This window comes from Rhinopithecus roxellana, chromosome 2 (assembly GCF_007565055.1).
Source record: "Rhinopithecus roxellana isolate Shanxi Qingling chromosome 2, ASM756505v1, whole genome shotgun sequence".
NCBI lineage: Eukaryota > Metazoa > Chordata > Mammalia > Primates > Cercopithecidae > Rhinopithecus > Rhinopithecus roxellana.
The window spans coordinates 141,699,042-141,771,130 of record NC_044550.1 but is presented as its reverse complement, the minus strand read 5'-3'; positions in this window follow the sequence as shown (position 1 = coordinate 141,771,130).

Genomic DNA, 72,089 nt, shown 5'->3' with positions numbered 1-72,089 from the left:
TCTGAGGATTAGACTGAGGGAGGGCATTGGACCTAAGAATATTCATTCTCTAGCTGGTCAACAGCTTATGTAGTTATGCCTGTCTTTGCCTATCTGGAATAATAGTGGCTAGCCCACTCAATCAGGTCCTCTCTTAGAGAGCTGAACTCATGACATACTTGGAGGGTCCAGCAGCAGGAGCAATACTGATACCCTAATATTACAGGAGCAGTACGATAGCTCTCCTTTGCCTCACTCCTTTTCCTTTCTCTCTCCCCTTTCTTCTGGAAACTGACCCCAACCTTCTAGCCATAGCTACCTAAGCTGGGTCAGAGTCCTTCCGTTGGATTTTTCTGATTGAGTTCTGCTTCTTCTCTGGTCAAGAGGTTCTGTGCAGCCAGGCTTCCTGTGCACCTGCCTGCAAGGGCCAGGTGGATAACTTCAGTGGGAAGTGACCAGGTGCAAAAATAATGGGGCTGGGAGGGCCCAGGGCCAAGCACAAGGCATGTCTGCCAAAGGCAACCAAATTAAAGGAGAATGTATACCTGTCTTGGCCAATAAAATAAGTAAGGTTTTAATGTAGTCCCCACTGCCCCAGATAATGTCAACTCAGAAGCCTAGGGTGAGATCTACTCACCTTAAAGATGGACTTCCTCCAGGAAGAGAGACCTTGGCTACAAGCACTTTATGGAAGGTGGCTCTTTATTTGGTAACTGTCTGTCTAAATAATATCAAAGGTGGAAACCCTAAAGGAGAAGATGGATCTATGTGTCTGAATAAATAAAACTTCTGTAAGTTAAAAAATTGTAAATATAAATGTATGTACATATTAATATACTATATAATAAATAATATACAATATATAAATAAATATAAGTATAATAATGAAATTATAAGGCAAATGATAAGCTTTAAAAAGTACTTATGTTGGCCTATGTGTCTGTTTTTGTGTCAGTACCATGCTGTTTTGGTTACAGTAGCCTTGCAGTACAGTTTGAAGTTGGGCAGTGTGATTTCCCCAGCTTTGTTCTTTTTGCTTAGGACTGTCTTGGCTGTTTGGGTGCTTTTTTGGTTCCATATGAATTTTAGAATAGTTTTTTTCCATTCTGTGAGAGCCCAGAAATAAAGCCACACACCTACAACAATCTGATCTTTGACAAAGCTGACAAAAAAAAGCATGGGGAAAGGACTCCCTATTCAGTAAATGGTGCTGGGATAACTGGCTGGCCATATGCAGAAGATTGAAGCTGGACCTCTTCCTTTCACAGTATACAAAAATCAACTCAAGATGGATTAAAAACCTAAATGTAAAACCTAAGACTACAAAAACCTGGAAGATAACGTAGGAAATACCATTTTGTACATACAAACTGGCAAAGATTTCATGATGAAAATGCCAAAAGCAATTGCAACAAAGAAAAAATTGACAAATTAAACTAAAGTGCTTCTGCATAGCAAAAGAAACTTTCAACAGAGTAAAACAGGCAACCTACAAAATGGGAGAAGATATTTGTCAAATATACATCTGATGAAGCTCTAATATCCAGAATCTACAAAGAACTTAAACATAGAAGCAAAAATCAAACAACCCCACTAAAAAGTGGGCAAAGGACACAAACAGACACTTTTCTAAAGAAGACATACATGTGGCCAACAAACGTATGAAAAATGCTCGGTGTCACTAACATTCCAGAAATGCAAATAAAAACCACAATGAAATGCCATCTCACACCAGTCAGAATGGTTATTGTTACAAAAGTCAAAAAATAACAGATGCTGGTGAGGTTGCAGAGAAAAGGGAATGCTTATTCACTGCGAATGGGAGTGTAAATTAGTTCAACCTTGGTGGAAAGCAGTGTGGTGATTCCTCAAGGCACTAAAAAAAGAACTACCATTTGACCCAGCAATCCCACTACTGCATATATATCCAAAGCAATAGAAATTAATCTACCATAAAGACACATGCATGCATATATTCACTGCAGCACTATTTACAATAGCATAAACATGAAATCAACTTAAATGCCCTAAACAGTAGACTGAATAAAGAAAATGTGGTACGTATATACTATGGAATACTATGCAGCCATAAAAAAGAACAAGATCATGTCCTCTGCAGGAACCTAGATGGAACTGGAGGCCATTATCCTTAGCAAACTAATGCAGGAACAGAAAACCAAATACCACATGTTCTCACTTATAAGTGGAAGCTAAATGATAAGAACACATGAACAGAAACAGGGTAAAAACAGACACTGGGTCCTCCTTGAGGGTGGAAGGTGGGAGGAGGGAGAGGTTTAGACAAAAAAAAACAAAAAACAAAAACAGAAAAAACCCTGTTGGGTACTATGCTTAGTAACTGTGTGATGAAATAATCTGTACAGCAAACCCCTGAATCATGAGTTTCCCTATGTAACAAACCTACATATGTATCCCTGAACCTAAAAGTTACAATCTTTTTTGAACAATTACTTACAATAGATATTTTTGATGCTGCTCACTATAGCTGATACTAATCCTATGTCTCATTTATTTATTTTCTTTCTGCGGTTACTTTATTCAGGTAAGCAGATCCAAACAGCCTTTTCCATGAGGCGACAGGGTACCAATTAACCCATAGGTCTTATGTCCTACTCCATCTGAGCAACCAATCCCCTGAATCAGTCTGTTTTAGACTGCTGATTTAGACTGATCTAAGACTGCTAGGGGGAAGTTAACTGCTTGGTTTTTAAACTTTTTCTTATTTCTATGATATGTTATTGTCAAACTGGACTCTCAGGTAATGTATAGTGAGGGGAACTTTGAAACATAAATTTGTTTTCTATTGTTTGTGATTCTTGGGGCCCAACAACAAAACTCCACTGCCCAGTGGGGAAGGATGACCTCACCTCCTGTGTGTCCCTGGCTCCCGGTCACACCGTTGGAAGGATGATTATGCCTCCTTGCACAAATGAATGATTCTCTACAAACATGTAGCTTAAATGAACTCAGTTCAAAGACACGGCCCACATTCCCTGTTGTTGATACTATCTTCTAACCTGTGAATTAATTAAAACACCTGGGTTTTAAACTGGCAATATCATTCCCAAGCTATAATTTCCTCTGTGACCCAGGAAAGCCCCTAAGTTACAGATCTACTTCATGGAATTAAAAATCCTTGTTCATATCGAATAGTACAAGCATGTTGCTCTACTTAAAAAATGTGCTAGACTTTGTAACTTCATCTACATCACAGAACTTGGTCAGCTTTGGGAAATATGCTATAATTGGAAGACAGAAACACCGTGTTAAGGAAAGCAGAATATATATACAAGAGAAATTCTCATTGACGGGAACTACTTATTGAGATATTCTTGTAAAAGGATTTTTCTAAAGACACAAAGCAAGAAAACTAGAGGGCAAGCAGGGGAAATCATCACTTTTGTTAGTAGATAAGATAGGGTTAATTCATAGTAGAACCGTTAGGCTGCACCTGTTTCGTTTTAGGGCCCTTAAGGCCAATGTCCAGGAAGATCTCTGGAAGGGGGAAGGGAAAGCAAATCATAAAGTTGAAAAACAAAAAGGCCCATCATTCTGGTTATTTTGTATAATAAACCACCTGATAATGTAGTGGTATAACACGGCATTCAGTATTATCCCATGATTCTGAAGACTGAGATGGCTGGAAGACGTGAGGGCTGGTGCATCATCACTCTCCATAGTGGCCTCTCCACATGGCTAGCTTGGGCTTTCTTACAGCATGGAGATCTCAGGGTGGTCTGATTTTTTACATGCTGCCTGGCCTCTGCCAGAGCAAGTGTTCTAAGAAGCCGAGGTGGAAGTTGCCAGTCCTGTTAACGGTGAAGGCCAAACCTTGCATAGTATTACTTCTGCCATTCTGTGTTGGTCACAGGCCAGCCATGATTCAAGAGGAGGCGAAACTAACCATACCTCTTGATGGGAAAGAGTTTGTTGCCATCTTGAATTCACCACCATCATCGAAGTGATCTTGAAGGGCAGGAGAAGAACCAAATTAAAGCCCAAAGGAGCTATGTGGAAGGATGCCTTTTCTTTTCCATTGTGCTCAACTTTATGGTATGTGGTTTTTGCTTCAGTAATTAGAGAGAGATATAAGAAATTTGGAGAAGCTTCAGAGAGAAGAGAACCCCAAAGAGATGATCAAAAAATGTTGGGAAGTAGGATCTGTACAGAAGGATTAAAAGAAGCAGGGTTGATTTGGCCGGAAGCAGGGAAGGCTGAGGGGCAGCCAAATAATCATCTTCAAATACATGAGGATTGCTATGAAATTGATGCATGACCGGAGAAAGTTGAGCTTAAAGGAACTGGGCTGGAAACACTGAAGAATTTCCTAATCAAGATATGGGCATCTATGAGATGTCAAAGAAATTCCCTTTTCTGAAGCCATTTGAAACAGGATACATGTTATGTGCCTGTAAAGGGTTTAGGATTAGGATTAGCTTTACTGGAGATAGAAATGGTAGAACAGATCATCTTTTTTTTTTTGGTAGTCGAATTAGTTTTTCAAGTGAACTCATGGAAAGTGATGTTGTTTGGTTGAGGTGAGGGCATGAGGGCACGGCAGAAGCCACATTTCTTCTCTTTCCCATTCGTTATCTTCCCAAGTGGCTCCAAAGGTCACTGTAGGAGCCACAGAGACCCTGCTAAAAATAGTTTGAAAATCATTAAAGCTGAGAGTGAGTTTCCTAGCTGTTTTGTACAAGCTGTGGGCACTTGGAGGCTTTTACCAAATTACATTTAGGCCTTGAAAATTTTGTAAAATTGCTGAATTCTTTTCATGGTTCAAATTGATGAGATTAGGTTATTTCTGAACTTAGGTTCTATTTTCTTGTGTATTGTCAAATAGCACTCTTACATTCGTTAGTCGTACATTTGTTACTAAGTCTATCCAAGTATAGGAAAAGCAATGATTAACATTTATTTATCTTTTGGTAAACTCATTTATCTAATTTACTATTCGTTAGTAAATGATGAATAGCAAACTATTCATCTAATTTACTAAACTTCATTCAAGTAAATTTACTAAACTTGAATAAAGTTACTAAACTTGAATAAAGTTTAGCAAATTAGATGAATTTACTGAATTTACTAAACTTGAGTGAAGTTTATAAGTTAGATGAATAGTTTACTATTCATCATTTACTAATAAATAGTAAATTAGATAAATGAATTTACCAACAGATAAATAAATGTTAATCATTGTTTTTCTTATATCTGGGTAGATTTAGTGACAAATGAATATAAGAATGCTATTTGACAGTACACAAGAAAATAGGACCTGAGTTCAGAAATAACCAATCTCATCAGTTTGAATTTAATAAACTTTATTCAACTTTACTGTTTACTTGAATGAAGTTTAGTAAATTAGATGAATAGTTTTACTTCATATGTGGTTTAATTTCATTAATGGTCAATGACGTTAGCAGTTTGCTTTATTAACCCTTAAATTAAATCTTTGTAAAAAAGAGAAAATCTTATTATAACCTCCAAGGTTATCACCCCAATGTTCTTATCTAGATAGCTTCATGAATAATTTATTTACTTCGAAGTGTTCTAGGACCATTTTAATACACACATATGATTACAACTTTAACACTAAATGGAATTTACATTAAAACTTTAAATATACAAAGATTTCATGGTTGACACAAATTCTGGTTTCAAGATGGTGAATTGAGTGCCTGCTGTATCTCTCCTCTTCTCATACCAAGGCCATATAATTAGGAGAAAATATATTTTTAAAAGATACACAACTGCATTGAAAATCAGGTACAGTCAGATTGAATTAAAAAACATCAAGATAGGGCTGAGCACGGTGGCTCATGCCTGTAATCCCAGCACTTTGGGAGGCCGAGTAGGGAGGATCACTTGAGGTCAGGAGTTCAAGACCAGCCTGGCTAATATGGTGAAACCTTGTCTCTACCAAAAATACAAAAAATTAGCCAGGCATGGTGGTGCACACCTACTACTCAGTAGTCCCAGCTACTCAGGAGGCTGAGACAGGAAAATTGCTTGAATCTGGGAGGCAGCAGTTGCAGTGAGATATCTGAGATTGCGGTATTGCACTCCAGCCTGGGCAGCAGAGCGAGACTCCATCTCAAACAAAACAAAACAAAACAAAAACAAACAAACAAAAAAGAAAAAATAAAACTGAAACAACATAAAAGCCCATCCGTTGGTGGTTGGCTAAATAAACTGCTGAATATTAACACTTTGAAATACTTTGCAATAGTTACAAAAACTAAAGTTGATCTGTATGCTAATATAGCTACCTCTCTAAAATGCATTGTTGACGGAAGAAGCAACTTGACAACAATATAAAACCACTTACATTAACACACATACAAACAATGCTATGTACTTTCCTTGGATACAGATATATATATAAGTAAATTTAAAATGATAAAATAACACATACAAGGGATGTACACTGCGGTTACCTCTGGGGATGGGGAAAGAAGTGAATGAGGATTGGAGATGGTTAATCAGAAAGGACTTTAACTTTATCTAAAATGCTTTCATTCTTTAATAGGAAAAACTCATGTTTTCACTCATGTTATTAATAATTTTTAAAAAAAGATTCCATGGTTTCAGAAAGTTTTGATAGCCCTATACTAGTTTTAGTGTGTCAAGTTGATGCATTTGGCTGCAAGTACAGAAAACTTAATCCAAACAGTAAGGCTTGAACAGTAAGGGGTTTCTAATCCCATATGATAGGCTGCACAGCAGGGTAGAGGGTTGAATGATCCTGTCAGCCACGCCTTTGAACACTCAGGTTCTTTCTTTTTTTTTTTTTTTTTTTGGCTTCAGTGGATTTTTAAGAACGTTGTTTCAAATTTTCTTCCATACTAGCAGCTCCACCATACTCTTTTTTTTTTTTTTTTTTTTTTTTTTTTTTTTTTTTGAGACAGAGTTTTGCTCTTGTTGCCCAGGCTAGATTGGGAGTGATCTCAGCTCACTGCAACCTCTGCCTCCCGGGTTCAGGTGATTCTCTTGCCTCAGCCTCCTGAGTAGCTGGTCTTACAGGGACCCACCACCATAGTCGGCTAAATTTTTGTATTTTTAGTAGAGGTGGGGTTTCACCAGGTTGGCCTGGCTGGTTTTGAACTCCTGACCTCAGGTGATCCGCCCACCTCGGCCTCCCTAAGTGCTGGGATTAACAGGTATGAGCCACCACACCTGGCCTCCACCATACTCTTAAGCCTCTAAGTCCTCTGTTGGATTCTCAGCATTTAGTTAGTAGATGAGAAAAGAGAGAAATATCATGGTGGATTGCATGAGAGGCCCCTGGCCAAGCATGGAGTTGGTGAACATGGCTTCTGACTCACATCCCATTCCCAGAACTTAGGCACAAGGCTAAAGCTAACTACACGGAAGTCTGGGAAATGTAGTCTAGTTGTGTGTCCATGAGGAAGAGGAAAATGGATTGGTGGGTACCTGGCTTGTCTCTTACACACAATGGATTGAGTGTGTTAAAAGAAAAACCTCAGACAAATCAAATTTAAAGAATTTAGTTGAGCAAAGAATGATTCATGAATTGGGTAGCCCCCAAACCAGAATAGGTTCATAGAGATTCCAGTGCTGCCTTGTGAGTGAAGATTTATGAACAGAAAAAGGACAGTGATGTACAGAAAATGGAAGTGAGGTACAGAAACAGCCAGATTGGTTACAGGTCAGCATTTGCCTTATTTGAACACAGTTTGAACAGTTGGCCACCTTTGATTGGCTAAAATTTGGTGGTTGGCGCAAGAGTAGGTTACACTCTGTCTACACATCCAGTTAGGTTACAGTTCACTATGTACAGAGACATCTTTAGGCCAAATTTACAAGGAGGCCACTTTAGGTTAAACTTAATTTAACAAGTGAAACATTTTCATTATGTCAAATTTTAATGTTTTTGTTTGGCACCTATGCGATAGCTGGTTCCTGTTTATAAAAGATTTTACTTATGCTATATTCTTTCTCACTGATTATGTCTTGGGAATTATTAATATTTCATATTTCTGTTTATTCAGAATCCTCTCACTTTTGCTCATATTATTTCTGGTTATTCCATTCTTTTTTCCAAATTCTCTGCCTTCCATTTTGCAGACTTGCATTTCAGTCAGAATGCATTCAATCTCTCCTCCAAGGCCTCAGTGGATTTTTTTTTCTGTGTTTCATAGAGTTCTTACAGCTATTTTTATGCAACGTAAAACTTCTAAACTTTGCAATAAGTGATCAAACATTTAAAATCCATGACATTTTTGGATTCGTTAAATAAAACCCCAGAAGCACATACAACTCATAGAACAGTTCAGTGTACTATGTGAAGGTCAAAGCAGGTAACTTGTGTTTGAGGAGTTACCTGCTTTGACCAGGCGTTGCAGAAGTCATAGCTTAATTTTTACAAGATAAGTAAGTAAGTGCTCAGAAACACGTATAATTCTTGACAGTCATTATGTGCCCACCAACTGTCATTGTTAATGTTTAAAACTTAACCAGCATGGTTTTCATGTGATCCTGGCATGATTAGGTCAAAACCACACCCAGTTGAACCTTGGGGAAACATCCTTGAGCATTTTAGATATATTGATATTATTTTTTCCATTGTTGTCATTACCATCAGATCAACAAGGTGCTTAGGGACACATTAGGCCACAGCTGTTGCAATTCATTTCACCCTTATAGCCTCAAGAGACAAGCCCCAGCAGTGGCCAGCTTAGTCCCAGGAGTGACAAGCCCTAACAGGACTTTGGCATAGCGTTCTGTGGATCCCTCCCTGAAGACAATCGGTAGCTTGATCAGGTGGGGCTGGGTCCAACCCTGTCCTAGGGCTGGGGCTGGGCTGGGGCTGGCCTGAGTGGCAGCAGTCTCTTAAATGCAAGCCTTTCCATTGGCTTGGCTGTACCCCATGCAATTACTCTGACTTGACTTTAAGCAAAGTGAAACAGTCTGGGAACCACAAACAGGATACCTGGCAATTAGCTGCCATTTTACAAGAGTGGGTCTTAGGGCCATCAGTTAGCATTTTCTAGGAAGGCAACTACCTGCCCACCATCACTGCCAGCAGTGAGTGGTGGTCGAAGCCCTTCCACGGTAGGCCAAGTGCTGAAATGTTTGATTTTGCTGAAAATCTTGACCCTCATCTGCCTGAAATTGGATCAGTGTTTTACTACTCACATCATGTCACACAAGTGGTGTGTAACAGCCTAGTTGTTTTTTTTAACTTCGTTGAAGTGACCTATTTTATGGCTTGCTTTGAGGCCAGAATTGGACTTTTAAGTGCTATATGGAAGGAAATCTAAGCAAAATTAATCTGATCTGATTTGATTATCTGCTGAATCTAAATACATCTTTCTTACATTGTTCTTGCTTCAGTGGGGTAATTAATTAGTAATTCCATTAGGTGTTTGTGGAAAAACAAGGTTTGGAGGTAATCTCATGCCAAACAAATGTCCAAAATGAAAAATAAGAGCTCTTCATTTTATAACCTGTCTCCTGGTAAATGTAAACTTTGCTCCAATGTAGCCAAGGACCTGGGGCAAAGTAGGAAATCAGGGGAAATGGAGAGTGAGATTTTAGCAAACAGGTTCACAATGTGTGCCAAGTTCTGAAGGAGAGGCGGTGGAGAGGAGGGTACTGTGAGTGTTGGGAGGTTGGACTTAAAGAGATTTCCTTTTTGCTGTTTCTTTCTAGATGGATTCCGCTTGCTCTGCCTCTGGATTGTAAGACACAGCCATTCAGCTCCTATTAAACTTGTCACTGCTAACAGTGAGCAAAAATAGAAATCGCTCTCAGTTGAAAAGGGAGGAAGACGAGTAGGAAAATTTGGGTTGGTCTAACGGAACCTCACCCACTCCTAATGTTCTCCATGCCAGCTTTGCAAGTGTCTGTAAGCAAAATGCTGTGAATACGGACATACATCAGGAATGGGAACAGGATTGCAGGTCTGGCTTTCAAAGTACACGATATTGTACGTGACCCCAGCTTCTGGAAAAAAAATAAAATAAACATGCATAGAAGGAGGAGTACACACCAAAGTGTTAGGCGATTATGAGTGGGATATAAAGTAATAGGTTTATTCTTTATGTTTTTCTAAGTTTCCATTTTTTCTATAGCAGTACACACACACACACACACACACAAACTGGTTCAAAAGCAATAAGGAAAACGTTAGAAAGCTATCTGAGAATAAATAAAGAGAAACTGTCCTTGAGGAATCTTGGCTTTCAGAAACAAAGGTCAGGGAAAGATCTGTTCTTCCCCAACCTGTGAATAAAATTTTCATCCAGTAAAGCAGTACTGGGATGAAAGGAAACAAAATAATGCTTCTGGTTTTCCTCTAGTCAGATTAAGTGCACAGACTCCAGAGCCAGATTGCCTGGAATGGAATCCAGCGCTGCCGATTACTAGCTAATTAATCCCTCTGAGCCTCAGTTTCCTCATTGGTAAGATCAGGGATAAAAATAGCACCAAATTTATAAAGTTATTGTGAAGATTAAATGACTAATTTGTGTATCCTTAAAACAGTGGCTGGCACATGATAAGTGGTAAATAAATCTTAGGTATTTATTTTAATAATAATCTTGTTAATATTATCATTACCAAATAGAGCTTATTGAAACAGTGCCACAGTCTACTACTTTATAGATATTGCTAACTCATTAACATTGAATTTGGGAAAATGGGTAGAATAATATTTACCTTGTAAGCATTGTTTATAGGATCAGAGCTAATGCAAGTCAAGTCCTAAGAATAGTTGCAATGGATTTTGAGAAATGGTTAGTATCATTTCTAATTTGAGTGAATATATTTTGAGCCAAAAGTTTTCAAGCACTTACTATGTGATGGGCATCATGTTCATCTCTTTATGGCCCAGAATGTGGTCCATCTTACTGCATGCTCCATGTAAACTTGAGAAGAATATGTATCCTGCTGTTGTTAGACAGAATATTCAGTAAATGTTAATTAGATCAAGTTGATTGATAGTACTGTTCAGATCAACTCTATCCTTACTGATTTTCTGCTGGCTGGATCGTCAATTACTGACAGAAGGATGCCAAAGTCTCCAACTCTAGTAGCAGATTTGTCTATTTTATCTTTCAGTTCTATCAGTTCTTGCTTTGTGTATTTGGGTGCTCTATATTAAGTGTGTTCATCACTTTTTATTCATTTCCTCATGTAATTTCCACAAAATCAATATGAGGCATTGGTTAGTGGAAGATGTACAAATTTAGGTTAGAGAAATAAAGAGCTGGCCCAATGTCATTCTAGGTGGTAAATGGCAGAGCCACGTTTTGAACTCAGGTCTGTCATAGACCATGACCATCTAAGCTACCAAGTCCATCACTTGATAGAATGCCATAGGTCAGAGATTTTAATTGCTGAGAAATGGAAAATAGCGTTTGTGACATATATAAAGTATGTGCTGTATTCATACAATGGTGGTTATTAAAATATGAAATAAGGAAAAAAATACGAACCAACCAGTAAAGTTTACTGATTTGGGTTAAGGATCAAGGAAGCTGATGCAACTCTCAACATGGAACTGAGCGTGTGTGGTCCTGTATGCATTTTTTTCTCCTACCTGGCTCAGATGTCTTCAACTGACTTTGTGTTCACTCGGTCCTTCTTTCACACAGTCTCAGGGAACTGTCTAGGTTCACAGGGGACACCCATTAGCTCCAGTGGGGCTGGTTGCCTCAGGAAGTAGAAGTTCAGTTACAGCAGCTAGAGACAGAACCGATATGTTTTTTTCCCCAAGGGTTGGCCTACTTGGTTGGACTGCTCAGGGAAATTCTGAGTTTTTTTCTTTTGGGGGCCACAGGGTGGAGTTGAAGAAGGAGGGTCATGAATCAGGATTTGGCCAGGCAGGCTCTGAGTCATTTATCTTCTACAGATAGCACCCAGCATGCCCGGGGACTAGGAAGCTACATCACCAACATTTCCAGCTGTCAGCATCAGGGTGTTAGCTGGTTGTTTTCCCTTTAGCTCCAATTAATGTTCACCTGGATGTTTTAATGTGAATACTTTCGAAATCTCTACTGTCAAGGTACTACTTAGCAGTTTAGGTGCCACAAAATACTGGCTACATTTATGTCCAAAAAGTTTTACAGTACCTTTTAAAATGTTCTCACCAAAACACTCAAGATTGTATCAGCACAAAGTATGTCATCCACATGAATATCCTTGGAGTCTCACCGTGAATAATGTGATTAAGGAGCATAATGTGTGGCCGCCCAGCCCATCGGGAGCTTCATCAGCCTGACTCTTTAGGTGACTTTCTGGGAGGGAGCAGCATCAACACCCTTCAAAACGGCCTCTGTCTTGGCCCAATAGTAGGACCTAGTATGGGGGAAGGTGGAAAGATTATTATTTTTTTAATTAATAAAATTTCTTTTTTTAGAGCAATTTTAGATTCACAGTAAAATAGAGCAAAAAGTACGGAGATTTCTCATACACCCTTGTTCCCACAGGTAAACCACCTCCCCCAATACAGACATCTCATATCACAGTGGTACATTTGTTACACTTGATCAGTCCAGATTGGCACATCATCACCCAAAGTTCATAGTTTTCTTTAGGGGTCCACTCTTGATGGTGTACATTCTATGGGTTTTGGCGCTCTCTCTCTCTCTGTCTCTCTCTCTCTCTCTCTCTCTCTTTTTGTTTTTGAGACAGGGTCTCCCTCTATCGCCCAGGCTGGAGTGCAGTGGCATGATCTCAGCTGACTGTAGCCTCCACCTCCTGGGCCCAGCAATTCTCCTGCCTCAGCCTCCCGGGTAGCTGGGATTACAGGCATGTGGCACTATGCCTGGCTAATTTTTGTATTTTTAGTAATGATGGGGTTTCCCCATATTGGCCAGGCTGGTCTCAAACTCCTGACCTCAGATGATCTGCCTGCCTTGGCCTCCCAAAGTGCTGGAATTATAGGCGTGAGCCACCACACCCAGCCGTGAATATACATATTTCTTTAATGGGCTAAGGAAATTTCTCCGTACAGAGAAGACCTCAGGTATCTTTCTGGCTGCTTATCTCCTTCTCCTTTCAGCCACTGAGGAGGAGGTGGTGGTTGTTGGTGGTGATAGAGAGAGAAGATGAGAATCTCCTAACATTTTCCTTAACTACTCTGCTCCCTCTGATCTCTCAGCCATCTTGGTCCAGGGAAGGCAAATCCTTATCCCCTGGAAAATCTGAGAAAAGAGACTTTATGATGCAAACAAAGATAAACACTCCAACCTCTCTCCAACTCTCTAGAACAAAAAAAAAGTAAACTAAACTATAAAGATTGACACTTTTGCAAGAACCAGATCCTGTTTACAAGCACAGCTAAGTCTGGACAGGGCCTGGCTCCTCTGGCTCCCTTTATAAAGCTTGTCCCCACAGCCCCACCCATCCTCATCCTTTTTTCTATAAGTTCTGCTTCCTTTGAATGTAAGATAAAAAACTCAGGCACCTATTACTACAGATTTACAATAAAAAACAGCAACAACAACAAAACATTTAAACCAGCAGCAACAATAGGAGGTCAGAAGAAGTAGGTCATTCCTCATAGGTCCTTCTCTGGGATGAAAAAGTGAAAGTCATCAGCATCTGCCTTTTTTCACAATGTGACCCAAGTTTTCTGCTCTTATCATAGTCTCTCTATTCAAAGGCCTTATGGCAAAACGTGTAACCTTACGTTTAAAGCTGACATTCACAAGCACTCACTACATGAGTGCATTCTGCTGAGCACTCCGTTCTCATTTCCTCATTAGGTTTCACAGTATCCCTCTGGGGCCCGGGAAGAGGTGCCGGTGATTGGTTTTGCCACTTTAGAGATGAGCATGTAGAGGCATAAAGCAGTTGGGGAACTTGGACAGAGTCCGCAGGGCTGATCCATTGCAGACTTAGGTTTTGAACCAGATCAGTCAGTCTTTTTGAACTGAACCAGTCCGAGTTTGTACTCTTTACTACAAGATGGCAGCATGGTCTATTAAGGCGGTGCTATCCAGGGAAGGTCATTGAGGTTAAAGCTGAGAATTCAGGACCTAGAAGAAGCTGATGGAGCTCTTGACTAGCAACTCTGATTTCTGTTTCTTTATTCTTTTGTTCCCCTCCCTCCAACTCAGACATCTTAGCAGGACCTTCTTAGCTACGTAATTCGTGGAGGCCTGTGAGCTAAAAATGCAGCACTTCTTGTTCAAAAATGATTAAACATTTCAAAATGGTGACAGTGAAGGTGGTCTTGCATCTAGCCCCGATTTAAGTTGGTTAGTATGTTCTTCCAGCATTTTGTCTGTGCAACGCTGTAAATAAACGCCATTCATGATGCCCCCTGCCCCCCAGCAGGAGGGTCCAGGAAGTGGGTCTCTAGATATTGCCAAGTTCCTATTGGTCTTAGTTGCCTGTGGCCCAAAAAATGAGGCATGTTCACGTTGCCATCATCACGCCTGCAGAAAAGTGATGCCGCACACATTTCAAACTGAAACAGTTAATAAAGCTTTTGTTTCAAGTAAATAGTCGGCAATATCTTACTCATTGGACTCTGTAGATAAAATGACCCAACTTAATGACTCCCCCAATACTGTAGTCCTCTTTTATTTGCAGTTTCGTTTTCCAAAGATGTGGGGGGTGGCTACTGTAGGGGGGAGACATTAAGTTGGCCATTTACCTGCAACTAACCTCAGTCCAAAAATATTAAATAGAAAATTCCGGAAATAAACAGATCTTAAGTTTTAAATTGCACACTGCTCTGAGGAACACATTGAAGTCTCTCGCCATCCTTCTCCCTCCTTCCTGGGAAGTGAGTCATCGCTTTGTCCAGCGTGTCCATGTTGTCTATGCTACCCACCTGTTAGTCAATTAGCAGCCATCTCAGTTATCAGATCAACTACCCTGGTGTCAGAGGGCTTGTGTTCAAGTAACCCTTATTTAACTTAGCAATGGCCCCAAAGCACAAGAGTAGTGACGCTGACATGTTGTTATTGTTCTGTTTTATTATCAGCTATTGTTGTTAATCTCTTTCTGTGCCTAATGTATAAATTAAACTTTATTATATGTATGTATGTATAGAAAAAAAATATATATATATAGGGTTCAGTATTATCTATGGTTTCAGGCAACCACTGGAAATCTTGGAACATATCCCCCAAAGATGAGGAGAGATTACTATAGCTAAAAGAATAAAATACACATCTACTTATTATATTTAATTTATGCAAAACCTCTTTGGGTACATAAAGCAGAAGCAGTTTTGGGGGCAGTGGTCCTGGCTCTGAGTTCTTCTATAGGGCTGGGAGGATGGTTTAAGGCACCCAGAGGCATTTTCACATGCAAAGCCTTAGGCAAGCACAAGCTTCGCTCCAAGGAAGGGCGTCTTCTGCCAAGACAAGACCCGGAAAGGGTGTAGGCCCCACCCAGTAGGCGATGCTTCAGGGCAGACTTCAGGCCTAGCAGGCAGCTGGGTCAGAATCTCCCTGTGCAGGGCGAACTGGTCAGGGGAGTTTGCAGAAGGCCTGCAGAGACGTGCTTCAGAGCAGACAGTCCACACTGTCAGGGTGGAGACCCCTAAGGGTCTCAGGAGAGCAGTGCAGGACCTGGGTGGGGTCAGATCACAGATGCAGATCTGTAGGCCCTACAGCTAATAATAAGATTTAACACGGATGAAGCAGTTAGTATGTGCCAGGCACAGTTCTCTAAGCATTTGATGTGCATCAAATAATTCAGTGGCTCTCAAACTTGAGTATGCATCAGAATCAAGGCTTGTTAAAACATAGATGGCTGGGCCACCTCCAGAGTTTTTGATTCAGTAGCTCATGCGTTCTCTCTCTCTTCTCTCTAAAGCCTATCTATTACCATGCCTTCTTTGGGTCACTCCCCTGCCAGGACATCTTCCCTGCCTGTGCTAGTTCTGTTGTTTCTCCTCTGAACTCTTCTACCTCAAAGTGTATCGATTAAGGGCATGACTAGATCTGGGTTTGAATCCTGGCTCTACCACTTACCAGTTCTATGACCTCGAACAAGTGATTTTATTGCTCTGCGCCTCCACTTTCTCACGTGAAAAATGAGAATTATACGACCTACTTCATAGAATTGTTATAATGATTAAAGGAGTATATACATGGTATAAAAATAGTATAAGATGTTTTATATGTATGTATATATAGCATTTATATATGTATAATATATACATGCATGTAATTTGTAGAACAGTGTAAGAAGTTAAATTTTACTTCTAATTTAGTTGTGATGTTATTTCCTTATCCTTTGTGAAAATTAGAACTATAATAGTTAATACTTATTGAAGTGTCTTTACTATTGTGTGTTTTGTTTTGAGACGAAATCTTGTTCTGTGGCCCAGGCTGGAGTGCAGTGGCGTGATCTCGGCTCATTGCAACCTGTGTTTCCCAGGTTCAAGCAATTCTCCTGCCTCAGCTTCCCTAGTAGTTGGGATTACAGGCACCCTCCACCACACCCAGCTAATTTTTGTATTTTTAGTAGAGATGGGGTTTCTCCACGATGGCTAGGCTGGTCTCGAACTCCTGACCTCAGGTGATCCACCTGCCTTGGCCTCCCAAAGTGCTGGGGTTATACCATGCCTGGCCGTGTCTTTACTATTAAATCCTATAGTGATGGGATCTGAGAAGGAATCCAGGGTAAGAAGTGAGGGAAAGGATGCTGGAGAAGGAGGTGGAGCTGCTAACCCAGACAGAAAGGCCTTGCTCATTCATTGGTTGAAGGAATGCCGATCATGTCTGCTCTGCCAATGAGCAGCTCATCAGAGGCTTCTTTCAGAAAAGACAGGGAGCAGATCCTGGAGAGGAGACCTTAAAAATGAAGAGATGGAAAGTCCTCTGGCAGACAGAGGGGATGATGTATTGCAATCAGGTTCTGGAACATAGATGTCAGTCAAAACAAGCCTGTGCTGCCATGTGAATGACCAAACCAAGATTCCAGCTTAGAAGAATATGGGGAAAAAACTACCTCCCTCTGAAGAGTAGAAATTAGATTAATAACCATCTCAGGCCAGGACATTTGTTCTGGCAAATACAACAGACAAGAGAAAAACAAGTCATGGACTTGTCATGGACCAAGTCAATGCCTAGAGTTAATTTAGCATCACAGGGCCCACAAGGTGTGATGGGTCATGAAGGCTGCCGCGTGGTCACTAAACACTAGCCTGGAGCTCAATAGGGAAGATTTCTTGGGGACAAGATAGGGCGATGGTTTTTCATCCCAAGGATCAAGCATCATGACAGGAAGGGTGTTACAGGCAGGACCAGTTACATAATTTGTAGGATCCAGTGCAAAATAAAAATGCAGGACCTCTTGTTCAAAGAACAGGACGAAGGATGTGTTAAAGGTATTAAAATATAAGACCTTTTTCTTCTAAGGTCTCTCTGTCAACCTGTCAATGTTTTTGTTTGTTTTTTGTCATTTAATGTTGTGTTTTGCACAGGGACACTTTTATTAGGGCAGTTATTATTGACTGTCAGTTACCTGTCCCCTGACTTGGAACACATGTACACTTGGCCCACCTGTTACCAGGTTCTCCTTCCCAGCCACCACCAGACTAACACATCATCCCTGGCCGGGAACAAGCAAGTCGAAGCAGACATTTCCCCTTCCCACAGATCTGCCAACTCCGCCCACGGTGGGCAGGCTGATCCTCAAGGGTATTGCAACCTCCACGTGAGATGTATGGTGGGAACGTGGATCAGGGCTAGGTGAGAGGCTCAGCCTGCAGAATCACCTGCCCAACGCATGTAGTGTAGTGCTGCCAACCTGGGGCAGGGATGGCTGCTGCAATGCTCAGCCCCAAGACTTCGCAGGACACACATGCAGACCCCTAACCATTCCCACATCAATGCCCAGACTTCTGCTGGGCCAGAGGACAGCAGTGGTCTCTGAGTGGGTGTGGCCATGGGGAGGCCAGATTCAGCTGTTGCTCTTCTGGTCTAGGTGGACTCAGGGTACCAGAGGAAGAAGTAGGTGGCTGGGTACCCATCTCTGGGAGTCGATGGGGCATTGGGAAGCTGGATGGTTTGTGAACAAATCCTCTGAGCCACCCTCTTTCTCGTATTCTTCATTGTCCCATTAAACTTAAGTTTCAAAATACAAATTCAAAGATAACATTTTTAAGAATTTTAATATAGTGACTGTAGAGCATTAAACCCCAAGCTCCAGGCCCTTCTGAGCATGGGCTCTCTGCAACTGCACTGGTCAAATGCCCATGAAGCTGGCCCTGGTTGCAAACGAGAGTACTTAGCTCAGGGTCAGAGAAGAGAGTTTAGGGTGAGCAGGGGGACCAGGGAGTAGTTCTGAGATAGACTTGGTCTCTCACCGGATAGGAAAGATGTATCAAGTCACATCTACTTTGGAGGAAAAAAAACCTGAATATTTTACCTTAGCATCCATCCCAGATAGGCAGGGTAAAGGGACAAAATTTGGGAGTTTATCTTGCAAGCTGTGCTATTAATCCCCGTTCAGGTAAGTATGGCTTAGCAGCATATATACTCAGTGAGCTGATCAACATTTAGTCTCCTGGGAAACTGCTGTTTTTTGTTTCCTTTCTTAGTTTGATTAGTACAAGTTTCTTCAGAGGATTGCCAATCTTGATTTGACCGGACAAAAAGGACAAGGATTTTTTCCACATTTAGCTGGGTATACAGGGCCTCAGTGTCTCTCTGGAGGCCACATGTAGGGGAAGACGGACACTGAATCATACCTAGCGCTGGGAAATCAGAGTGGCTGGATGGATAGTGTGGGAACCCCAGAGGCTATGAGTGCTGCTCTGTCTGGCCTGGACAGCTTGCTCCCACTGGCATATAATTATACACGAGGGGCAACAATCATGGAAGAAGAATGGTTTTCAACATTCCCAAACAGATCACACATGGGTGAGCATTTTCCTTCCCAGAAGTCATCTTGAGGCTTGTGCATACAACTCCGATATCCTGAAGTTTAGTGTGGTGGAGGAGAAAGCTTATGGACTTTTAAGGGAGTCAGACCTAGGGTAGAATCGTGGTTTTGATGTGTTTATAATCCCTCCCTCCTTCCCTTGCTTCCTTCCTCCTTCTCCTTTTTGCTGCCTCCCTTTCTCCCTCTCTCCTCCCTCCATTCGTTCAACAAATAGTGAATTTCTACTTCATACTAGTCTGTGCTAAGCGCTGTGAAACAGTGGTGAACAAGGCAGGCACACAATCCCTTTTCTGATGGAGCCTACCCTGGAGAAGTCATTGAATAATTATTATGCAGAGGATTCGTAGAATGACAGGCAACTAAAGGGCACTATAAAAGGATGTTGTGAGGGGATTCAACTAGATGGAGGCATCATGGACAAGGTCCTCATCTCTTCATTGACCTCTACCCTAAATTGTGAGAATTAAGATAATGTAACATCTCTACCACCATGCCTGGTCCCTGATGATATATGAGTATTCAAATCAGCTTTGGGATCCTTACTGGGGAACTGTCACCAGAGTCCGTTTCAAGCTGCACTGATGGTCATTTCTTTATTATCCTCCATTATCTCTTTTTGTACTAATTATCTTTGCACCTTGCTGCCCCTCTAAGATTGGGATTCCCTGGAAGGCAGAAACAGGTAGTTACCCTCTTTGAGTCTCCAGAGTGCCTATAACAGTGCCCAGCACATAGTAGCTGCTCAGTAAATGTTGCTGGATCAAAATGAATTGAATAAAAACAAGAAAGAATCCCAGAGAAAGGGAACCAAAAAGAGAATGTTTCATAGGGAGACACTGGAACCAATTCTGCCATTCTGACATTTTCTTTATAATCTCTTGGGAGAATAAAAACTAACACATAGCATACTTCTTGTCTCATCTTTTCCTCTGCTATCAGGCAGAGAGAATTAATGAAAGAAAGAATATTTAGTTAGGGTTTTACTCCAAGGGCTTCTTCTTAATTATGTGGTGTGGCATTAATTAAAAATCTAATCAATCATTATAAGTTGTTGCTCTTGCACTCACCAGTAAGGTGCAGGTTTTCTGAGAAAATGAAGCTACAGGAGCTCTGAGCTGTGTGCAAAAATATATCTAAATAGATGGTGAATCTCTGAGCAGAAAATCCTTCTGGTGGGCCAGTTGGGATTACCTCTTCCAGGCTCATATACAGAGATGGGCTTGTTGTGGAGTGAATGAAGCTGGAATTTTGGGCCCCTCACTTATGTAGGTCTTTCCAAGGCTGCGGTAGGGGTCCTCCAGGCATATTTGATCATATATGTATGATATGGTTTGGCTCTGTGTCCCCACCCAAATTTCATCTTGAACTGTAATCCCCACATGTTGAGGGAGGGACCTGTAATCTCCACGTGTAGAGGGAGGGAGGTGATTGACTCATGGAGGTGATTCTCCCATGATGCTCTCATGGAAGTGAGTGAGTTCTCACAAGATCTGATGGTTTTATAAGTATCTGGCATATCTTATGCTTGCACTTTTCTCTGCTGCCACCAAGTAGAGAAGGTCCTTGTTTCCCCTTTGCCTTCTGCCATGATTGTAAGTTTCCTGAGGCCTCCCTAGCCATGTGGAACTGTGAGTTAATTAAAACTCTTTCCTTTATAAATTATCCAGTCTTGGGCAGTATCTTGATAGCAGTGTGAGAATGAACTAATACTACATATATAGTATTAGTACTTGTAAGATATTTTCACCCAATAAAACTTGGATTTCCCCTGCTAACGTGTCTCCTAGGAAAAGTATAGAGTAGAAGATGGAGCCGAGGAGGGGTGATGTTAATAAGGAGGACAATCTCGATAATGATAATGTAGGTGTGACTGGATGGAGAGGAAATGGAAAGAGGAGCTGCACACGGCCAAGAGAACGTTTTGGAAAATTGTTTTGGATCAAAATAGATGATCCAAAAAGTCCTGGTGAAAGTCTCTGAAAGTCAATTCCTCCAGATCAGAAGGCACATACTAACCTCAGGGGCAGAGTGAAGTTCATGGAGGGGCTTCAGGGATCCATGAACATCCTGAAATTGTTTGCAAGTTGTTTGGATATATGCATTTTTTTTTCTGGGAAGAGAAATTGTGCTCACAAAGTTGGGAAGCTCTGAAATGAGCATGAGAAAGAATGGATTCTGTAAGATTTTAGTATTTAGGGAAAAAACATATAATGGTGAGAGGGAAGAGAATTTATAAGCAAAAATAGCATGTGACATAATTTGGTTGTCTCTTCACTAGTTCTTGTTTGAGTCCATGTCTTGGGGACAGGTGCAGTGAGACAGGCCGGCAGCAACCTGCCACTTGGTGGGCGGCATGGTGTCAGGGAGAGGGGTTGCTCCTTCAACCTGTGGATCAGGAAGAAAGAAACTTAGAGAAGCCTCTTGGGCTGCCTCCATGTGAGGGTCAGCAGGCTCATCTGTGTCCAATCCAGCTCACAGGGAGGAGGCCAGAGAAGTACAAGGGACAAAGAGAAAGGTGTTCCCTGGGTATATTTTGTGGTCTAAGTTATTTGGAGATTCCAAGATTGAGGATCCTGGCCAAATCTCCTGCATATCGCGATTTCTTCCTGTGCATCAAGGCTAGAACCAGGGATTGAAAGAATGGACTGGAAGAAAGATTTTTAAAAAATTCTTAGTAACAAGGTAATATCTGTTGCCTAGAGATTCATTTTAACTAGAGGTTGAAAATAGCAGGACTGGGTCCCAAAGAGGAAAGAACTCGGCTTCTTCCACAGCCAAGAAGGGGACAAGGTCCTTACCAGCCCTATCAGGACCAGGAGGATTGATCTTAGACACAGAGTGAAGTTAGAACCAGTCTAGGAACCATGGCCAAGCTGAAGCCACAAGGTCAAGGTCAGACTGAAAAGTGGGCTGGCAAGAAAGATCCTTGGACTCCAAGGAAGGAGCCAGGGAGTTCAACATTTATGAGGTCAGGGAGTGGCATTGGATCAGAACCCAAATCTGTAGCCAGAAACCAGGTGCCTGCCTGTAGTTTCCACCTACACATCCATCTGAGCCAGGTGCAGCCACTTCCCTGCCTGCACCTGCACAGCCTGGGCTGGCGGGGCTCAGAGTCTGGTCCCACCCCACCTGGAATCAAGCAGGAGCTTCCTGCCAATGGGCAAACATGTGGCTCAGAATCAATTTCTCCTTGCTATTCTTCCCGTGTCTGCACCTGGCCAGCATGGCCATTTCTTGGACCACCTGCTTCTCATACTCCTGACCCCAAACCAGTCCAGGCCCTCACATTTTGTCTTGACTTCTCCAGTGCCAGCCTCTTGCACTCTGCCTATAACCTGGCAGTCCCATCCCCACATCAGGAAACATGGCCAGTCTCCAACGCTGAAGGAAGAGAATGGGATCAAGGCCAAGACTCAGGCAATGTTAGAAAAAGAAGCTACCCCTTCGTTCATTCCGTAGTAGTGTCGACACCATGTTAATTCAAAACCCAAAAAGCCAAAGAGGTGGAAGAGCCTGTCAGAAGTACACATTTTGCCACTCTTAGCCCCTGAGCAAAGAGCAAGGGACAGCCAAAAAAAAAATCTCTCTAGTGTTCTGAGACGTCAGCCTATTTACCCAGATCGTGTGTACACTTCTGAAGAAAGAGTTATACATAAAGAGAGTCTATTCTCTTTCTTCAGCATGGGAAGTATGTGCTCAATCTGGGCAAGGGTTAACCACTTCAGGAGATTATATCAAGCTTGGGTTTAACTTTTAAACAAGATGCTAGAGGGCATGTTTTAACTGTCATGTTGCATTGTGAATTTAGAGTTTGGGTGTGGAAAATCTGCCTCTCTGCTTTATAATCTACACAGGTGTGCAGAGGACTTCAAAGCCTCGTTCTAGAAGGAGGTTATTGAGAATTACCTCTGGGGAAGAAAGAAAGAAATCCCACTGGAACAGATGCCGAGAGAAGCAAACTAAACTCTCCTTGAGCGGTTGCCTTTGCATTCATTTTAAAATTTCAAAATCTTTTTCTTGAGATCTTATTGCTCAAGAATGGGGACTTTCCATTCCACAGTATGATTTCACCTTCAAAACACCTCTATTCTTTTCTGAAAGTGATTCTAACAGAAAGTTGACCCAGGGAAATTTTAGCAGCATGTAATACTGTTGGGTAGAACCCATTTTAGCTCTGTCTTCCAGCATAGCACACTACACATTCTCAGACATTGCTTCTTGAGAGTGTACTAAACATCAACTATCATTTCGTAATGGAGAAGGTAAAATGTGGTCACTTTAGCATTGATTTCTCTTCTGTAATATCAATGAAATAAGTGAGCATAGTATTCCTTTTAATGAAATGACAGTGTTGCCTAATTGACTAATATTCCGCAGGGCGTACAGTTGTGTTTTTTAACAGTGATATTGGGGTTGATTGTTGTTAGCATGTGGGAAAAAAATTCCTCCTTCCAAATGTCAATATTTGAGTCCTAATAAAAGCTGAGGGGCATGTATGCATTTAGTCAAAAGCATATTTTACTTCTTGGTATTTTCAATGATTTGTGGCCAATGAAACATGAAAATGAAATCTTAAAACCCCAAGAAACCACCAGAAACCAAGCTAGGCATTTAGCATATTTCACGGTAATTATTTCTACCCCACTCCATGTTGAAAATGTTTGTTTTCCCCGATTTGTTTGCTTTTTTATTTATTGGCATTTTGAGAACTTCCAGATTAAATTGCCTGTTCCTCTGAGGATAGGATAACTGAACCTAGAGCTTGGAAAGTCCTGTTTAGTTCAGTCAATCCCACTCTTCCTTGGAGAACAGGAAAGAGAGTAATGCTTCTCATTTTACAGAGATTTTTCACTTTTTTTTTTTTTTTTTTTCTCTAGGAAAGGCTATTTCCACTATATTGGCTCATCATTGTAATACATAGTACTTTAAACAATTACAACTTGTAACTCCGATTTCTTGTTAAAACATCCACCAAGTTTAGTCATTTATTTTCCAGGCAATTGAATTGGTTTAATTATGTGTCATGTTACCTTCTAGCTTGCTATGTAGCCAAGGTATAGATATCCGGCTTATTCTTTTCTCCCATTTCATCTTAGCAGTTTTTCCTATTCTTGCTAGTTATTCCTAATGCCTTTTAATTGGGGGGACTTATTTCCTTTGTTTTGCATAGTTTCTCATGGCAGAGATGCTTTATCAATCGGCCTGTGTCCATTTTCCACTTGTCCCTAGTAACCGAACCCACTGCCAATTCTAGCAAAATACATTGTTCCACTGTCCTCCTAACCTCCAAAGTAGAATTGACACCCCTTAGTCTCCCTTGCAGCTGGCGATAACCATGTGACTAAGCTCTCACTAAGGAAGGTGAGCAGAAGTGACAAGTGATGGGCACAGCTTGTGTTCACTGCCATAAAAGAACGTCATTCCACTTCCTCTCCTTCTTTCTCCCTGTAGGGTAGGCTGGAACTTGGATGTGGCATTGAGAGACCAGATGTCACTGTACAGACAACAATATCCTACAAGACAGAAGAACTTGAAAGTAAAAGAAACTTTGTTGTTTGAATACACCACACATCTATCCTGGACCACCTGCCTATCACTGAACTGTTACATGAGAGAAAAAGATATTTCTCTCTTATTTGAACAATTGCATTTTAAAGTATTTTTGTTATGGCAGCATAACTGATACCCTAACCCTGACAAATACATTTCTTAAACAAACGGAGGAATGCTACTATCGTACTCTATGCTGGTCCAGTCTTACTTGGGGAATAGTATTCTCATCTGTGAATCACATTTCAAGCGGCATAAAGACAAAGTAGAGGTGTTCAGATAAGAGCGACATGATTGGTAAGACATGCAAAGTTGAAGAAACTGGAAGAGCAGATTTAGAGTGAGTGGGAGTGCCACTTTCAAATGTTTGAAGGACTGGCATGTGAAAGAATGGTTCACTTTGTTCTGTGTAGTTTCAGTGGATAGAAGTATGGTTCAATGGGAAAACTGATTTTGCTGAAGACGAAGATTTCTGGCTGTCAGGTCTGCATAGACATTGGAGGCACTGAGTTCTCTGCTCATGGAGATGCTTTTAACAGAGCCTGAATAATCAAATAATAAATTGGCTGGATTTGTAACAACTGTGTGTCATGCAGGTATATTACATAAATTGCCTCAAATTCTTAGAACAATGCTGATAATTATATATATATTTACTCTTATTATTATACTTCAAGTTCTAGGGTACATATGCACAATGTGCAGGTTTGTTACATATGTATACACGTGCCATGTTGGTGTGCTGCACCCATTAACTCGCCATTTACATTAGGTATATCTCCTAATGCTATCCCTCTCCCCTCCCCCTTCCCCACAATAAGCCCTGGTGTGATGTTCCCCTTCCTGTGTCTAAGTGATCTCATTGTTCAATTCCCACCTATGAGTGAGAACATGCGGTGTTTGGTTTTCTGTTCTTGCCATAGTTTGCTAAGAATGATGGTTTCCAGCTGCATCCGTGTCCCTTACAAAGGACATGAACTCATCCTTTTTTATGGCTGCATAGTATTCCATGGTGTATATGTGCCACATTTTCTTAATCCAGTCTGTCACTGATGGACATTTGGGTTGATTCCAAGTCTTTGCTATTGTGAATAGTGCTGCAATAAACATATGTGTGCATGTGTCTTTATAGCAGCATGATTTATAATCTTTTGGGTATATCCCCAGTAATGGGATGGCTGGGTCAAATGGTATTTCCAGTTCTAGATCCTTGAGGAATCTCCATACTGTTTTCCACAATGGTTGAACTAGTTTACAGTCCCACCAACAGTGTAAAAGTGTTCCTATTTCTCCACATCCTCTCCAGCACCTGTTGTTTCCTGATTTTTTAATGATTGCCATTCTAACTGGTATGAGATGGCATCTCATTGTGGTTTTGATTTGCATTTCTCTGGTGGCCTGTGATGATGAGCATTTTTTCACGTGTCTGTTGGCTGCATAAATGTCTTCTTTTGAGAAGTGTCTGTTCATATCCTTTGCCCACTTTTTGGTGGGTTTGTTTGTTTTTTTCTTGTAAATTTGTTTGAGTTCTTTGTAGGTTCTGGATATTAGCCCTTTGTCAGATGAGTAGATTGCAAAAGTTTTCTCCCATTCTGTAGGTTGCCTGTTCACTCTGATGGTAGTTTCTTTTGCTGTGCAGAAGCTCTTTAGTTTAATTAGATCCCATTTGTCAATTTTGGCTTTTGTTGCTGTTGTTTTTGGTGTTTTAGACATGAAGTCCTTGCCCAATAATTATATATTTTAATTTCCACTTGATAGAAAGGAAATATTAATCTTAGACCAGTTAAAACTTCTCCAGGATCACAGATCCAGTTAGTAGCAGGGTCCGTGTTCTTTCTACCGACCACTGGTAAAGCTGATTTACAAAATGGCCTGAAAATTTCTCTCAAATCCAAATTCGATGAGTCCCCTAGAAAATTGTCTTCCCTAAATCTTTCCTTGAATTCTGAAGTATCTGAGCCAGCAACATTTCCTGAAATTGGTGTGCATAAGTCTCCCAAATTTTAACCAGCTTACTTTGGGCCCTCCTTTATGTGTCAGAGATTGCTAACTGGTCACCAATCCATTTTCTCTTCCTTCTTGGCACACCATGAGAATACATTTTCTAGCTTCCCTTGAAGTGAAATGTGAGCAAAAATGATGCCAGCCACTCTCCGACCTGGCCCATAGACACCTCCCATATTATTTCTTCTGCTGCTGCTGGATATTGACACAGGGGATGACTTTGAAAGCTGAGTGTTGAAGATGGCAGAACCTGTCTTTCAGCCTTGGTCCCTGAACAACATGTTGAACAGATCCCATGGTAATCTGGAACTGCCCTGGACTGTGTAAGTGAGTGAGACATAAACTCTTACTATGCTTGAGCTATTTTACATGTAACAGCAATTAGCTTTCCTTACTTAATGCTCTTTATCCGCTGCTACGAAATAGCAAGAATTATAACTCTAGATCATAGGACTATGTGAATAGTCATTATATTTGTCAACAACTCTAACAGGCTGAACTTTTTGTTCCTCAGTTATTTAAAATTGGGTAAAATACACATAACGTAAAATTTACCATCTTACCCATGTTAAGTATACAGTTCAGTGGTATTAAATACAAATGTGGTGCTATATGTTCATCACCACCATCCATCTCCAGAACTCTTTTCATCTTGTAAAACTGAAACTCTGTACCCATTAAACAGTAACTCCATTCCCTCCTCTGCACCAGCCTCTGGCAACCACTACTCTACTTTCTGTTTCTATGGTTTTGATTATTCTAAGTACCTCATATAAGTGGAATCATGCACTATTTGTCTTTTTTTTGTTGTTGGCTTATTTCACTTAGCATAGTGTCCTCAAGGTTCATCCATGTGTCAGAATTTCCTTCCTTTTTACAGCTGAATAATATTATATTGTAAGTATGTACCACATTTTGTTTATCCATTCATTCATCAGTGGACACTTGGGTTGCTCCTACATGTTAGCTCTTATGAATGATAGAGTTTGGGTGTGTGTCCCCACCCAAATCTCACATGGAAACGTAATCCTCAGTGTTGGAAGTGGGGCTTGGTGGGAGGTGATTGGATCATGGGGGGGATTTCTCATGGATGGTTTAGCACCATCCCTCTTGGTACTGTCCTTGTGATCGTATGTTTTTGTGAGATCTAATCATTTAAAAGTGTTTGGCACCTCCCCTGCTCCTTCCTCCTATTTTTTGCCTTGAAATGTGGCTGCTCCCTGTTTGCCTTCCACCATGACTGGAAGCTTCTTGAGGCCTCCCTGGAAGCAGATGCTGCTATGCTTCCTGCACAGCCTACAGAACCATGAGCCGATTAAACCTCTTTTCTTACAAATTACTCAGTCTTAGGTATTTCTTTATAGCAATGCAAGAACAGTCTAATACAATGAATAATGCTGCCATAAACATGGATGTACAAAATATTTATTTGAGATTCTGCTTTCCATTCTTTTGGGTGTACACTCAGAAGTAGAATTGCTGGATCATATGGCAATTCTATTTTTAATTTTTTGAGGAACCTAGGCTAAACTTTTGAAACTGCAGATATTGAACCAGCTTTATTTTTACTAAAAAAGCAGAACTTTAATACAATGTGATCTATTTCTTCCATCTCTCACTCTCTTGACTTCTCCAAAACCCTGTCCAACTGATAAAGAGGAATCAACTTCTTTATACAACAATGGCAGAGAAGTTCTACAATATGGAGTCCTGTGATAAAAGTGATTTGTTTTTCTAAGACCACCAGAGCGGGCACAAAAGAACCAGCGAGTAGGCAAGGCTAGGAGCAAAACTGCAAATTTATTTTTTGATCACCTAGCTTCAGAGAAGAAGGTGTGGAGGGTGAGGTCTGTCAGCCTCCGGCAAAGGAGGCCGAGAGAATCGCCAGTGGAGCTCTCGGGCGGAGTTCCTGCAGTCCCGACAGGCGTGGGGGCTGAGGAAGTGCCTGCAGCGCGCCCGCCGGGAGCGACTTTTATGTCCTGGGCCTGGGAGTGGGAGGGCAGTGAGCGGACATAGGCGGGTCGGGGCGGGCGGTAGGCGTGGCTAGGCGGGTTCTGGTTTTTCTCCGTCGGAGGTCGGGTTGCCCCTGTGCAGTCGACCTGTGTCTTTCATGGTGCAGGAAAGTTGATGGTGAAGAACCCGGAACTGCGCCATCTTGCCTCTGTTCATCCAAACAAAAAGGTAATGCCAAAAGTTTGTCCAATGGTGACTTATGGTTCAGTCCACTGATTTTTGCTTTTTAGACTCTCAGTGTCCTTCTTTTATCTGTTTCTAAAGTTATTTAAACTACCAGGAGATTTCTCATGGGAAAAAAAAATCTGTATCTTCGTATTATTTACAAATCAAAAGACTTAGAACATATATATCAAAACCAGCTGGCGGTCCAGCACAGTGGCTCATGCCTGTAATCCCAACATTTTGGGAGGTCGAGATGGGTGGATCACCTGAGGTCAGGAGTTCGAGACCAGCCTGATCAACATGGTGAAACCTCGTTGCTACTAAAAATACAAAAACTGGCTGGGCATGGTGGCACATGCCTGCAGTCCCAGCTACTCAGGAGGCTGAGGCAGGAGAATTGCTTGAACCCTGGAGGCCAAGGTTTCAGTGAACTGCGATGGTGCTACCGCACTCCAGCCTGGATAACAGCCAGATTCTGGCTCAAAACAAACAAACAAACAAACAGCTGGCACTTGGGGGTCTTCCTTAGACAGGTCCTACAGACCCAGAGTCCCTTTTGATCTCCAATGCTGACGTGCACGTCAAATGCCACGTGTCTTTGTGACGCAGCTTTTTCTAAATCTGGTCCTACAGGCTATTTGTACCTGTGATCCCTGGTATCAGTGCAGTAAAATCAATGATTAACAAAGAGGTACTCTTTGGTCCTTTCCTGAGAGCTTGTTTTGAAGAAGTTAGAACTCTTTGCAAGGCAGTAAACCCTTCCTGGGAGTTGGCAGGAAGAGCCAGGAAGTCTTCCCATTATTATTGAGCACTGATCTTCCTTGTGGGGTGTATACCTAGCCTACCAAAATTTACTCTCTGCAGCCCCTGACTTCCTGTCTGTAACACAAATGTAGGACATAAGTGAAGCTTTGCAAAAAAGGAGGATAGGATTTGTTGTTCTGTTTTTAATTGAAAGCTCAAATAGCAATGTTGATTGGTTTGATTCCACCAGAGAGGTAAACAATTTCCTTCCACATCCCCAAATCCCCAACTATGCAGGGGGCTACAGTGGTCACCACCAGCCTCCTCAATGTTGTGCAGGTCCAGCTGACACACCCACCAGCTGGTGACCAGCAGAGCAGAGGAGGAGCAGGCACAGAGGACCTTCACCTTTCCCACCAGATGTGGGCGCCAGTCAAGGTGGGCTCCAGGGTCTGATGCAGGCATGAGAAGATGTTGTGGCAGATGTGCTGCTTGCTTTTAAAGCTCTGGAACACAACAAAGACGAGGTTTTCCGTAGACGAGTGCGTGATTTTCATATAGAAACGTTTCCTTTTTCCTAAAGTCTAGAAAACAAGTAAATAACAAGTGAATCACTGACCTCCCAGAAACTTTTCTATGCACATGGTATGCACTGGTGGAGGGAGGTGACTGAGGCAGGGCAGCCAAGCAGAGTACTTAAAGCTGGTTTTGCCCAGTCTGTGGTATGGGTACTCATAAAGTAAGCATGATAATTTGGGGGTCATACACAGATATACATTTACAAATGCTAATAGTGTGATGTTTACACGTGGAAACATAGAGAGGAACAACAGACAGACACTGGGCCTAGCAGAGGGTGGAGGGTGTGAGGAGGGAGAGGATTGGGAAACATAATTAATGTATACTAGGCTTAACATCTGGGCAACAAAATAATCTGTACAACAGGCTGGGCACGGTGGCTCATGCCTGTAATCCTAGCACTTTGGGAGGCCGAGGTAGGCGGATCACTTGAAGTCAGGAGTTCAAGACCAGCCTGGCCAACATGGCGAATCCCCATCTCTACTAAAAATACAAAAATTAGCCAGGCGTGGTGCATGTGCCTGTAAACCCAGCTACTCGGGAGGCTGAGGTAGGAGAGAATTGCATGAACCTTGGAGGTGGAGGTTGCAGTGAGCCAAAATCATGCCACTGTACTCCAGCCTGTATGACACAGTGAGACTCCATCAAAAAAAAATATATATCTATACAACAAACCCCCATGACATAAGTTTATCTATATAACAAATCTGCACATGTACCCCTGAACTTAAAATAAAAGTTAAATACTAAAAGAAAAAAAATAAAAATATATTTTTCAATGTAATTTTACCTTTCATATCAAAATATGTGAATATAAATAGATGTAAAAAATAGTGTGATGTTTACATTAATGTGCATTAGAATAAAGATTTAATACCAATATCTCAAATTTGTGATTATTATTATAACATTGTTATAAATGCTTAGGGTGAGTAAAGGAAATGTTAGTCTTTTAAAAATGGAAATGTTAGGTTAAATGACTGTAGGGGTCTTCCACTTCCAGTCAAGATGGAGTAACAAGGACCAAATTTAGCCTCCTGCCTGAAAGAGTCAAAAATGTGAATATACATATGAAGCAACAGTACTCAAGATTTTGGGTACCAGGTAGTGAAGAATAAGGATCCCTAATTGATAAGAAACAAATGATGTCAACCCTGTGACCCCCTGAGCTCTTATTACCTGGAGAACATTTCTAGATCGTGATGCAGTATTGGGGAATGCAGGCAGAGCTGAGTGGTGGTTTTCCTGATTCCAGAGCCAGATTTGGGAGTCCAGGGAAGCCAAGATAACTGGAATTCACAGGGCAGACTAAGAGAGAAAAGACCCACACAGACAGTGTTCCAGATAACTGACTACATATAGAGGAGCCTGACCAGTGATGCATGGGAGGAAATGATCACAGGCTGGGAAAGAAGCAGCCAAAAAGATTTGAGGGAACAATCCCTGGAAACTACAGGTTTTTTTTTTTTTTTTTTTTTTTTTCAACAAATGGTGCTGGAAACCCTACTATCTGTGAGCACAAACATACAAACCCTTTGATCTAGAGCTCGTCCTAGATACAAAAGTTCATTCAAAATGGATCAAAGACCAAATGTAAAACATACAACTGTAAAATTTCTAGAAGAAAACATGCATTGAACTGATTCTCCTTTGTAGTTCTGGGTTAGACAAAGACTTTTTAGACACAACACAAAAAGCACAACTCATAAAAGATAAAAAATAAATTGAGCTTTATCAAAATTAAGAACTTCTGCTCTTAGAAAGATGCTCTTAGGAGAATTTTTTTTAAGTCACAAACTGGGTAAAATACTTGAAAATCTCTTATCTGCTAAATGACTTGTCTTCACAATAAATAAAAGACTCAACAATAAGAAAACCAACAACCTAATACTGGACAAAAGATTTGAAGAGACATTTTACCAAAAAAGATATGTGGTTAGTAATAAACTTATGAAGATATGCTCAACACCATTAGTTATGAGAGAAATGAAATTGAAACCATAATGAGATACCACTAAACACCTATTAGAATGGCTAAAATTAAAAAGACTGATCATAGCAAGTGTTGACAAGTGTATGGAGCAACTGGAACTCTCATACATTGTTTGTGGGAACAAACTATGGTAAGTCAATTTGAAAAACAGTTTTACAGTTTCCTAAAAAGTTAAATATACAACTACCCAATGATTCAGGCCTTTCACTGCTAGATATACAGGGGAAATGAAAGCATGTGGTCATATAAAGACTGGTACAGACATTCATATAAGCTTTAGGTATAACAGCCAAATGTTGAAAACAACTCAAATGTCCATCAAAGCAAATGGATAAACAAATTGTGATATAGCCATACAATGGTAAACTTCTCAGTCACAAAGGAAATACATTACTGATACACACAACAACATGGATGGATTTCAAAATAATTATACTGAGCTAATGAAACCAGAAGAGTACAAAAAAATGAAAAGAGAGTGTATACTGAATGTGTCCATTAATATAAAATTCTGTAAACTGCAAACTGATCTGTAATGATAGAAAGAAGATCCATTATTGTCTGTAGATGAAAGTCAGAGAGAAGTGTGGGGGAGAGACTACAGAGAGGTACAAAGAAATGTTTTGGATAGGTTAATATGTTCAGCATTTTGATTGTGGTAATGAGTGTATATGCATGTCAAAACTTATCAACCTGCATAGTTTAAACATGTGCAGTTTACTGAATATCAATTATACCTCAATGAAGCTATTAAGAAAATATGAATATAGCTTAATATGGCAAAAATTTTGAAGGTGGAATGACTAAATTTTGTAAACATCATGAAATTGTCCTATTTCTTATAATTTCCCCATCCTTCTTTCTTATTCTCTTTTTCTTGTACCTCCTTCTTTTTTATCCTCCTCTACTTTCTCTAAGAATAGGTGAAAATAGTTTTTACCACCATGTATAAGAGTGTATAAGATGACCCTGGCCTCAATAGAAGAAAGGGCTTTCTGACAGTTTCTGCTCTCTAAAGATTCAGTAGAATAATCTGTTTCATAAGATAGGGAGGTCTCCTTCCCAGAGATCCTGCAGCATTGACTAAACGAATGTTTGGCAGGGATACAGTAGCATTGGATGAGGTGTTGGGCCAAATCAGTGACTTTCAAACTTGTTTATTTGCTTTTGTCTTTTTTAACCCATAAAACCCTATCTACAAATGAATAAAATCTTAGGTGTAAGACAAATACATAGAGAAGAAAAATGAGGCAGTTCTTTGTTTGAAAAAAGTTAGGGCTCAGATCCTATGTACTTGGCCCCATTTTAGATCTACTGTTGTGTCCCCATCCACATTTTCTTAGGTAGATGACTCTTACTTGTTCCAACTCTGAAATTCTATAAACTTTTAGTTGCAGTGGAGTAATTGAAGGCTATGAATAGGAAGTTTTTGCCCAAATGATCCCATTAGAGCCAGGAGTTGAGGTGAAGGTTTGACCACATCTTAGTCATCTGAGAAAAAGTGGATGCATTTGCAATAAAAAGGGCAGTTACATTCTTTTCAACCAAAACATGTAATTATAACATTGATAATCTTTTTCCCAGATGGAGTATAACACAGCTACTATTTATACAAACATACTGGCCCATTTTCCTTTTCACTTTCTGAGAAAGAAAGGGTTTTAAATAACAGTTTGGTTTAATAACAGTTTGGTCTGTTCTGTCTCTTTCCCTTTTTACACCATGAATATTTTTCCCTCCCTTTAACCCTGAGCATCCCAACTGTGTTTGGCCACACTTGAGGCAACAGGATGAAGCCATGCTGTTTTTTTCATATACATAAGAATGATAGAAACATTTCAATCAGAGGAGGGGCCAAGATGGTCAAATAGGAACAGTTCCAGTCTGCAGCTCCCAGAAAGACCAATGCAGAAAACAGGTGATTTCTGCATTTCCAACTAAGATACTCAGTTCATCTCATTAAGACTGGTTAGGCAGTGAGTCTAACCAATGGAGGGCATGCAGAAGCAGGGTGGGGCATCACTTCACCTGGAAAGTGCAACGAGCCCAAGGACCTCTCTCCCCCAGCCAAGGGAAACTGTGAGGGACTGTGCTACCCAGCGGGTTACTATGCTTTTTCCACTGTTTTTGCAATCTGCAGATCAGGAGATTCCCTAGTGTGCCTACACCACCAGGGACCTGGGTTTCAAGCATAAAACTGGGCAGCTGTTTGGGCAGTCGTTGAGCTAGCTGCAGGAGTTTTTTTTTTCATACCACAGTGGCACCTGGAACCCCAGCAAGACAGAACTATTCACTCCCCTGGAAAGGGGGCTGAAGCCAGGGAGCCAAGTGGTCTCACCCAGCGTATCCCACTCCCATGGAACCCAGCAGGCTAAAAACCACTGGCTTGAAATTCCTGCTGCCAGCACAGCAGTCTGAAGTCAACCTGGGATGATCAAACTTGGTGGGGGGAGGAGTGTCTACCATTACTGAGGCTTTAGTATGTGGTTTTCCCTTGACAGTGCTAAGGAGGCCAGAAGGTCTGGACTGGGTGGAACCCACCACAGTGCAGCAAAGCCACTGTGGCCAGATTGCTTCTCTAGATTCCTCCTCACTGGGCAGGGGCATCTCTGAAGGAAAGGTAACAGCTCCCATCAGGGACTTACAGACAAAACCCCCATCTCCCTGGGACAGAGAACCTGAGGGAAGGGGTAGCTGTGGATGTAGCTTCAGAAGATTTCATCCTGCCTGCCTGCTGGCTCAGAAGGGAGCAGCTGATCCTGACAAGAGAGATTCTCCCAGCACAACACACTAGCTCTGCTAATGGACAGATGGCCTCCTCAAGTGGGTCCTTGACCCCTGTGCCTCTTGACTGGGGAAACCTCCCAACGGGTCGACAGACACCTCATGTAGGAGAGCTCCGGCTGACATCAGGCCAGTGGCCCTCTGGGATGAAGCTTCCAGAAGAAGGAGCAGGTACAATTTTTGCTGTTCTACTTGCTTCCACAGTGATACCCAGGTGAACAGTATCTGGAGTGGACCTGCCAGCAAATTGCAGCAGACATGCAGAAGAGGGGCCTGACTGTTAAAAGGAAAACTAACGAACAGAAAGCAACAACATCAACATCAACATAAAGGAACCACCCCCCCCCCACTGCCTGACAAAAACCCCAACCGAAAGTCATCAGCTTCAAAGATCAAAGATAGATAAATCCATGAAGATGAGGGAAAACCAGCACAAAAATGCTGAAAATTGCAAAACCTGGAATGCCTCTTCTCCTCCAAATGATCGCAACTCCTCTCCAGCAAGGGCACAAAACTGCATGGAGAATGAGATTGATGAATTGATAGAAGTAGGTTTCAGAAGGCGGGTAATAATAAACTCCTCTGAACTAAAGGAGCAGGTCCTAACCCAATGCAAGGAAGCTAAGAACCCTGATAAAAGGTTACAGGAACTGCTAACTAGAATAACCAGTTTAGAAAAGAACATAAACGACCTGACAGAGCTGAAAAACACGGTATGAGAACTTCATGAAGCATACACAAGTATCAATAGCTGAATTGATCAAGTAGAAGAAAGGTTATCAGAGATTGAAGATCAATTTACTGAAATAAGCTGTGAAGACAAGATTAGAGAAAAAAGAATGAAAAAGAATGAACAAACCCTCCAAGAAATACGGGACTATGTAAAAAGACCAAACCTATGATTGATTGGTGTACCTGAAAGTAACAGGGAGAATGGAACCAAGTTGGAAAACACACTTCAGGTTACCATCCAGGAGAACTTCTTCAACCTAACAAGGCAGGCCAATATTAGAATTCAGGAAATACAGAGAACACCACTAAGATACTCCTCAAGAAAAGCAACCCCAAGACACATAATCATCAGATTCTTCAAGGTTGAAATGAAGGAAAAAATGTTAAGGTCAGCCAGAGAGAAAGGTCAGGTTACCTACAAAGGGAAACCCATCAGACTAACAGTGGATCTCTCTGCAGAAACCCTACAAGCCAAAAGAGAGTGAGGGGCCAATATTCAACAATCTTAAAGAAAAGAATTTTCAACCCAGAATTTCATATCCACCCAAACTAAGCTTCATAAGCGAAGAAGAAATAAACTTCTTTACAGACAAGCAAATGTTAAAAGATTTTGTCACCACCAAATCTGCCTTACAAGAGCTCCTGAAGGAAGCACTAAATATGGAAAGGAACAACTGTTACCAACCACTGCAAAAATACACCGAAATATAAAGACCAATGACACTATGAGGAAACTGCATCAACTAATGTGCAAAATAACCAGCTAGCATCATGATGACAGGATCAAATTCACCCATAACAATATTAACCTAAATGCAAATGGGCTAAATGCCCCAATTAAAGAACACAAACTCGCAAATTGGATAAAGGGTCAAGACCCATCAGTGTGCTGTTTTCAGGAGACCCATCTCATGTGCAAAGACACACATAGCCTCAAAATAAAGGGATGGAGGAATATTTATCAAGCAAATGGAAAGAAAAAAAAAACAAGGATTGCAATCCTAGTCTCTGATAACACAGACTTTAAACCAACAAAGCTCAAAAGAGACAAAGAAGGGCATGATATAATGGTAAAGGATCCATGCAACAAGAAGAGCTAACTATCCTCACTATATATGCACCCAATATAGGAGCACCCAGATTCATAAAACAAGTTCTTAGAGACCTACAAAAACACTTAGACTCCCACTCAGTAATAGTGGGAGACTTTAACACCTCACTGTCAATGTTAGACAGATCAATGAGACAGAACATTCAAGGATATTCAGGACTTGAACTCAGCTCTGGACCAAGCGGACCTAATAGACATCTAGAGAATTCTCCACCCCAAATCAACAGAATGTACATTCTTCTCTGTGCCACATAGCAATTATTCTAAAATCAACCACATAATTGGAAGTAAAACACTCCTCAGCAAATGCAAAAGAATAGAAATCATAACAGTCTCTCAGACCGCAGTGCAATCAAATTAGAACTCAGGATTAAGAAACTCACTCAAAACTGCACAACTGCATGGAAATTGAACACCCTGCTCCTGAGTAACTACTGGGTAAATAACAAAATTAAGGCAGAAATAAAGAAGTTCTTTGAAACCAAAGAGAGCAATGAGACAATGTACCAGAATCTCTGGGACACAGCTAAAACAGTGTTAAGAGGGAAATTTATAGCACTAAATACCCACATCAGAAAGCTAGAAAGATCTAAAATCAACACCCTAACATCACAATTAGAACTAGAGAAGCAAGAGTAAACAAATTCAATCAAAAGCTAGCAGAACACAAGAAATAACTAAGATCAGAGCAGAACTGAAGGAGATAGAGACATGAAAAACCCTTCAAAAACTCAATGAATCCAGGAGCTGGTTTTCTGAAAAGATTAACAAAATAGGTAGATCGCTAGCTAGACTAATAAGAAAAGAGAGAAGAATCAAATAGACACAATAAAAATGACAAAGGAGGTGCACCCAAGATGGCCGAATAGGAACAGCTCCAACCTCCAATTCCCAGCATGAGTGACACAGAAGACGGGTGATTTCTGCATTTTCAACTGAGATACTGGGTTCATCTCACTGGGGAGTGCTGGACAATCAGTGCTGGTCAGCTGCTGCAGCCCAACCAGTGAGAGCTGAAGCAGGGCAAGGCATTGCCTCACCTGGGAAGTGCAAGGGGGAAGGGAATCCCTTTTCCTAGCCAAGGGAAACTGAGACACACAACACCTGGAAAATCGGGTAGCTCCCACCCTAATACTGCGCTTTATCAAGGGTCTTAGCAAACAGCACACCAGGAGATTATATCCCACACCTGGCCTGGAGGGTTCCACGCCCATGGAGCCTCCCTCATTGCTAGCACAGCAGTCTGAGATCAACTGCAAGGTGGCAGCAAGGCTGGGGGAGGGGCGCCCACCATTGCTGAGGCTTAAGTGGGTAAACAAAGCCACCAGGAAGCTCGAATTGAGTGGAGCCCACCACAGCTCAAGCAGGCCGGCCTGCCTCTGTAGACTCCTCCTCTGGGGACAGGGCATAGCTAAACAAAAAGCAGCAGAAACCTTGGCAGAGGTAAATGTCCCTGTCTGATAGCTTTGAAGAGATCAGTGGATCTCCCAGCACGGAGGTTGAGATCTGAGAACGGACAGACTGCCTGCTCAAGTGGGTCCCTGACCCCTGAGTAGCCTAACTGGGAGACATCCTCCACTAGGTGCAGACTGACACCTCACACTTCATACAGTGAGGTACACCCCTGAGACGAAGCTTCCAGAGCAAGAATCAGACAGCCACACTCGCTGTGCAGCAATATTCTATCTTCTGCAGCCTCCACTGCTGATACCCAGGCAAACAGGGTCTGGAGTGGACCTCAACCAAACTCTAACAGACCTACAGCTGAGGGTCCTGACTGTTAGAAGGCAAACTAACAAACAGAAAGGACACCCACACCAAAACCCCATCAGTACATCACCATCATCAAAGACCAAAGACAGATAAAACCACAAAGATGGGGAAAAAGCAGTGCAGAAAAGCTGGAAATTCAAAAAATCAGAGTGCATCTCCCCCTCCAAAGGAACACAGCTCATCATCAATGATGGAACAAAGCTAGATGGAGAATGACTTCGATGAGTTGAGAAAAGAAGGCTTCAGTCGATCAAACTTCTCAGAGCTAAAGGAGGAACTACATAACCAGCGCAAAGAAACTAAAAACCTTGAAAAAAAAAATGGATGAATGGATAACTAGAATGATTAATGCAGAGAAGACCTTAAAAGAACTGATAGAGATGAAAACCATAACACGAGAAATACGTGACAAATGCACAAGCTTCAGTAACTGACTCGATCAACTGGAAAAAAGAGTATCAGCGATTGAAGATCAAATGAATGAAATGAAACAAGAAGAGAAGTGTGGAGAAAAAATAATAAAAAGAAATGAACAAAGCCTCCAAGAAGTATGGGATTATATGAAAACACCAAATCGACATCTGATTGGTGTGCCTGAAAGTGACAAGGAAAATGGAACCAAGTTGGAAAACACTCTGCAGGATATCATCCAGGAGAACTTCCCCAACCTAGTAAGGCAGGCAGGCCAACATCCAAATTCAGGAAATACAGAGAACGCCACAAAGATACTCCTCGAGAAGAGCAACTCCAAGACACATAATTGTGATTCACCAAAGTTGAAATGAAGGAAAAAATGTTAAGGGCAGCCAGAGAGAAAGGTCGGGTTACACACAAAGGGAAGCCCATCAGACTAACAGCAGATCTCTTGGCAGAAACTCTCCAAGCCAGAAGAGAGTGGGGGCCAATATTCAACATTCTTAAAGAAAAGAATTTTCGACCCAGAATTTCATATCCAGCCAAACTAAGTTTCATAAGTGAAGGAGAAATAAAATCTCTTACAGACAAGCAAATGCTTAGAGATTTTGTCACCACTAGGCCTGCCCTACAAGAGATCCTGAAGGAAGCACTAAACATGGAAAGGAACAACAGGTACCAGCCATTGCAAAAACATGTCAAAATGTAAGGTCCATTGATGCTAGGAAGAAACTGCATCAACTAGTGAGCAAAATAACCAGCTAATATCATAATGATAGGATCAAGTTCACACATAACAATATTAACCTTAAATGTAAATGGACTAAATGGTCCAATTAAAAGAGACAGACTGATAAATTGGATAGAGTCAAGACCCATCAGTTTGCTGTATTCAGGAGACCCATCTCACATGCAGAGATACACATAGGCTCAAAATAAAGGGATGGAGGAAGATCTACCAAGCAAATGGAAAACAAAAAAAAGCAGGGGTTGCAATCCTAGTCTCTGATAAAACAGATGTTAAACCATCAAAGATCAAAAGAGACAAAGAAGGCCATTACCTAATGGTAAAGGGATCAGTTCATCAGGAAGAGCTAACTATCCTAAATATATATGCACCCAATACAGGAGCACCCACATTCATAAAGTAAGTCCTTAGAGACTTACAAAGAGACTTAGACTCCCATACAATAATAATGGGAGACTTTAACACCCCGCTGTCAACATTAGATAGATCAATGAGACAGAAAGTTAACAAGGATATCCAAGAATTGAACTCATCTCTGCACCAAGCAGACCTAATAGACATCTACAGAACTCTCCACCCCAAATCAACAGAATATACATTCTTCTCAGCACCACATTGCACTTATTCCAAAATTGACTATGTAGTTGGAAGCAAAGCACTCCTCAGCAAATGTAAAAGAACAGAAATTATAACAAACTGTCTCTCAGACCACAGTGCAATCAAACTAGAACTCAGGACTAAGAAACTCAATCAAAACTGCTCAACTACATGGAAACAACAATCTGCTCCTGAATGACTACTGGGTACATAACGAAATGAAGGCAGAAATAAAGATGTTCTTTGAAACCAATGAGAACAAAAATACAACATACCAGAATCTCTGGGACACATTTAAAGCAGTGTGTAGAGGGAAATTTGTAGCACTAAATGCCCACAGGAGAAAGCAAGAAAGATCTAAAGTTGACACCCTAACATCACAATGAAAAGAACTAGAGAAGCAAGAGCACAAACACATTCAAAAGCTAGCAGAAGGCAAGAAATAACTAAGATCAGAACAGAACTGAAGGAGATAGAGACACAAAAAACCCTCCAAAAAATCAATGAATCCAGGAGCTTGTTTTTTGAAAAGATCAACAAAATTGATAGACCACGAGCAAGACTAATAAAGAAGAAAAGAGAGAAGAAGAATCAAATAGACACAATAAAAAATGATAAAGGGGATATCACCACCGACCCCACAGAAATACAAACTACCATCAGAGAATACTATAAACACCTTTATGCAAATAGACTAGAAAACCTAGAAGAGATGGATAATTTCCTGGACACTTACACTCTCCCAAGACTAAACCAGGAAGAAGTTGAATCCCTGAATAGACCAATAGCAGGCTCTGAAATTGAGGCAATAATTAATAGCCTGCCAACCAAAAAAAGTCCAGGACCAGATGGATTCACAGCCAAATTCTACCAGAGGTACAAGGAGGAGCTGGTACCATTCCTTCTGAAACTATTCCAATCAATAGAAAAAGAGGGAATCCTCCCTAACTCATTTTACGAGGCCAACGTCATCCTGATACCAAAGCATGACAGAGATACAACAAAAAAAGAGAATTTTAGACCAATATCCCTGATGAACATCGATGCAAAAATCCTCAGTAAAATACCGGCAAACCGAATCCAGCAGCACATCAAAAAGCTTATCCACCATGATCAAGTGGGCTTCATCCCTGGGATGCAAAGCTGGTTCAACATATGCAAATCAATAAATGTAATCCAGCATATAAACAGAACCAAAGACAAAAACCACATGATTATCTCAATAGATGCAGAAAAGGCCTTTGAAAAAATTCAACAGCCCTTCATGCTAAAAACTCTCAATAAACTCTGTATTGATGGAACGTATCTCAAAATAATAAGAGCTATTTATGACAAACCCACAGCCAATATCATATTGAATGGGCAAAAACTGGAAGCATTCCCTTTGAAAACTGGCACAAGACAGGGATGTCCTCTCTCACCACTCCTATTCAACATAGTGTTGGAAGTTCTGGCTAGGGCAATCAGGCAAGAGAAAGAAATAAAGGGTATTCAGTTAGGAAAAGAAGAAGTCAAATTGTCTCTGTTTGCAGATGACATGATTGTATATTTAGAAAACTCCATTGTTTCAGCCCAAAATCTCCTTAAGCTGATAAGCAACTTCAGCAAAGTCTCAGGATACAAAAATCAATGTGCAAAAATCACAAGCATTCTTATACACCAGTAACAGACAAACAGAGAGCCAAATCATGAATGAACTCCCATTCACAATAGCTTTAAAGAGAATAAAATACCTAGGAATCCAACTTACAAGGGATGTAAAGGACCTCTTTAAGGAGAACTACAAACCACTGCTCAGTGAAATAAAAGAGGACACAAACAAATGGAAGAACATACCATGCTCATGGATAGGAAGAATCAATATTGTGAAAATGGCCATATTACCCAAGGTAATTTATAGATTCAATGCCATCCCCATTAAGCTACCAATGACTTTCTTCACAGAATTAGAAAAAACTACTTTAAAGTTCATATGGAACCAAAAAAGACCCCGCATTGCCAAGACAATCCTAAGCCAAAAGAACAAAGCTGGAGGCATCACACTACCTAACTTCAAACTATACTACAAGGCTACAGTAACCAAAACAGCATGGTACTGGTACCAAAACAGAGATATAGACCAATGGAACAGAACAGAGCCCTCAGAAATAACACCACACATCTATAGTCATCTGATATTTGACAAACCTGACGAAAACAAGAAATGGGGGAAGGATTCCCTATTTAATAAATGGTGCTGGGAAAACTGGCTAGCCATAAGTAGAAAGCTGAAACTGGATCCTTTCCTTACTCCTTATACGAAAATTAATTCAAGATGGATTAGAGACTTAAATGTTAGACCCAAAACCATAAAAACCCTAGAAGAAAACCTAGGTAATACCATTCAGGACATAGGCATAGGCAAGGACTTCATGTCTAAAACACCAAAAGCAATGGCAACAAAAGCCAAAATTGACAAATGGGATCTAATTAAACTAAAGAGCTTCTGCACAGCAAAAGAAACTACCATCAGAGTGAACAGGTAACCTACAGAATGGGAGAAAATTTTTGCAATCTACTCATCTGACAAAGGGCTAATATCCAGAACCTATGAAGAACTCAATCAAATTTACAAGAAAAAAACAAACAAACCCATCAAAGTGGGCAAAGGATATGAACAGACACTTCTCAAAAGAAGACATTCATACAGCCAACAGACACATGAAAAAATGCTCATCATCACTGGCCATCAGAGAAATGCAAATCAAAACAGCAATGAGATACCATCTCACACCAGTTAGAATGGCAATCTTTAAAAAATCAGAAAACAACAGGTGCTGGAGAGGATGTGGAGAAATAGGAACACTTTTACACTGTTGGTGGGACTGTAAACTAGTTCAACCATTGTGGAAAACAGTGTGGAGATTCCTCAAGGATCTAGAACTGGAAATACCATTTGACCCAGCCATCCCATTACTGGGGATATACCCAAAAGATTATAAATCATGCTGCTATAAAGACACATGCACACATATGTTTATTGCAGCACTATTCACAATAGCAAAGACTTGGAATCAACCCAAATGTCCATCAGTGACAAACTGGATTAAGAAAATGTGGCACATATACACCATGGAATACTATGCAGCCATAAAAAAGGATGAGTTTCTGTCCTTTGTAGGGACTTGGGTGCAGCTGGAAACCATCATTCTTAGCAAACTATTGCAAGAACAGAAAGCCAAATACCACATATTCTCATTCATAGGTGGGAATTGAACAATGAGATCCCTTGGACACAGGAAGTGGAGAATCACACAGCGGGTCCTATTGTGGAGAGGGGGTAGGGGGGAGGGATAGCATTAGAAGATATACCTAATGTAAATGATGAGTTAATGGGTGCAGCACACCAACATGGCACATGTATACATATGTAACAAACCTGCACATTGTGCATATGTGCCCTAGAACTTAAAGTATAATAAGAAAAAAAAAAGAGAAAGGAATAATGGTAGTTTGACATATGCTTAGACTATATTGACAATAACAATTTTTCCATAAGCTCTCAAAAAAAAAAAATGACAAAGGGGATATCACCACTGATGTCACAGAAATACAAACTACCAACAGAGAATACTATAAACACCTCTACACAAATAAACTAGAAAATCTAGAAGAAATGGATAAATTCCTGGACACATACACCCTCCCAAGACTAAACCAGGAAGAAATTGAATCCCCAAATAGACCAATAACAAGTTCTGAAATCAAGGCAGTGATTAATAGCCTACCAACCAAAAAAAGCCCAGGGCCAGATGGATTCACAGCTGAATTCTATCAGAGGTACAAATTGGAGCTTGTACCATTCCTTCTGAAACTATTCCAAACAATAGAAAAAGAAGGAATCCTCCCTAACTCATTTTATGAGGCAAGCGTCCTCCTGCTACCAAAACCTTGCAGAGACACAACATAAAAAGAAAATTTCAGGCCAGTATCCCTGATGAACATCAATGCAAAAATCCTCAGTAAAATACTGACAAACTGAATCCAGTAGCACATCAAAAAGCTTATCCACCACAATCAAGTCAGCTTCATCCCTGGGATGCAAAGCTGGTTCAACATACACAAACCAATAAACGTAATCCATCACATAAACAGAACCAATGACAAAAACCACCTGATTATCTCAATAGATGCAGAAAAGGCCTTCAATAAAATTCAACATCCCTTCATGCTAAAAACTCAATAAACTAGATATTGATGGAACATGTCTCAGAGTAATAAGAGCTATTTATGACAAACCCACAGCCAATATTGTACTGAATGAGCAAAAGCTGGAAGCATTCCCTTTGAAAACCGACATATGATAAGGATGCCTTTTTCACCACTCCTATTCAACATTGGATTGGAAGTTCTGGCCAAAGCAATCAAGCAAGAGAAAGAAATAAAGTATATTCAAACAGGAGGGGAAGAAGTCAAATTGTCTCTATTTGCAGATGACATGATTGTATATTTAGAAAACCCCATTGTCTCAGCCCCAAAACTCTTTAAGATGATAAGCAACTTCAGCAAAGCCTCGGGATACAAAATCAATGTGCCAAAATCACAAGCCTTCCTATACACCAACAACAGACAAGCATAGAGCCAAATCATGAGTGAGCTCCCATTCACACTTGCTACAAAGAGAATAAAATACCTAGGAATACAACTTACAAGGAACACAAAGGACCCCTTCAAGAATAACTACAAACCACTGCTCAAGGAAATAAAAGACGACACAAACAAATGGAAAAAAAATTCCATGCTCATGGATAGGAAGAATCAATATCGTGAAAATGGCCATACTGCCCAAAGTAATTTATAGATTCAAGCCTATCTGCATCAAGCTACCATTGACTTTCTTTGCAGAATTGGAAGAAACTACTTTAAATTTCACACAGAACCAAAAATGAGGCCAAATATCCAAGACAATAATAAGCAAACAGAACAAAGCTGGAGGCATCATGCTACCTGACTTCAAACTATACTACAAGGCTGTAGTAACCAAAACAGCATGATACTGGTACCAAAACAGATATATAGACCAACAGAACAGAATAGAGGCCTCAGAAGTAACACTACACATCTACAACCATCTGATCTTCTACAATATTGATAAAAACAAGCAATAAGGAAAGGATTCACTATTTAATGAATGGTGCTGGGAAAACTGGCTCCCATATGCAGAAAACAGAAACTGGACCCCTTCCTAACACCTTATACAAAACTTAACTCAAGATGGATTAAAGACTTACGTGTAAAACCCAAAACCATACAAACCCTAGAAGAAAATCTAGGCAATACCATTCAGGACATAGGCATGGGCAAAGATACCATGACTAAAACACAAAAAGCAACTGCGACAAAGGCCAAAATTGACAAATAGGATCTAATCAAGCTAAATAGCTTTTGCACAACAAGAGAAACTATCATCAGAGTGAACAGGCAACCTACAGATGGAAGAAAATTTTTGCAATCTACCTATCTGACAAAGGTCTGATATCCAGAATCTACAAGGAACTTGAACAAATTTACAAGAAAAAAAAACCCAATCAAAAAGTGGGCAATGGATATGAACAGACACTTCTCTAAAGAAGACATTTATGAGGCCAATAAACATATGAAAAAAAGCTCATCATTACTGGTCATTAGAGAAATGCAAATCAAAACCACAATGAGATACTATCTCACAGCAGTTAGAATGGTGATCATTAAAGTCAGGAAACAGCAGATGCTGGTGAGGATGTGGAGAAATAGGAACTCTTTTACACTGTTGGTGGGAGTATAAATTAGTTCAACCATTGTGGAGGACAGTGTGGTGATTCCTCAAGGATCTAGAACCAGAAATACCATTTGACCCAGCAATCCTATTACTGGGTATATACCAAAAGGATTAAAAATCATTCTACTGTAAAGACACGTGCACATGTATGCTTATTGCAGCACTCTTTACAATAGCAAAGACTTGGAACCAACTCAAATGCCCATCAATTATAGACTGGATAAAGAAAATGTGGAACATATACACCATGGAATACTATGCAGCCATAAAAAAGAGTGAGTTTATGTCCTCTGGAGGGACGTGGATGAAGCAGGACACCATCGTTCTCAGTAAACTGACACAGGAGCTGAAAACCAAACACCGCATGTTCTCACTCATAAGTGGGAGTTGAACAATGAGAACACATGGACACAGGGAGGGGAACATCCTACACTGGAGCCTATCAGGGGTTGGGGGACAAGGGGAAGGAGAGCATTAGGACAAACACCTAACACATGCAGGACTTAAAACCTGAATGACGGGTTGATCAGTGCAGCAAACCATGGCACATGTATGCCTATATAACAAACCAGCATGTTCTGCACATATATCCCAGAACTTAAAGTAAGAAAAAAAAAAAAAAAAAGATAATTTAACCATTTGATACTTTGATACAAATGATGAAGTAAGCATTTACTGAGATCTTACTAAGTGCCACACATTGTATGATGGTTAATTTTATGTGTTACTTTGGCTGGGCCACCATCCACAAATACATGGTCAAATGTTATTTTGGATGTTTCTGGGAGGGGCTCTTGGATGAAATTTACATTTCAATCTTTTGATTTTGAATAAAGCAGATCATTTTCCATAATGTGGGTGTCCTCATCCAATCAACTGAAAGCCTGAAAAGAACAAAAAGCAGATCTTTCTTGAGCAAGAAGGATTCTCCAACAGACTGCCTTCAGACTTCATCTGCAGCATCGGCTCTTCCTGGTTCTGCAGTAAACTGTTCCTGGACTTGACTACAACTCTTTCTCGAGTCTCCAGCCTTCTGGCTTCGTCTATGAGATTTTGTACTCACCAGGCATCCACAATCATAGCCAATTCCTTAAAATAAATCTCTTTCTATACAGATATGCAGCCTATTGGTTCTGTGTCTCTGAAGAACACTGACTAAATATACAGTGCGAGGAGTATTTTAAATGTATTGATGCATCTAATGTTCTCAACAATCCTATGAAGTCTGAACATGGTACTTTAAGAGGTGTTACTATTTCACAGGTAAAGGAATGGAGGCTTAATGAGATATGGCGCCCAAGGTCTTCCAACTGGTAGGTGGCAGAGCCATGATTATATTCCAAAGTTCAGAGACCAGACCTCTTTGCTTTGTTGCACTAACCCACCTTTGCTATTTCTTGGCGTTGATAATTCTGCGTAGGCCTCTGCACCAGCCATTTGGAATCTGACTTTGACCAGACTCTTCCTTTCTGTCAGGGGACTCCTGAGAGACTACTTGGTGTCTGCCTTGGAGCCAGAAACTCCTGACCACTCTCTGGCAAACTCAGGCATGATTCTTTCCTTGCTAAGCCTCAGTTTCTTCATCTACAAAGGGAGGGTAAGTCACTTCACCAGCCTGTTGTGAGGGTTGAATATGAGTGTATATAGTGTCCGTCTCCCCGCCTGCAGGCACTAGTCAGTCAAATGCAAACACCCTCCCCTCCCACCATGCCTTAACATGCATCTAAATGACACAAGTTCACTGCAGCTGGATCTTATACACACCGAACTCCTTAGACAGAGTTTTTCTGTATGCCATCTGTATTAGTCAGCCAGGGCTGCTGTAACAAAATACCACACACTGGGTGGCTTAAACAACAGAAGTTTATTTCTCATAATTCTGGAGGTTGGAAGTCCAAGGTTTGGTTTCTTCTGAAACCTCTCTCTTTGGCTTGCAGGTGGCTGCCATCTCCTCTGTGTGTGTGCATTCCTCATTTCTCTTTGTGTGTACAAATTTCCTCTCCTTATAAGGACACATACTGGATTAGGACCCTCTTTAATGGCTTCATTTTAACTTAATCACCACTTTAAAGGCCCTGCCTTTAAATACAGTCACATTCTAAACTGCAAGAGGTTAGAGCACATTCTGCCTCTAACATCATCTTACCTCCCAGGTGCCAAGGACATGCTGCCTGGGAAACCCACTATGTCCCACCTTTCCTGCTTTTCTCTACTGAGATTGATGCACAGGACTTTTCAACATGGTTGTCCCTTCAAACTGTCCACCAATTTGGCACCATTTCTTCAGGCTTATGCTAAGAGACTAGCCAAGCTGATCAGAAATGAAAGGAAAGTGCTGCGGTTCCTTCAAATTCTATGAACTCGCCTTTGTCCATTGGTTATGGACAGTTGACCAGAACAAGTACCAGGCACGTTCATAGAAATTGCTTTAATTCTTAGTCAATAAAGTGCACAGCCTCTCACCACTACCATCAAACACCCCCACAGCCTACTAAGAAAACTACTCCAGGGAGCAGGGAGGCATTGTGAAGTACATTTCAAACAATAGTTATAGTAAAGAACATGATCTCATGAAAACCGTTGCTCTTGACTCCAGGGACTCTTGCATTCTTTACATTGACTCCTATCTGCCTCTGAGGGAGCTATCCCTGCAAATGCCAAGGTGTCTGTTAATTCTGAATCTATGTTTCTGAGCCCTAATGTTTTTGCTTTTGTTCTTCCTAACATCTGTTGGTTGACATCCAACATCCAACATGGAACACCCTTACTGATAAGAGTTCTAAGGCCAGGTACCTCATGGGCCACAAGCCTTCCTTAGGTCTAACCTGCTTCTGTCTGTCTTTCACTGAAGCACCCATACTAGGTCCATTCTGGGGTGCTTAGGGAAGTAGGGTCTCACTATACAAAGACAGTGTCTCATCTAGAAGAAACCCATGGGAGCAATTTCCGAGGAAGAGCATGTGGGCAGCCAGGCACCACACCTCTGCCCTCCCTCTGGGGCTCCCCGAGATCTGTTGTGCAGACTCATATCATATCAGCAGAGTAATGGCCATATTGGCAAATCTCATTTCCTTTTGCTGGTAGCCTTCTCCAAAATATTCCTGATCCATTTAGAGAATAAATGAGCTTCCCAACTCTAAGAGTTGAATTTTGTAAAACTGGATAAAACACGAACTTCTGTTTTTAAGTCATTGGAAATCATTTCAAATATATATAAAACCAAGTTTCTAATGGGTAAAACATGAGCAGAAAGGATAATTTGATATTCCAGGGGGAAAAGAAAACCTATAGGAGAAAGAAATCCAGAGTCAGAGAGTCAGAGTTGTCCCCACCATCCTTTCTTTCCTTTTTATCTTTTAAATAACACTTTAGATAGAGTATGAACTTCTATAGTTGAACCTAAACAAAGCAGAAAGAGAACAGGAAATCAATGGGAATCACATCTTAATGCAACCTTTTCTAAAACAGTTCAAGAATCCATAGGGGACTCATTCTGTATTGGATTTCTGAAAGGACTGGAGCTTGTAACCCAGTGATTGATGCCTGCCATCAGCAGCACGTCTCTCTCTTTCCTCCCTCGAAGGCTTAGACAAATTTTACCTCATTCAACAAGCTCTCAATCATATTCAGGAAATCAAGACTTCAAATGGGGCATGATTACAACTTTAATAGCTATTTCAGGTAGAACTGATTCTCATGATGTGGGATCTTGGCAGCAATTTAATTACTTTAGGGTAATGATGCGAATCTCGGTGAGGGGCCAATTTTGGCTTTACTGACTATTATGTGCGTTAATTAATATGATTAAATGTGCTGCTTTCCATGCTCTTTTATTCCCTTCTCTCTACTAATATTTGGGGCTTGTCTTCTGAACTGTTGTTGGTCAAAGTTTCCTTCCTCTCATTTTCATTGGTAGAGCAGGATGTATTCTTGAGAACACGAATGCATTTATTTATTGATAAAGAAAGTCTTCTGGAAACCTTTTGCAGAGACGAAGCAAAGGAGGGATTTTCTTGCCTTCTTCATCCTCTTTCTCTTGTCTCTTCTTCCTCTGCTTGCTTATTGTTTGTTTTTGCTGCATTTCCCACTCTATGTGATTTTATGGCTCTTCAAAATGAATTCACCTTTCTAAGCTTTGATGCAATTACTTAAGCCAATAATAACTTATGTTTGTTGATTGTTTACTGTCTACCAGGAATTTCTGTAAGTGCTTTCTTTGTCTTATTTCATTACATCAAAATACCAACATTATTCCTGTTTCCTGGAAAAAACAGCAAAGTGTGTACAAATTAGGCAACTTGCCTGAGATAACATCCTGGGTAAGTGATGGCACCAGCATTTTAATCCAGGTGGTCTGTGACTCCATAGTGGGAACTTTCCCATTATAATTCCTACTGAAATCTGGTAGTTGTGAAAATAATTTCTCTCTCTCGAAATAACAGTCATTCCCACAACTAGTATTCTGCACATATACATGTTGGAGGTTTATGATATGCCAGAACCACTCTGGAGGCTCAGGGGTACAAGAAAATACTAGACAGAGCCCTTGCTCTTAAGGTAGCCATGTCTTTCTGGAGGTCATTAGTGTAGCATGTCATAACTGCTGTGGAGTGACTGTCGCACAGAATGTCTTCTAAAATTATAGCAACCTGGTCATTCAGAAGGATTTGACATGTGCTGGGAAAATCTCAGTTAATTCTAGCCACTGGATTACTTCCTGCAAAAATGTAAAAAAAAAAAAAAAAATCCAAGAGGTAGGATGTAGATGACAACCTTACTATCATCAAATATTAGCAACAGCCAACCTATATCCCATGGTCAGATGAAAAGCCTATGGATTTCGAAATCACATAGACCTGGCTTCAAATTTCTGCTGGGTTCCTTATTAGCTGTGTGACTTTGAGCAATTTACCCAAACTCTCTGAACTTCTGTTTGTTCACCTAGACAAGCAGATGAAAAAGATCTCTCCTCTTGTAGTTGCTTAGACCAGGGATTTGCCAACTTTTTCTTAAAGGAACAGATAGTAAGTATTTTAGTTTTTGCTCGCCTTACAGGCTGTCACAGCTACTCAGCTCTGCCATTGTAGCATAAAAGCAGCCATGGACAATATGCAAATGAGTAGGTGTGGCACTATTACAATACATTTTATTTACAAAACCAGACAGGCTGGATCTGACCCATGGGGTATAGCTTGCTACCGCTTGGTTTAGAGCATTAAATGGGATATTAAAAGGAAAACGTGTATGAAGGTCTCTGATCTACTGTAGACAATGACTGTTTATTTTCCTTCCTTCCTGCAATTTATTTAATTAAGCTGATAGGACACAAAGGTGGACACAAACACTCTACCTCTCTCTTAAAGTGCTCATGGTCCACTTGAGGTGACAAGACATAGAAAAATATAGGGAACAACACAATTTTGGAATGGAATTGAGTGAATGGAATAATGACCATAAGAAAAATGGTTAATGTCAAGTGAAGGAAGTAAAAAGGATTTCCAGGTAGGAAATCTAAAGGAGGAGGAAAGCTCTAAGTATTTAGAGGAAGTTCAGTGAAACCATTTGTCTGAAGAAGAGAGGGTGTACATAAGAAGAGTGAGTGGCAGTCAAGCTTAGCCACAGCAGTGTAGGGCTGAGTGATGGGTTCAGGAGTTTACATCTTTACCTGTAGATATCATTCAATGTGCTACTGGGTTGTTGTTCTTTTAATAACATAGTAAGCACTCATCAGATATTTGTTGGGTGAATAAAGTCATCTGGAAGTGATTTGTGAGATGGTTGGGCAGAAAATGGCAGCTGAAAAATCACGGATTGATGGCAGCTAGCATCAGCCAGAAAGGACAGATCAAAAAGACACTGCACAGGAAGAAGGGACATGACCCAGTAACCAAACTGCAGGCAAGAGGGAGCGTACTATTTAGAGATGATGCTGAGGTTTAAATCTGGCGACCAGAAAAATACTATTGTTGTTGATTACCTTAGTCTGTTTGTGCTGCTGTAACAAAATGCTTTAGATTGAGCAATGTATAAACAATGGAGATGTATTTCTCAGAGTTCTGGAGGCCGGAAAGTCCAAGATCAAGGTGCTGGCGTGTTTGGTGTCTGGTGAGAGCCTGGTCTTTGCTTACAAGATGACACCTCAAATGCTGTGTCCTCTGGAGGAGACAAATGCTGTGTCCTCATATAGCAGAAGGTATAGGGGAGGAAAAAGGGTCCAGCTAGTTCCCTCTAGCCATTTTATAAGGCACTTATTCCATTCTTGAGGGTGGAGCCCCTATAACCTAACTGCCTCCTAAGGGCCCCATTTCCTGATACTGTTGCATTGGGTCTCAAATTTTGGAGGGTCACAGACATTCAAACCATAGCGGTGATAAAATGAAGGGTGTCACGGAAGTTGCTTTCTGGAGGAAACATTACGAATTTAGTCTCAAGCACTTGAATTTAGCATACTTGAGAACATCCAGGTGAACAAATTTGGTATGATAAGGGAGGCTCAAGAAAGAGACTGAACCTGGAAGCAGACAGAGATTTAGACATCAGCCCTCATACATGGAGGTCTCAGAAGAATGACTGAAGTCTTGATTCTGGCTGAGATTTATGGACCAAAATGAAGATCTTGTGTCGGGACTGACTCAGAGACAGGGGTTCTCCTTAGAAACCTCAAAGCAGCTCCCTAGTTCGTCCTAAGTATTATGGCAATAGAAGCGCTGAGAGATTGATAAGGTCTCGTAACATGTTTTAAAATGTAAAAACAAAGATCAGAAAAAGAATTAAATAAACCTTGAGATTCTGATGTCCAGAACCGTCTTCCATACAAACCCAAAGAAAAGACTCAGAGCGTGAACTCCTACACTATGTAAATTCAATAAGTACACCTGGTACAGAGTAATCCCATTGAGTTCAATTAATAGAAGACATGGCAATGTGTCACCAATAATAGTCATAAGACATTCTCAGCACTTTTCCACATGTGGCTAACGCAATTATAACTTAGCAAAGCTACTTTCAGATATACATCTGAATCTCTTGCTCTGTTAAATACAATTTTATGGCAAATCTTTTGCAATTTTCAGTAGATCTCAACTTGATCTACTTCTCTTGTCTTGCACCTGCCTCAATTTTCTTGCTACTACTGTGAGGGAGGGGTTTTCCGTTGACTAGAAAGAAGTGATTTATGGGGCAAGAGGCAAAAGAAATGGATCCATCTAGAATAGCATTTTTATTATATTTTCTCTAAGTAAAATCAGAAAAGTATTACCCAGAGGCATTATGATCTGGCCATGTTAGACTCCAGCTCCTTATTAAATTGGTGAGTTATGGAGAAGGTGTTACCATCCGAGACAGTTTTTGAAGGGGCTTTTCATTTTCCTCTTTCCATTTAGCTATTTCTTGAAGCTGATGAAATACATAGTACTTCGGTTATTGCAGAGTCAAGCAGAACATTCTTTTTAGGGAATACATAGCAGTGAAAGAATTGTAGGATTTTTAAATCTGGCATCAGAGCTTGCCAAGTTTAAACATCCAAATTTGTATAAAAAGGGAAAACTCTGATCCAGAGAGACTAAATGACTAAAAGACTCAGAGTGTGCTGCAGAACCAGGTCTGGAACCCTAGAATCCTGGCTCCCAGTCCATTACTGCAAGTACAAGGTTTTAGAAATTCACATTGGCCACAAGCAGATTCTCCTCCCATTGTAAAAGAGCATTTAGGCCACAACCAGCAGAAACACTAAGCTGCGGATTTCTGTTCATGATGCATCTACCGTGGTCATCTTCTGACATTTTCCAAGGACTGGGACAGCTTTGGAAAGCCCTCCTAGGGACCAGGTTATTTTAAGGTGGAAAACAGAAATCCTAACAAGCCCGGGCATATGCCTTTTTTTTTTTTTTTTTAAATGGAAAAGCTGAGGGACCCAAGAGCCAACCCTGAAACCTTGATATTTAAAGCAGTTGTCTGTAGACATAATACCCTAGTTTGATCAAAGGGTTGGGCCACACAATCCCAGGGAACAGGAAGGCTGACAAGGGGGGAAGGGCTCTTTGTCCAGGAGGCCTGGAATCCGGATGCCCTGGCTGGCGGGGCTGCCGGGGAGGGGCTGAGGCCCAGTCTGTGCCCGCGTTCCTCCCCCTGCCCTTCTGGTCCCCACACCGAGAGATCAGACAGAGCCTGCTCTCTCCCCACACTCAGTATCCGATCGGTTTTCTTCAGGACATTAGTAAAATGCATGTATAGGGTTTGCTTGTATTTTTGTTGCTGTTTAATTCTACAGTCAGAAAAGGTAAGCACCCCAGTTTAACTCTATGAGTCTTTCTCCCAGTATGTGGCTTCCTAAACAAATATTTCATCCATCGTTCAGGTCACATTCTTGACCTTGTTGTTTCAGGTGCCTGATAATTCTGGGCTAATGACGGCCTGGCGAGCACGTTGGTTGCCCCACCACCACCCCACCATTCTCCAGTGCGCCTCGCCCTCCCTCCTGTCCCCAGCAGCTTTCCCTGGGCCCATTTTCATACCAGCCTCTTCCCCATTAATTGCTTTTCCCTCGGTAGCCTTTCTTTTCTTTATCGAAATGCTTGCTCTGAAGGCTTCTACTTCAGATTCCTGCCCCCAGTGCCTTTGGCCTGTTCATTATTTAATTTTGCTTTCAGTCCCCTGCCTGTCAGGCAATGTCTGCACCCTGTGATTGTTTTCATTTTTTAAAGTCTCCAAACAAAGATCATAGCCTTGTAGATACGCTTTTAAAATATTATAATGATTTCTGGTGTGCGCACACATGTGTGTGCACACAGACATAAATTAGTTAGAAAAATGTGCTTTGGACCCACCTAGGTTCTCTGAAGCACAGAATTTGACTGATAAAAGGGCTTTATGCACTGCCCCCTGGCCCTGCTGACAACACTACCCCTAATGCCTGTCCTCCTGCTTTGTAAGTTGCTGAGATGGGTGTTTAGTCAGTCAAACAAATACATAAAGTAACTTCTAGAGTTCTTTGTCATTGTACTAAGCTGGCTGATGGCATTTTAGAGATCAATCTAATTGAGGGGCTTGCATTAACATGGAAGGAAGCAACACTATCTGATAGCAACTGACGTAGGTCTAGTCATGCAGTAAAGCATTCAAAATAATCCGGAGAAAGGATAACAGATCGAGCCTTTGGGGATGAGTGATATCTGGATTCAGGAAAGTTCTTCTTCTGATTTTTCTTTTTGACCCCTAAACATCAGATGTGTTCAACATTATTATGGACTGAGTTCTATTCGCCCAAAAAGTGTATGTTGAATCCCTAACCCCCAGTGTCTCAGAATGTGACTATATTTTGAGACAGGGTCTTTAAAGAGGTAATTAAGTTAAAATGAGTTCACTGGGGTGAGCCCTAATCTGATCTCTGGTGTCCTTGTAAGAAGAGATTTGGACAGACCTGCAAGGAGGGAAAGGTATGTGTGGCACAGGGAGCAGAAGGCCATCCTCAAGCTAAAAAGAGTGGTCTTAGAAGAAGCCAACCCTGGCAGCATTTTGAGTTGGGACTTGCAGCCTCTGGAACTATGAGAGAAGAAACTCCTGTTGTTTAAGCACCCACTGTGTGGTACCTTGTTATGGAAGCCTTGGCAAAATAATGCAAACATTGGTATTTCAAGACGGTGTTAGTTTTAGATGAACAATGAAATTAATCACAGAGCAATTTCTGGGCAGGAAGTGGCTTTTCTGCCCCTGTTTGGGTTTCCAAACATTTAATTCTTATTTGTGAACAAGTAGTAGATATTCAGCATGTGTTTATTGGGCACTTCCTTCATGCCACACACTGCACTAGGCCAAGGAACAGAGATTCAGAAGCCTATGGCTGTATCTAGAGTCTAGATGAGTTGAGCTTCTCAAACTGGCAGTAGATGCATGCTGATGACGGGTCCCCAAGGTAATCTTCTTCCTAGGACCTAATGGCCACGTTGTAATAAGACTTTTCTTCTTTAGTTACTAATTTGATTCCTAAAGTATTAGGTACATATAAAATAACCTTTTTGTGTAGATCAAAACATTGAATTAAATGCAATATGGAATAGAATAAGATTAGATTGCATTCTGGAACAGAAAAAAGACATTAAAGAAAAAACTGAGTAAATCCAAATGAAGTAGTTCAGCTAATAATAATGTGCCAATATGAATATCTTAGTTTTTCTACATGTATCTGGGTTATTTCTATGGTTTGAATATGTCCCCTAAAGTTCATGTGTTGGAAACATAATCCCCAGTGCAATGATGTTAGGAGATGAGTGATTAGGTCATGAGGGCTCTGACATCGTGAATAGATTAATTTCATTACATGGAAGTAGGTTTGTTTGGTGAGAGTAGGTTTGTTAGAAAAGTGAGTTCAGGCCAGGCATGGTGTTTCACACCTATAATCCCAGCATTTTGGGAGTCTGAGGCAGGAGGATTGCTTGGGGCCAGGAGTTCCAGATCTGCCTGGATGACATAGTGAGACCCTGTCTCTACAAAGAATAAAAAAAAAATTAGCCAGGTATGGTGTGGCGTGGTGGCTCATGCCTGTAATCCCAGCACTTTGGGAGGCCAAGGCGGGCGGATTACAAGGTCAGGAGATCGAGACCATCCTGGCTAACATGGTGAAACCCGGTCTCTACTGAAAATACAAAAAATTAGCCAGGTATGATGGTTGGGTGCCTGTAGTCCCAGCTACTTGGGAGGCTGAGGCAGGAGAATGGCATGAACCCAGGAGGAAGAACTTGAAGTGAGCAGAGATTGCACCACTGCACTTTAACCTGGGCGACAGAGCGAGACTCCGTCTTAAAAAACACTAAAACAAAAGCAAACAAACAAAAATTAGGCAGGTACACACCTACAGTCCTAGCTACTTGGGAGGCTGAGGTGGGAGGATTGCATGAGCCCAGGAGTTTGAAGCTGCAGTGAGGCATGATTGAACCACCATACTCCAACCTGGGCAACAGAGAAAAACCCTGCCTCAAAACAAACAAACAACAACAACAACAAAACTGAGTTCAGACCCCTCCTGCTCTTGCACTCTCACTCTCGTGCTCTCTTGCCCTTCTACCTTCAGCCATGTGATGACACTGCATGAAAACCCTCACCAGATGCTGGCCCCATGTCTTAGACTTTCCAGCCTTCACAACTATTAACAAAATAGACTTCTATTGTTTATAAATTACCCAGCTTCATGTGTTCTTTTATAGCAATATGAAATGAACTAAGACCATTGTGTAACATGCTAACATTAGGGGAAATGAGTTAAAAGATGTATAGGAATTCTCTCTATAATTTTGGCAACTTTTCTATGAATTCCAAACATCTAAAATTATTCCAAAATTAAAAGTTTATTTTTAAAATGTTTGAATATTGGTGATTTTACATGGCTTAACCTAATAGGTAAAACCCGAATATTTAGATATAAAGCTGCCTGATGCAACCTTTCAATGATACAGTAGTAGGATTTATGTTTGAAATTTAAGTATGTTTTAATTATAGATGTTTTTAGATAATTGATAGGCTTTTGTGCCTTGGCAGCCCAGCTCCTGGATGCCTAGCCAGTTATATGTACAAGTAAGAACTAACTGAGCTTTCAAAGACAAAGGATGCTATAGTCATTACTGAGGGACAGCTTGGGCTGAGACTAGCTAATGGAACTTCTTTCACTTCTTTGACTATGCAAGGATAAGCTGGGGACTCTGTGCTGATGGAATGACTGATTCCTTCTGTTCTTGGGAGTCAGTGGACACCCAACACAGCCTCATTCAAGGAGAACTGGTCACTTTCAACTCGTTTCTTCAGAAGAGGATCCTTCCTTCCTTCCCCACTGGGTCATGTAAGGACAGAAGGATTGTGCCATATCAGTTTTGGGGGATTCCACATTCTCATTTAGAGGAAAAAGAATCTGCTTCCAGTTTTACCCCTGGAACTAGAAAACTAATCTTTAATCAGACCAATACCATTTAAGAGACTTGTTTTGTTTGGCTGGCAAGTATTTGAGATTTTGAAGAATTATTTGCCACACTTCTAAATTGGGAAGGTTCACAAAAATACCTGGATATGTGACTTCTCTTAAACAACCAGAAGTTCCAGCAACAGTTCTAAGTATATTCCATCATAGAAAAGATTGATTAGAGCCGAACAGCTGTTGTGCCCTTTCAAAGGGTCATATGCTCTGTGTTTGCTCATAGTCTCCACACAGCCCTCTCCACTCACTCATCTAGCCACTTTCAGCATTTGAGTTTATAACCCCCAGTCTAGATCAGTGTTTTTCAAACTACAGGTCATCCCACTGTGGGAGTCATTAAATCAGTGTCTTGGATAACCGGTATGATATGGTTTGGCTCTGTGTCCCCACCCAAATCTCATCTTATAGTTCCCATAATTCCCACATGTTGTGAAAGGGACAGAATGATATGGTTTGGCTGTGTCCCTAACCAAATCTCATCTTGTAGTTCCCATAATTGCCACATATTGTGGGAGAGACCTGGTGGGAGATGGTTGAATCATAGGGGTGGGTCTTTCCCATGCTGTTCTAGTGATAGTGAACGGGTCTCATGAGATCTGATGATTTTTTTTTTTTTTTTTTTTTTTTTTTTGAGACGGAGTCTCGCTCTGTCGCCCAGGCTGGAGTGCAGTGGCCGGATCTCAGCTCACTGCAAGCTCCGCCTCCCGGGTTTACGCCATTCTCCTGCCTCAGCCTCCGAGTAGCTGGGACTACAGGCGCCCGCCACCTCGCCCGGCTAGTTTTTTGTATTTTTTAGTAGAGACGGGGTTTCACCGTATTAGCCAAGATGGTCTCGATCTCCTGACCTCGTGATCCGCCCATCTCGGCCTCTGATGATTTTTAAAATGGGAGTTTCTCCTCACAAGCCCTCTTTTTGCCTGCTGCCATCCACGTAAGATGTGACTTGCTCCTCCTTGCTGTCTGCCATGATTGTGAGGCCTCCCCAGCCACATGAAACTGTGAGCTCTCCATAAAACCTCTAACATTTGTAAATTGCCCAGTCTCAGCAGTGTGAAAACAAACTAATACAGTAAATTGGTACCACTAGAGTCGGGCACTGCTGAAAAGATACCCCAAAATGTAGAAGCAACTTTGAAAGGTAACAGGCAGAGGTTGGAATAGTTTGGAGGGCTCAGAAGAAGATGGGAAAATGCAGGAAAGTTTGGAACTCCCTAGAGACTCGTTGAATGACTTTGACCAAAATGCTGATAATAATATAGACAATGAAATCCAAGCTGAGGTGGTCTCAGGTGGAGATGAAGAACTTGTTGGGGACTGGAGCAAAGGTGACTCTTGCTATGTTTTAGCAAACAGACTGGCAGCATTTTGTCCCTGCCGAAGAGATTTGTGGAACTTTGAAATTGAGAGAGATGATTTAGGGTACATGGCAGAAGAAATTTCTAAGCAGCAAAGCATTCAATAGGTGACTTGGGTGCCATTAAAGGCATTCAGTTTTATAAGGGAAGCAGAGTGTAAAAGTAGACAAGAAAATCCCATTTTCCGAGGAGAAATTCAAGCCAGCTGCAGAAATTTGCGTAAGTAATGAGGAGCCAAATGTTAATCCATAAGACAATGGGGAAAATGTCTCCATGGCATGTCAGAGGTCTTCACAGCAGCCTCTCCCATCACAGCCTGGAGGTCTAGGAGAAAAAAGTGGTTTCCTGGGCTGGGCCCAGGGTCCTTGTGCTGTGTGTGGTCTAGGGACTTAGTTCCCTGCATCCCAGCCTCTCCAACTGTGGCTGAAAGGGGCCAATGTAGAGCTCAGGTCACGGCTTCAGTGGGTGCCCCAAGCCTCGGCAGCTTCCATGTGGTACTGAGCCTGGGAGTGCACAGAAGTCAGGAACTGGGGTTTGGGAACCTCCACCTAGATTTCAGAGAATGTATGGAAATGCCTGGATGTCCAGAAGAAGTTTGCTACCGGGGTGTGGGGGCGGGGGGCTTTCACGGAGAACCTCTGCTAGGGCAGTACAGAAGGGAAATGTGGAGCTGGAGTCCTTACTAGGGCACCACCTAGTGGGGCTGTGAAAAGAGGGCCACCATTCTCCAGACCCCAGAATGGTAGATCCGCTGACAGGTTCTACTCTGTGCCTGGAAAAGCCACAGACACTCAATGCCAGCCTGTGAAGGTAGTAGGAAGGAGGCTGTACCCTGCAAAGCCACAGGGGCGGAGCTGCCCAAGACCATGGGAACCCACCTCTTGCATCAGGATGACCTGGATGTGAGACATGGAGTCAAAAGAGACCATTTTGGAGCTTTAAGATTTGACTGCCCTGCTGGATTTCAGACTTGCATGGAGGCTGTAGCCCCTTTGTTTTGGCCAATTTCTCCCATTTGGAATGGCTGTATTTACTCAGTGACTGTACCCCCATTATATCTAGGAAGAAACTAACTTGCTTTTGATTTTACAGGCTCATAGATGGAAGAGACTTGTCTTGTCTTGGATGATACTTTGGACAGTGGACTTTTGAGTTAATGATGAAATGAGTTGAGACTTTGGGGGACTGTTGGGAAGGCATGATTGGTTTTGAAATGTGAAGAGTTGAGATTTGGGAGGGGCCAGGGACAGAATGGTATGGTTTGGCTCTGTGTCCTCACTCAAATCTCATCTTGTAGCTCCCATAATTCCCGTATATTGTGGGAGAGACCTGGTGGGAGATGGTTGAATCATGCGGGCGGGTTTTTCCTGTGCTGTTCTAGTGATAGTGAATCGGTCTCATGAGATCTGATCGTTTAAAAAACAGGAGTTTCTCTGCATAAACACTCTTTTTGCCTGCTGCCATCCACATGAGATGTGACTTGCTCCTCCTGTCCTTCCGCCATGATTGTGAGGCTTCCCCAGCCATGTGGAACTGTGAGTTCTCCATTAAACCTCTATTGTTTGAAAATTGCCCAGTCTCAGATATGTCTTTATGAGCAGTGTGAAAACAGACTAATACACAATAGTACAAGGAGGAAAAGAAGGAGAAAGAAGTGAAGAAAAATGAGGAAGAGGAGGAAATAGAAAATATCAGAATATTTACATGTGGTAAGGACTATTGTTACTTTGTGAAACCTTTGTTTCAATTGTGTTTATGTGTGCTCATACTGGGTTACCATATAAAATAAGTTTCTTTCTATGAGTTGCAATAAAATAAATTTGAAAGCCAAGACTAGTAAAAATTTAAATAATCCAACCTCTTGTTAGTCATTTAGTTTGACGTCTTTGCTTACTGTTTTTGTTTTGTTTTTCTTTAAATTACCTGCGAGGGTAGGTGTTTGTTGTATACGCATATCCATGGAATTCACACATGCATGATGTGGATCTCCATGAATGCCCATAGAAGCTTTTTGGTGTTTCTCAGACCTATGATTCATCCAATTACCAAGTTGTATAGTTATCCTTTGGGAAGTTAGATCATATTAAATAATAATCAGATGTATTTACATGGGTTATTTAGGGCAACTAATAGTCTAAAATAGACCAGCACTGTCTCATAGAACTTGCTGTGATGATGGAAACATTCTCTATCTGCAAAGTCAATATGGTAGCCTCAAGCCACATGCAGCTCTTTAGTACTTGAAATGTACCTAATATGACAGAGGACCTATATTGTAAGTTTAAATTTCAATTAGTTAAACTTTAAGTAGCTGTACATAAGCAGTGGCTACCATGTTGGATAGCATAACTCTAAATTCTAGAATTAGTATTTTGAAAAACAGATGGCTGTATTTCTTGTTTTTCGGACTAGACAGTCAATTGGTCTGATATAATTATTTTATTCAGGCATCACTCACTGAAGAGTGAGAAGAGCTAACATTCCATCGGCTGGGCACAGCTTACTTTTCTTGGTCCAGAGTATTACTACAGACAAATGACCCAGCTTCTAAATGTAGAATTTATAAGTTCTTATCCCCATTGATTTCTGGTTTTTCATATTGAAAATTGCTTGAAGCAAATTATGTGTTTGAACTATATGGATTAAAACTATAATAATTATTATTCGATAATTATAATAGTAACTATAATAACAATAATATGGATCTGTGTCCTCACCCAATCTCATGTTGAAATGTAATCCCAGGTGCTGGAGGTAGAGTCTGTGGGAGGTGATTGGATCATGGGAGCAGAGTTCTCATGAATGGTTTAGCACCATCCCCTCTTGGTACTGTATAGTGAGTGAGTTCTCATGAGACCTGGTTGTTTGAAAGTATGTAGCACCTTCCCCCTTGTTCTCTTCCTCCTGCTCCCAGTCATGTGAAGTGCTGGCTCCTGCTTTGCCTTCCGCCATGATTGTTTCCTGAGGCCTTCCCGGATGCAGAGGACATGCTGCCAGGCTTTCTGTACAGTCTGCAAAACTGTGAGTCAATTACACGCCTTTTCTTTATAAATTACCCTGTCTCAGGTATTTCTTTATAGAAGTGCAAGAAGAGACTAACACTAGAAATAATAAAAGTAATGAAAATAGTAGCAAGAATAGCAGACACTTAATAAGTGCTTGCTATGTAACCGACACTGTGATAAGCCCTTTGTATGCCTTATTCCACTTATTCTTCACAATAATCCTATGAGATAAGAGAGATATTATCCTATATGAGGAAATTCTTGTTTGTAAAGGTTAAGTAACTTACAAGGTCACTCAGGTAGTGACTGAATGAGCCAGAATATGAATTCCATTCTGTCTGGCTATAAGTCCCTTATGGTAACCACTATGGTGTTCCTACAGGGATGCAAATCAGTTAGTTTTTCCATCAATCCATTATTTCCTTGATAAAAACATGTCCAAGATGAATTACTAGTGGCTGTGCTAGGACTAGGGCCTGGGTCCTGTGATTCTGATGTGGGTACTCCCCACTGCCACACTCTTATTATAAATTTATCATTAATGCTGTTTCGGCCACATTTGTGGAAGCATGTGCTGGTGGTCTTCATTGGAACCTAGGCATTTTTTACTCTGGGGGGGTCCTTCCTCCATAATATCAAAAATTCTATCTTCCTTTGTTGATACAAAGGCAAACATTCTGATCTTCTATATTAAACCCTTTTATTCTACCCCAAAGTTCAATTTTTTCTTTTGGTTTTAGAAGAAATTGAAACATTTTCATGGGCTCTGTGGTAGGCAGAATAATGCCCCCTCCACCAAAGATAACCACATCTTAATCCCCATGAACATGGTAACTTCTATGGTCAAAGGGACTTGGCAGATGTGATTCTATTAAGAATCTTGACCTGAGAGGGTTGTCTTGTATTATTCCAGTGGGCCCAGTAGAATCACAAGGGTCCTCAAGGAGAGTCAGAGAAGGAGATACGATGGCAGAAGCCAGAGTCAGTGTGGCCTGAGCAAGACTCCATTGACAATTGCTCACTCTGAAGATGGAAAGAGCCACGAGCCAAGGACTGCAGGCAGCATAGTGCTTGGCATCATCAATGGGTAAGGAAAGAAAGAAAGTAATCAGGGGAATTCTCTTCACATTTCCAAGGAAATGCAGGATTAAAAGTGGCCATGAAAGAGACTTAAATTCAAAACTGAGTAGCCCCATGTATTGTCAGGGTTCTCTAGAAGGACAGAACTGATAGGATAGATGTATATATGAAGGGGAATTTATTAAGGAGAATTGGCTCACACAATCACAAGGTAAAGTCCCAAGACAGGTCTTCTGCAAACTGAGGAGCAAGGAAGCCAGTGGTAGATCCACTCAAGTCCCAAAACCTCAAAAGTAGGGAAGCTGATAGTGCAGCTTTCAGCCTGTGGCCAAAGGCCCGAGAGCCCCTGGCAAGCCACTGGTGTATATCCAAGAGTCCAAAAGATGGAGAACTTGGAGTCTGATGTTCAAGGGCAGGAAGTATCCAGGGCATGAGAAAGTTGAAGCCCAGAAGACTCAGAAAGTCTGCTTTTCCATCTTCTGCCTGCTTTATTCCAGCCACGCTGGCAGCTGATTAGCTGGTGCCCACCCAGATTGAGCGTGGATCTGCCTCTCCCAGTCCACTGACTCAAATGTTAATCTCCTTTGTCAACACTCACAGACACACCCAGGAACAATACTTTGCATCCTTTAATCCAATCACATTGACATTCAATATTAACCATCACTCCCCATGGCTGTCTGGGACCCCATTCCCCTCCCTGCCCCAAATGCCTAGTAACAAGAAATTTTCAGTTGAAACCATTTGCTTTCCCTAGGCTTCGGGATTCTGTTCTGCAGAAGCTACATTTGGAAGAGGATGAGCAGCATCTGGAGAAGGTGCCCTGAACGAGAAGAGAAATGGGAACTCAGAGTAGAGAAAAACTGAAAAGGAGCAGCAAAAAATGAGCCTGGAAATACCAAGAAAGGGGGGATTTACTTATTTATTTATTTTATTTATTTATTTTGAGACGGAGTTTCACTCTTGTTGCCCAGGCTGGAGTGTAATGGCGCAATCTCCACCTCCCGGGTTCAAGCAATTTTCCTGGCTCATCCTCCCAAGTAGCTGGGATTACAGGCATGCGCCACCATGCCCAGCTAATTTTGTATTTTTAGTAGAGACAGCGTTTCTCCATGTTAGTCAGGCAGTCTCGAACTCCCGACCTCAGGTGATCCACCCACCTCGGCCTCCCAAAGTGCTGGGATTAGAGGCGTGAGCCAATGCACCAGACCAAAGTGGGGAATTTTTAAAAAGAGAGAAATTACAAAAGTGAAAAGAGACATTGACAGAAGAGAAGTTGGAAGTAAGTAAGCAATTTGCAATTTTGAAGGGACCCAGGAAGAAAGGCAGGCCAAGTAGAGAAACAAAAAGCAAAACCAACGGTGGGCCTAAAAGTAAACTTCCTTTCTCTTTGTAACTGACGCTGGGTACAGAGCTGAACTCTACAGTCCAGAGGCCATCTAAGGCCATCAATCCAAGCCCTGCACTGCTGCCATGGCCAGTGGGAGTGACACGCATGGGACAATGGCAGAATGCAGCCTGAGAAATGAGGGGTTCCTGTCTCAGCAAGGGCTGCATTTTCTCTGCTCTCTTTTCACAAAGTTGCTACTCACATCAAAGTGGCTCCCAGTGACCCATGATGCTCACAGCCTAAACTTGGAGCCCTCCCTCCCATCTCAGTCTAAGGCCTTTTTTGCAGTTGTTTCAACCGCTTATCTTTAGGGACTAGGTCTTATGCCCAAATTTGTAGATAATTTCTATGTTTATTAGAGTGTACATTATTTTCTGGTTTAATGCGTATAGCCAGTTGGCTCCAGCTAACGTTTTCACCTCTTAATATCTCATACTAAAGCACTTGAAAAAGAAGAAAAGGAGAAATTATTTTTAAAAATGTATATGCACACAAACATATATATGTAAGCACTGAATATGAATATATTGAATATAAAGATATTATGTAGGCGTACTTGCATACACACATGCATATGCACATGAGGCTTCTGTATTCACATTTCTAGGAAATAATAACAAAGAATTGGAGGGTGCTTTTTAATAAGTCCAGATTCCCTCTTTCATTTCCATTTTTATTTTTTTAAAGAGTACATCTCACAAAAGATGCATTTCTGAGCTCTCTAACTGATTAACAAGGACCGCTCTTAGGTGAACCCTTCTCTCAGTTTTTAATTTCAGTTGACTTTTGCATATATAGTCACTTTTTTTCTGCAGGCTTTATCCAAAGAATTTGTTCAAAACAATGTTTCCCCATGCAGTTTTTCATTGTTCTAACCCCAAATTGTATTTAGTACATTGATATGCTCAGGGGATAGCGTTTTTGGCTTACACGGTTCTCTCTTCCTGGGCTGACACTGGGTGGTCTCTCAGCCATGTCTGGTTTTTAGGTATCACCAACAGCTCTGTTTTATGTTTTTCACACAGTTTCCTTTTCCATCCTGGTTTAGGGATGGAGATATTCTTCCTTGCTCTTTCTTTTTTAGTGGCTTGTTATTTTTCATGGGGGAGGGCATTTAAACGCTGTCACCCAGGGTATCAAATCTGTGCACAGATGAGCAGACAAGATGGTGAGTGATGTGACTTCTTCAACCTTATTTTAAAAATTAATTTCTATTTTTCCCTGCCCTGAATTTGGAAGACAGAAGTGTTGACATGCTTTAATCTTTACTAAGACAGTTTATTTAACAAGTACTTACACTGTGCTTATCATGTATCAGGTACTAGTGCTCAGTGATTTCCAAATTTTGACTGAATCAACAGAGCAACCTTCTGAGGATGGTGCTAGAACTCTTCATATTTTGTAGATGAGGAAATGGTGGCATGGAGAGGTAAGTAACTAGCACAAAGCCACACATCTGGTAGGTGGGGCTGGGGAGTGGGAGCAAGGATTCAAATCTAGACAATCAGGTTCATATCCAAGCTGTTAATCAATACATTAGAAAAAATAACGGGGCACTGATTTCCCACTTTAAGACTTCCTTAATGGGTCAATTCCATGTTGCCAGGACCGACACTGATTTTGTTTCTGTTCACATCAGATTCAGATTGCTTTTTTTTTTTTCAAAGTATTATCTTAGCAGTACTTCAACTCGTAGGAAATGAGTCCTATTAACCTGCCCAGATATTTTATTTGGCTCTTCCCCTGTTTTAGGCAGTCAGATGGGCTGAGTTCATGGTTCTGGGAAGTCTGATGGCATCTGCACCTCTTTTCACCAAGTTATTCCCATCACCCCCCTCTGGTAGCATTTCAAGAGTTTTTTCATCAACATGTAAGGGTTGATTTATGTTTTGAGAGCCACACCTTTTTCAACAAAACACACACAGATGCCATACAGAAATAGAAAATGACCTTTACCCATGAAAAGAATTTTGATGAATTGCAGGAAGTAATATACTGTGCAAGGAAAATAGTCTTTTGATCTTTTTTTTTTTAATGTAAATCACTTCCCATGAAGAACACTCTGAGTCTAATGAGGTTCTTTAAGTGGAGAGTACAAAGACCACCAGAGTATTAGAGAAGAATTTCACTGCGTTGGTGTCTGATCTACTCCTACTAATGGAATGTATATACTGGGGAGGGAGGAGGAAGTTGGGGGCTGTTAGAGGGAATAACCAAAAGCATTTGGAGTATTCCATCAATATTGCTTGGTTATTGAACATGGGGGCTGGACTCTCTATAGCAATGTTTTCAAACTATGGACTGGGACTCATTAGTGGACTCTGAGACCATTGTTGAAAGAAATAGGAAAATTTTAAAAATAGAGGTGAATAATAAACATCAGAGTGTATGACACAGCATAAGGATAGGACAGTGTTTTGTGAAATTTTTCTAAAGACATGTGTACACAGAATGTCCATACTAAGTTGCAATGTAAAATGTTCTTCTTACTGTGTATCATGTTCAAAAAAAGCTTTAAAAACACTACTAAATAGAACCAACCACAGGCATTCTTTCTGCCTTCTGAGAACTTAAACTACAAGGCAAAAATGACAATTCTTAAGGTTTTTTTAAATGTTAGGGAAATTTTATGCAGCTGATTTGGAGAGTAGGAGTGAGGAGGTTGTCTCAGGAGTGCCAGGAGGGTGCTATTGCAATAGGAACAAATGACTCTACACTTTTTGTTAATGAAGGTGAATTTTTGAGATAAAGTCAAAAAATCCTAAAGGTAAAAGTCAAGAGTCTGGTAGATATGAAGCGGTGGTGGTTCCAACTTCATGGGCTGGGAGGAGAGGCCCAGGCATTTTAAATGATCCATCCAAAGTATGCTTTTGCCCACTACAATTTGGGAACCACTGACAGAGGGCTTTTTCTTTTAACAGATTAATTCCTACCATGTGTGCAAATGTGAATGTCTTCTGTTTTATTCAGTAAAACATAACATTGATCCTCCTCCTCCTCCTCCTCCTCCTCCTGCTGCTGCTGCTGCTGCTGCTGCTGCTTCTTCTTCTTCTTCTTCTTCTTCTTCTTCTTCTTCTTCTTCTTCTTCTTCTTCTTCTTCTTCTCTCCTTCTTCTTCTTCTTCTTCTCCTTCTCCTTCTTCTTCTTCCTCTTATTCTTCTTTTTTTAATAAAGAGATAGAGTCTCACTAGGTTCAATCGATCCTCCTGCCTTGGCCTTCCAAAGTGCTGGGATTACAGGTGTGCACCACTGTGCTTTGCCACATTGATTACAATTGATGCTTTAAGAAAAAGATTTATTTTACAGTTATCATGATATAGCTCCAGTAAAAAGGACATAAGATTTTTATACTTCTCAAAAGGGAGGCTGATAAGCCCTCCATCCACCTAAGTAAACAGAAACTCATAGAGGCTAAAAGAGTTGTCTAGGGTCACACATCTGAAGCAAGAAGGCAGCTGTCCCCACCCCTGTCCTGGGCCCTTTCTCCCATGAATCATCTCCCGTAACCCACTGAGGCATGGAGCGTTTGGTCTTGACTGCAGGAGGGACTTACAGAGTTGTACACAGGGACTTTGGTTCTCTGTTTGTGAGTCTATTCCCAGCTTTTAGGGACATTTTTACTTCCCTTGTCAGATGGGACACAGCCACACTTTCCAGGGGACTCTAGCACAAGTTTCAAGAGGTAGCTAGCCAGGACAGTACTGACTACCCCCAGGCCTGAGCTCCTGCCAGCTGTCTCCCGCGCTCGTCTGACCCTATTACGGGTGCTGAATCCTTTGAAGCCAAACTGACTTTTTAAACGCTGACTTCCTGAAGTGAGGAATAATTATTTTCATATGTGAACCTGGAGAAATGTAGATAATGATGGCAATGAACAAATGCAGGTTAAAAAACAAAATTTTCTCACTGCCAAAAGAATTCTTTCAGGATTCTCTCATATTTTCCATGCATTCACACAGCAAAAGAACTTAAGGCAAGGCAAGCTAACTAAGCTAGAAGAAACAACACTTAAGATTTGCTAAAATACAACGTCAATCCCAAATCTGGTAATATGCAATACCTAAGAGTACTGAGCTTTCCTCTCAGGCCTCCTGGAATCTATGTTATGACCTTATAAGTTAAAGATGTTGTGTGTGTGTGTGTGTGTGTGTGTGTGTGTGTATTATCTCTTACTGGGCTCAGAGATGTCTATTTAAAGATTGTACCTACACAAATGATACAGATATCTGTGCTTATCTGATTAATTTAGAATTGTCCAGCAATTCAAGACAAATGTTTCTCTAAGATCTGATTTGCCTCAACTGACTTTGGTCAAATAAACACAATCCCTATCAGTTCTCCCTTGTCTAATGTGACATATGGACAGAGCTAGAAGTTATCCTATCCACATATATCCAAACAGAATATTATCTGGAAAGTTATCTGTTGCTTCAGTTTAGATTTGCTCCACTTGGTTTTGTGCTGCTCACCCTATGGGGTACCGATGGTTGTAGACTGTAAGTAATAAGATTTATTTTTCTATAGCTTTTCCCCGTAGTGAAGGACTCTAACTGAAATCCACTTTTATTCTATCCTAATAACTTTATATGTCACTCCTTACTTTGCAACACACACACACACGCACTAAGTTCAAGATACTTCAGTGAGTCTGTGGTTGAAACAGGTTTCAATTCCCAAGATTTAGTCATAGAGCTTTTCAGGCAACTTATTATAATATCTATAGTAGTTGCAAGAAATGCCTCAAGGATGAGACAGGTCACATAAAGGAGTAGAGAAAGCAGGAGGAGAAAGCAATGAATAGTGGGGCCACAGGGTCTGACAGCAAAGTTGTCCGATTGAACTCTCTGTGATGATGGGCTTGGTCTAGACCTGTGCATCCAGTGTGGTAGACACTAATTACATGTAACTATTGAATGCTTGAAGTGTGGCTACTGTAACAGAGGAACTGGATTTTAAATTTAATTTTAATTTAAAGAGCCAGCTGTGCTACTGGCTCTCCCATGGGATAGCTTGGGAGAGAAGTTGTGCTCTTTGGCTCCAGCCTACTGTTGCCATGTGTGAGTGCTGGCTCAGAGGTGCCAGGTCTTCTGATTTTTCTAGAGAAATTGGAAATCCCAATTTTTATGGGAACTTCATAATTTTTTAAATATCAGACCAGTAAAATCTGACATGACCGTGGTTCAGTTTTGGTTGACAGGCATCGCTAATCAATGTAGGTCCATTCTCCTCACCCCATCGCCTCTTGTTTCCTGTTCCTTATCCCCTACCAGGAGAACATTTTCTCCATCTACCTTCATCGGCCATTTGCAACTTGGCCCCTTGGCTGCTGCTCCTCCGCTGTCAAACACCACACTCTATTGTCAACATTGCTGACTTGTTTCCTGCCTTCTCATCGTCCTTCCCACCTCCCCTATCCCAGGGAAGCAATTCCAGTTTCTCAAACTGTGTTCCCAGAATCAAGCACAGTACCCAGTGAAGGGTGGGGAAAGGCCACATGAGAACAACATGGAGGCAAAAGGGCAGGGAGAAGGCAGAGTGGGGGTGGGGAGGACTCTTGCCCCTTGGCTAATTCCTCCTCTTCCTTCAGACTCAAAGAATGCTTTCTCAGAGAGCTCTTCCTTGTCCCTGAACTAAATTATCCCACTTTTATTATTCCCCCAGAAAACCTTATTTTTTTCTATCATAACACATAACAAGTGGTAATTACAAGTTTATTGGGTTCCCTTCTTGCTTATTGTCTGTTTCTCCAACTGAATTATAAACTTCAAGGCGACAGGAGTCTGTTCTGTGCTCCATTCAAAAGCCCAAACAATGCTTGTAGGCGCTCAGTCCATATTTATTAAACAAATGAATGAATGGTGAAGTAAGCCTAGTAATTCCCATGGGCTGTGATTGCACATCCCTGCTGTAAGCAGAAGTTTTGATCACACCACTCACCCTTTCCCCCATCTCCCACCGGAGTGTTCCTACCGCTGTCAGGGAACTACCATGCCAGGTCAGAGTGACAGCTCTGATTGGTATTCCTGGGGACACCTGCCAACTGATATAAAAATAAAGTGTTTACTGGTTGACATAGGGTCTGAAAAAATGAGACAGTAACCCCATATAGATGGAGATGGTTTTATCTCAATAATTCATTTTTTAATGAATTAATAATAATAATGGCCCTCATTTTTTAAGCCAAGTACGTGATGTTACCCAGTCTTTATGGAGCATGTACCACGTGCCCAACATTTAAAATTACTTCATGTATTATTTCATGTAAGCTTTGCAAAAACCTAAAGACCTGTAGTTGTCACGTGACAGCTAAAACTGAGCTCAGGTAAGTTGCATCTTTTGCTCAAGGTTACACAAATGGTAAGTGGTCATGCAAGATCAAAGCTCTCTGTTGGCCCTCAAAACCCACTGATACATTTCCTGCCATCCATTCTCAAATCTGCCCTGAGGAGGAGGAAGAGGTACACTCATTCCTAGGTGGGAGGGATGAGTAGTTCTCCCCTTCGTGGAGGTGAAAGAGGGTAGAGGTAAGAAAATGAATGTAGGTTAATTTCCTACTTTGTACCAGGCACATGTGACACTCATAGTCAGGAATTATAGTCTGTCTTTTTTTTAGGGGAGGAAAAAAAGCCCCACAGGAATCAAGTGACTATTTCTAAGGAGCAGATCCAGGCCTTCCTACATTCCCCTTTCACATTTGGATTTACCCTAATGTGAATCCCTGTGCCTAGCTCAGGTCTCAGACACTTTAGGGACAGTCCGGGCCTGAACCTTCTAGTCCCTTGCATGCTTCCTTTGATAGGGGCACCCTGCAGCAATGTGCCTGGGTATTGAACTCTGCTTAGCAAAGTGACCAAAATATATTACAGCTCCTACTCCATCTCTTAATTCTAGAGTAAATTCTTTGTTGTATCTCAAGGAAAGTTGCTATTATCCAAACATGTCCCAGAATATACAACTTTGGTAATGCTTTTGTTTCTCAGAAACCATGGAGGTGAGACAAGTACTGTTAGTTACAGGGGAGAAATCCTATTTGCTTTGCACGTATTATGTCCCTTAAAGTATGGACATTTTACATTGACATCATATCTTTCCTCTCTTTCTCTTTCCTCCCTCCCTCTTTTCCTTCTTCCCTCCTTTCTTTCCTCCCTTCTTCCCCTCCTTTCATCCTTCCTCTTTGTCTTTTTTTAAAAAAAGATATTATTAAAAGTTAGATATTGTTTGGAGAATATTTAACTTTGAACTGTCTTGACCTATTAAAAATAGTTATTGTTAAATTACTGATTTGACTATGTACTGTTAGAACTTTTGACAAGAGCTCTGGCTGAACTTAATTCTAGATGCACTTCTTTCTTTCTTTCTCTCTCTCTTTCTTTCTTTCTTTCTTTCTTTCTTTCTTTCTTTCTTTCTTTCTTTCT